At 41.6% G+C, this 72,089-nt stretch overlaps 1 long non-coding RNA gene across 5 annotated transcripts; it reads right to left on the reverse strand.

Moving 5' to 3' along the window:
* Window positions 1–13,481: 13,481 nt before the first annotated feature.
* Window positions 13,482–42,144, reverse strand: LOC148126181 (uncharacterized). Of its 5 annotated transcripts, none has more exons than XR_015742923.1 (5): window positions 42,002–42,142; window positions 31,074–31,164; window positions 28,452–28,531; window positions 28,294–28,368; window positions 13,482–16,044 (listed from the first exon to the last, which is right to left on the reverse strand). It is a non-coding gene; the product is annotated as an uncharacterized LOC148126181 (long non-coding RNA). The 5 variants fall into 5 exon arrangements; XR_015742921.1 differs by having other exon boundaries at window positions 41,994–42,114; XR_015742924.1 differs by lacking the exon at window positions 28,452–28,531 and having other exon boundaries at window positions 42,002–42,144.
* Window positions 42,145–72,089: the final 29,945 nt, after the last annotated feature.

Raw genomic sequence — 72,089 nt, forward strand, 5'->3', positions numbered from 1 at the left:
AGAATTGGCCACTGTTCTACTGTTCTGTCTGGCTACTATATATAGAGCACATGCCTTCACAAAATTATTCTGCATACATGTATGCAAACTACAAAAACATCACCCTGAAATTACATATAAGACCACATTGGCACATAGTAATGTATCACCTGAAAAGAATCTCAGGAAACAGCCATATCCATCAAGGAAAAAGTGGAAATGGCCCTCTTATTGTTGAACACTTGGGCCCATTCTTGGTTTAATGGTGATTGGTTTCATGTCCCTCTTTCTAACCCCACTCCTTATTAGCACTGATGATGTTACCTAGTTTGGGTAATGAAACATCTGCAAGAAAACAACCAAGCTCAGAGAGAAACATGCCCCCCCCCCCCGCAATCTCAATTGAAAAATAATTTCCTATGTTGCTGTTATTGTTTGTGAAGTGGTTTCAGATTTGTGCAGGTGACCTCACAAAGAGCTGAAAACCTGCTCTCTTAGTGAGCATGTGGGGAGGAATGACCTCGAAATCAGACTGTTGCTATAAGTGCCTCTGAACTACTGACATTTCACAAAATAGTGTTCTGTGCTTTCTGGCAGAGAGCCAGTTCTTTTGCATCGTTCAAATGGAGCCTTTCCTTTTTCAGATCTCCCATTTCCTTCATATTTTTTGGTGTTGTTTAATGGGCCTTCTACAGTACAGGCTGCCCTTTGAGCATGCACAAAGGGATAGAGCAGTACTTTCAGTGGTGCTAGAAGAGTCATATCTTCTTATAATTTCATTTATCCTATATTTTAGATGTCATCATCCTCAACATTATCCTTCTCCTCCTCCTCTTCCCCATCACCATCATTTTATCCATTGTCTATCCACTGCAGATGAAGGCCTCTTCCACCTGTTTCCAACCCATACGGTCCTGAACTTTCTTTTGCCAACTGGGCCCGCAATACTTGCTGATGTCATTGATCCATCTTGTTTTAGGTCTCTTTTCTGGACACTTTTTATCAAGTGGGATCCATTCTATGACTACTGTGGTCCACCTGCCATCAGTTCTTCCTGCTTTGTGACCAGCCCATTTCCATTTCAATTCCCTTTATGATATTGTATGTTTTCGTTTGTTCTCTAATCCATGTTCAGGTCTTTCTATTTTGTCTTGTAATGCCGAGCATGTATCTTTCCATGGCTCTTTGTGCCACTTGTAGCTTTTGTACATTAGATGTACATAACCCAAAGCAAACACTTTTTGAAAGCTGGACGTGTATCTCCAATATTCCTGTAAAAGTAGAGACTCAAAGCTATTTTTTAATAAGAGAGAAGGGGAGAATTGTCCAACAGCTGGAGAGGAAATGCTCTTCCATTTCATTTTTTTTAAAAAAAACATGAACTTTAATTTTTATACTGTCACTCCCTGCTTTTCCTCTTAATCTTGTTACATTGGGATGTCAGCCTCTTCCTTCCTCTCTTGGTTAGTCAAAGACAAAATATATGAAGGAGTTGAATATTCCTATTTTATCTCTCAGGACTGAAATATCTCTTTGACCATATGTAAAGATCAAACATCAGGAGATTTGTTGGATAGTTTACTTTCTAAAATATAGCAACTAATCAATACATTAAACTAAGACTAGATTAAACATTAATTGAACACAATTAAAAGAGAACATTTATTTCTGCACTACTAACTTTCTCTCAGGCCAGGTTCAAGCAAATCTCTTGTAATGTCCTTAGATTCTTAACCTATAGTGGTTTCTTCTTTTTTATGCTATGCAGCTTTCACAGAAGTGCAGATTATATTTGATTGTTACCGTAGTGAAAATCCATACTTAGTAACCAAATGAATTTATTAGGACTTAATTTAATATTTATGTACACAGCATTGGAAACCTGCCCCATTTTATTTGGTGACAGCAAAAACTTTGTGTCCATTTGATTTCTTTACAAAATAATCAAACTCCTCCTCCTCCAGAGTTTCTTAAATGGCACCAGTTAGCTCTCTTCTGAACTGTGTCTGTATCTGTACCTCAATCTCTATATTAATATCAATATCCATGACATGTTTTGAACACTCTAAAGTCTTTATGAATGCTAACATGTTGATGATGCTAAACTCCCACTCTCAGAATGAGAAAACACTCTGGGCTAATAAGAGTTGAGCTTCACCCAGTGATTTCTTAGCATGCTGAATATGCAAATACTGGCTAAGTAAGCGGAGCACCTTAAATTTACTGTTAAGCAGTGTGCAAAATTTAACCAAGCATTTCCACAACATCAAGTACCTGAGAAATCAGAGTACTAGTAATTGAAATGGCACATTAGCTTTGCAGGTCCTCCAGTATCTGAGGTAGTGTACCATTCAGTAAAACCCAGACAATGCAGATTTTTCAGAGAAATGGACTGCTGATACTCAACCTTGTTCTGCATAAGGCTTGCAGATTTCTTTTTTTAAAAAAAATATATTAAGAAATGCACCTATATTTTTGTCTGTCTGTTCTCTTTCCATTTGATGAAAGAGGATTGTTCCATTTTGCAATTCCTTTCAAAGAAGGAGTGAAAGTCTGATGAATAAAACCTATGAATAAGGGACTCCTCCCAGGGGTCTGTTTTTTTCAGATGGGTGACTGTGAACTATCAGGGAAGCAGTCCTTAAAATATGTAACATGGAACAGCAAGAAAGCTAGCACCCCTTGTCTTCTCCAACAACGAAAGTCCAGCCATGCCTTAAGAGAACAAATTCTCAAGCACACTTGGGAATAAAGCAGAAAAATAGAATCTTTTTTTTTTTGCTGGGGGAAAAAAAACATTTTAGAGGAACTTTGAGGCAGATTTAAACACAGCATTTAATTTAAAACCCCCAACTGATTAGACACCTGTTCTCATCGGCACATGCTGTAAGTATTCGAATGTATATATGATAATCGGTGCATGTAAATAAAGTAAGCTTAGAAACATTAACAAGAAAAATCCAAAAGAAAATTTCAATCACCCTGTGAATAAAATAGAAAAATAATCTTGGAGGGACTGGGGAGAGGGGAGCACATCAGAGAAATGGCTAGGCCTGTATCCATTTCAATAGTTCTTATGCTTTCCCTCATGCTACCTGCATATGTATCTCCATACATGTGGAGATGTGGACCAGTGGTGGGATTCATTTTTTTTTTTTTACTACCAGTTATGTGGGCATGGCAGGGGAAGGTTGCTGCAAAATCTCCATTCCTTCCCCACTCCTGGGGGAAGGTTACTGCAAAATCTCCATTCCTTCTCCACCCCACTAACCTGCTTTCCAGCTCCGTTCTCCTGGGCAGGGCAACTAAAGAAGACCCAGCCGATCAGCTGGGACTTGGGAGGCAGAGAATAGTTGGGGGTGGGGCCAGTCAGAGGTGGTATTTGCCAGTTCTCCGAACTATTCAAAATTTCCACTACCGGTTCCCCAGAACCTGCTGAATACCACCTCTGATGGAGGCCCATCTGTGTGAAAGCTTATTTCACCCTGTGCTGGTCTTTGATGACCTCCCTAACGTGAGAAGAGCTGTGGCAGTCCCAGACCGTACAACAGCATGAGGAAAGAGCCACATGAAACTGATTCAGCACATGGGTTCACAGGTCACATGGAAGTAATTGCTTAGAATCATAGGTGTTATGTCCCTGGAACTTACCAAAGTTCCCAACCAGGTCCGTTCTTACTGTAGGGGCGTTGACTGTTCCTCATTGGCTGACTCACCTGAGCAGCCGGCTATAAAAGCCAGCTGCAGGGTCAGGTCAGCCGCTGTTCATTGGAAGCCTGCTCCCAGCAGCGCTGACATGTTCAGTCCTTTATTCCCTGAATAAAGTCTTGTTGCTTTAATGCCCTGGTCTAGCCTCTCATTGTTCGATCCACAACACTGGCGACGAAGGTGGGATGGCTACCAGAGGCACGCAGCAACAGCTGAAATCACTCCATTGCTGAAAATCACTCCATTGCTGAGCCGCAGCCGCGCCGTTGGAGAGCTCGGCCAGCAAAAAGCGAAAGTAAGGAGCGTCTGTAGCCGCTCGGTTAGCCAGCTACAGGGAAGTGAAACGCTGCGAGCCGCAGCCGGAGCGAAGCGCTGCGAGCCGCAGCCGAATTAAAGCGAAAGTGAGGAGGCGTCTGTAGCCGCTCGGTTAGCAAGCTACAGGAAGCGAAGCGCTGCGAGCCGCAGCCGCTCAACACAAAAAGAGCGCGAAATTCAAACGGCTGTCATTTGAATTTCCTTGCCGGAATACAGCGCGGTGCTGTTACTCCAAGTCACTGGCGCCACGCAGGCGCGAATTCAAAACGCTGCCAACGGCCGTTGCAGCAAGCCACGTTCGTTAACCCAGAGAGAAGAGAGGTTCTGTGGAGCCTCTCCAGAGCTGAAGCACTAGTCTGGCAAGCGCTGTAGCCACAGCAGCCACGCTCACCTAGGAGCACACAGGGTTGTCTTCCCAGAGAGACTTAACAGCCCTATCACTAACCCGGAAAAAAACACTGTAACAGCAGCTGCCTCGCTCACCTGGAGCACACAGGGTTGTCACCCAGAGACAATTTACAGCCCTGAAACCAATTGAAGTCACAACATGAATTCCAATCCAGCTTTCCCACCGGTCAAGCCGGATGAAGAGAAGTGGGAGTCGTACAAAAATCGTTTTAACCACTACATCGACGCCATTGGCCTGGCTGATGCAGGAGAGCACAGGAAGAAGTCATACTTCCTCAGCTACTGTGGAGCCACAGTCTTTGATACCGCCACAGCACTCGTCGCACCACGTGAGTTAAAGAATGTGCCCTGGGCAGAGTTGCTGGAGACCCTCACCAATCATTACTCCCCCAAGCCGTCACAGATCGCCAGACGCTTCGCATTCTGGATGAGAAAGCAAACTGGAGGGGAAACCATCAACCAGTACATGGCTGCCCTGAGGACCGCCGCTCTCCAATGCGAGTTCAGGGACTACTTAGATGACATGCTCCTCGACCAGCTCGTCTGCGGGGTCAAGGACCTTCATCTCCAAAGGCGGCTGCTAGCCAGGAAGGACCTTAACCTCACCCAGGCCGTCGAGGAAGCCTTGGCTGCAGAACTAGCAACCCAGTCAGCTGCAGAAATCCAAGGCCCAGTCTCCAAGCCCAGCTGTGCCACCATCCACTCGGAAGTGGTAATCTACGAAGATGACCCCAGCGAGCAGACAGACGTCCACCGCCTCGCCCAAGCCAGACAATCACAGACGGCCATCAGACAGGAAAGCAGCGGAGCGCCCAAGCACATCACTTTGTGCCTGTCCTGTGGCGGACCTCACGCGAGAGCATCATGCAGATTCAAGAGTGCCACGTGTAACAATTGCCACAAGAAAGGCCACATCGCCAGAGTCTGCCAGGCTGCGCACAACCCAGCACCAAGGTATCCGCCTTTTTCCCATCCTGGCTCACAAAGGCAAGTACTAAATTGTCGCACTTGTTTCTATGCTAACCACACCTGTCATTCTATCAGCAAAATCACACTTTCCATTTTATTAGAAGGTAAACCGTGCCGCATGGAGGTTGACACGGGGTCAGCGCTCTCAATCATTTCGTGGAACACACTCAAGAAGATCCAGCCCACACTATCCAGAAACCAGCTCCAGAAGTGCCAACTCACCTTGAGGGACTACCAGGGGAAGGACATCCCGGTACTTGGCAAAGGCAAGTTCCTTGTTAATTTTAAGGCTTTCAAAGGCCATCTGCCTCTAGTGGTAGTTAACGGCAACCTCCCCAGTCTCCTGGGGCTTGATTGGTTCCCCCATCTAGGCCTTGGGGTAACAGGGGTCCATGCTGTCTCGACCTCTGACACTGACTCATTATTCACTGACTACTCCGACGTATTCAGCAATGAGTTAGGGTGTTATAACGGAACCCCCATCTCATTTTCAGTAGACCCCCAAGCAGTTCCCGTGCGGCTGAAGCCACGTAGGGTACCATTCGCTATTCGGCCTAAGCTGGACGCGGAACTTGACAAACTGCTAAAGCAAGGAGTCATTGAACCCACAGACTTCGCCAAATGGGAGACACCAATTGTCACACCCCTTAAGAAAGATGGCAGTCTGAGAATTTGTTCTGATTACAAAACAACAATTAACCGCTTTCTACAGGTTAGCGCTTACCCAGTCCTGGTCATTCAGCATTTACTGCACACTTTTGAGCCTGGAACCATTTTTGCCAAATTGGACATGTCGCAAGCGTATCAACAGTTTCCTGTTGACAACCAAACAGCCGAATTACAAACCATTGTAACCCACAGGGGTGCATTCAGGTGCAGGCGTCTCCAATTTGGCGTAAGTGTTGCCCCAGGCATATTTCAGTCCCTGATGGAACGTATCCTACAGGGCCTCCCTGGCGTGGTACCCTACTTCGATGATATATTGGTCTCGGCCAGGGACAGACCCCAACTTTTCCAGAGAGTCAGAGCAGTTCTAGACAGGTTCAGACAGCATGGTCTCAAGTTAAAAAAGGAAAAATGTGCCATTGCCACTAGACAGGTGGACTTTCTAGGCTATAGAATTGACGCATCAGGTATCCACCCCCTAGAATCCAAAGTCAAGGCAATCCATGAGGCACCCACTCCAACCTCTAAAGCCGAGCTACAAGCCTTTTTGGGATTATTAAATTTCTATGCATCGTTTCTACCGCACAAAGCCTCAATAGCAGAGCCCTTACACAGGCTTTTAGATAAAAAATCACCATGGCACTGGGGGCACAAGGAAGACACCGCATTTCACGCAGTCAAATCGCTACTCACATCAGACGCTGTCCTCATACAATTTGACCCACGACTTCCCTTAGTATTAGCAGCAGATGAGTCCCCTTATGGGATTGGAGCTGTATTAAGCCACAGACTACCCAACGGCTCCGAGGCACCAATCGCCTTCTTCTCCAGAACACTCTCAGCAACAGAGCGTAATTACAGCCAAATTGATAAGGAGGCTTTAGCCGCAGTCGCAGCGGTAAAGAAATTTCATGAATTCCTTTTCGGCCACGACTTCGAACTCATCACAGACCATAAACCGCTCCTGGGTCTTCTTTCCGGAGACAAGCAGACCCCCCAAGTGTTGTCCCCCAGGATGACGAGATGGACCTTATTCCTGGCGGCATACTCGTACAAACTCATCCACCGCCCAGGGAAAACTTTGAGCCACGCCGATGCCCTCAGCCGCTGCCCCCTGCCAGCTCCAGCTGAGGATCCAGCCCCTGTCCATGCCATCTTCGATGTCGCCGAGATCAACCTTCCCGTCACCGCCCTCGACATCGCCACAAAGTCTAAGGCTGACAGAACAATCGCCCAGGTACTGGACTGGGTGAGGAGGGGGTGGCCGGGCACTAACCTTGAAACCGAATTCACACCTTTTAAGACCCGTCAACAGGAACTATCTAGCTTACAGGGCTGCCTGTTGTGGGGCACCAGAGTCGTTATCCCGGCCGCACTGCGCACGCCAGTCCTAGAGGCACTGCACGAGGGACACCCGGGCATCGTCCGGATGAAGGCGTTAACTCAAAGTTACGTCTGGTGGCCCAGCCTGGACAACGACATCGTCAAGTGGGTAAGCTCTTGCCAGCCCTGTCAGGAATCCAGACCAGCCCCTCCAGTCACCACTCCCACCAAGTGGGAGAGCGCCAACGCACCATGGTCCAGGCTTCACATCGACCTAGCCGGGCCAATGCAAGGTAGAACCTTCTTGGTGGTTGTAGACTCATACTCCAAGTGGATCGATGTGGCCCAACTACCCACCACCACCACGCAAGGAGTTACTAAGGCCTTGACCCGGCTATTCGTGACACACGGTCTGCCGGACACGATAGTCTCAGACAATGGTCCCCAATTTGCCTCAATGGAATTCAGCCGTTTCACCACCAACCTGGGCATTCGACACATCCTCACGGCACCCTTCCACCCTGCCAGCAACGGATTGGCAGAGAGAGCCATTAGGTCCACGAAGGAAGCGCTAGCCAGATTCAACAAAGAGGACTGGCACCACAGACTCTCCCGTTTCTTATTGAGCCAACACTCAACCCCATGCACGGTCACCAACAAGTCACCGGCTGAACTCCTGATGGGTAGGCGCCTAAGAACTGTGTTGGATAGGCTACACCCTCACTATTGCCCTGACACCCCTCTTGGTTCAACAACAGGGGTCAGAGATTTTGTCTTGCAGGAACGTGTCTTTGCAAGGAACTACGCCGGAGACCCACTGTGGATACCAGGGGAGATCGTGGCCATCACCGGTCCCAGGTCGTACCGAGTCCAGCTGGAAGACGGCCGCATCTGGAGGAGACACCTGGACCAGCTCAGGAAGCGCCAAGGTACCCTCGCCAGTGTGGGACCATGGGCACAGGTCGGCTCCCAGGCGCCACACCAGTCACTCATCGGAGACCATCCCAGGGATTTGTCGCCGTCACCACCCGAGCTGGGAGAATGGGCTACAGACCGAGACTGCCCGGTGGATCCGCCACCCGTGCCACCTAATGGGGCCACAGCATCGCAGACAGGAAACTCGACACCGGCACCAACGCAGACCCCCGAGCAAGACCACACTCCATCACCAACCCTACCCGCACCTTCGAACGCAGGGTCACCCGACAGCTCGCACGAGTTACGGCGCTCGGGGCGCCAGCACAGACCACCCGCTTATTTAAATGACTATGCGTGTTCGCATCTGGGGGGAAGGGGTGTTATGTCCCTGGAACTTACCAAAGTTCCCAACCAGGTCCGTTCTTACTGTAGGGGCGTTGACTGTTCCTCATTGGCTGACTCACCTGAGCAGCCGGCTATAAAAGCCAGCTGCAGGGTCAGGTCAGCCGCTGTTCATTGGAAGCCTGCTCCCAGCAGCACTGACATGTTCAGTCCTTTATTCCCTGAATAAAGTCTTGTTGCTTTAATGCCCTGGTCTAGCCTCTCATTGTTCGATCCACAACAATAGGTTTGGAAGCAGAGGGGGTATTCAGCAGATTCTGACCAGGTCTGGAGAACCGGTAGAGGAAATTTTGAGTAGTCCAGAGAACCGGCAAATACCACCTCTGAGTGGAGATTTTACAGTATCCTTCCCCTGCCATGCCCACCAAGCCACACCCACAGAACCGGTAGTAAAAAAAAAATGAATCCCACCACTGTTTGGAAGGGACCTTAGATGTCTTGTAGTCAAAGCCCCTGTCCAAGTCAGGAGAACTTATACCATCCTGAACAAATGGTTGTCCATTCTCTTCTTGAGAACCTCCAGTGATGGATCACTCACATCCTCCAGTTGGCAAGCTGTTCCATTAATTAACTGTTCTCACTGTCAGGAAATTTCTCCTTAGTTCCAGGTTGGGTCTCTTTCTGACTAGCTTCCAACCATTGCTTCTTGTCCTACCTTCAGGTGCTTTGTAGAATAAGCTGATCCTACTCTTCTTTGTAACAGACCCTCAAATACTGGAAGAGAGCTACCATGTCATCCTAGTTCTTCTCTTTGTTAGGCCTAGTTCTCCAACCATTCATCATCTCTAGCTCCCTCAACCCTTCTTAATACAGTCTGGGTTCCAGATCCTTTGTGAGTTTTGCTTTTCTTTACTCTATACTCTTTCTAGGGTCTCAGCATCTTTTTTGGGAAGAACACAACCAGAACCAGATGTAGTATTTCAAGTGTGGCCTCATTAGACCAATATAGAGCACTAGTGATCTTAATGCTATCCATCTTTTATTTATTTATTTATTTATCTGATTTGTTAATTGCTTACAAAATAATAGGTATAAATATAAACATGAGTAAGAGTACAGAAAATAGGTACGATTAAATGGGGACTATAGGTCAGGGACGGGAGGCACAACGGTGCACTTATGCACGCCCCTTAGGGACCTCTCAGGAATGGAGTGAGGTCAATAGTGGATAGTTTGAAGTTAAAGGAGTGGGGGTTTGAGGATGTAACTATAGAGTCAGGTAATGCATTCCAGGCATTGACCACTCTGTTGCTGAAGTCGTACTTTCTGCAATCAGGTTTGGAGTGGTTAACACTGAGCTTGTATCTGTTGTGTGCTCTTGTATTGTTGCATTCTTCTGATTCTTCTGATGCATTCTAGGACTGATTGATAATTGCTTGTTCTTTCATTGTTTCCTTGCTGACAATAACAAAGAAAGTCAAATGGAACTGAACCATCTCTAGTTTGCTAAGATTAGGATGGGGAAAACAGGCTCACATCAACACTCAAGAGGAGAGGCTCTTGCTAGATGTCTGTGTGGCCATCTCTCCATTTAACCAATTTCACAAATGTATGTGAAAATAAAAAGGAGAAGGAGAAATCAAGATTTTGAGCTCCTGAAGGAAATGTAATAAAGGTGCCAGTGATGATTTTAAAAGGAGCAACTGGAAATATTTTCACAGAACCTTCATATTAGTGATTTGAAAGATATCTTTCCTACTTAGCATCGTTGTTCATCAGAGCCATCTTTGAGCATAACAATAAAGGAGTAGAAAGAGGGATTATTTACAAGCAGCCACTGAAAATATGTTCAGCTGTTCTCACATTCAATATCACAATACTGTCTTGACTGAGAATTTTCAGTAAAAATAACCCAGACCTTCTTTTCCAGTTCAGAAAACCTTATGCACTGAACATGCTGGCTTCTCACATTGAAATAATTGAGGAATTTATCAAATTCCAACAAACTCCAACAAACAATTCTAGGAAGGGCCTAGAAACACCAAGGAAATATATCCCGTTCCATAGGTCCTCAGAGTAGATGATCTTATCAGAATGGTAAGAATTAATCAAAGATTCTGAAGCAAAAAACCCCTAGTTTCTTTAAAATGTGGAATCATTGTTAAGAAACAGGCCTCTAAGTCTCTAAACGGTGTGGAATGTGTCATTTATATGTCACTTGTATCTGAAAGATATTAAAAGTTTTGGGGAGGGAATCATGTGTTTATTATATTTTTTTCCTTATAGCTCATTATTAAAAGATTTTATTTGTGGTTTTATGGGCATTGTGTTGGGCATTTATGGGCATTGTGTTGCAGATAAAAAGTGGAAACCGAATGGAGTACTTGACTTAAAATCACACTTGGGGCCAGGATTTCTTAACACAGTTGTTAAACAAGTCATGCCCAATTCTGTGAACTTTTTAGCCTTGTTTGTTAAACGAATCTGTCAGGTCTAGTCCAAGAATGACATAGAATAATCCAGCCAAGATTGTGCCAGACTAAATCGTTACTATTCTCAACCAGCTATATAACCTGGGAGATTCTAGGGCAGTGGTGGCTAACTTTTTTTGGCTCCCGTGCTGAAAATTGTGCATCCTCACCTGCCAGCACCCAGAAGACAATGCATGTTGGGGCCACACCATGCCCTGCGCATGCGTGCGTGCCCCCCTGCATGCCACGCATCTTGTGCGTGTGTGCGCATCTCCTGTGAATCCCCGCACTTGTGTGCCAGATACCCAACAATCAGCTGTCTGGGAGCGCAGGGGTGGGATTCAAATTTTTTAACAGCTGGTTCTGTGGGTGTGGCTTAGTTGGTGGTCATGTGACTGGCTGAGCATGGCCAACTCAACATCATTCACATCGAGGCACGCATCTCCTCGCCTGGCCTCTCGTGACTGTGGGGATTCTGCAACAGTCCTAAGTGTGAAAAATGGTCATAAGTCACCTTTTTCAGTGCCATTGTAACTTTGACTGGTCACGCCACACAAGCAAAGTACCAGCAAAGGAGGGGAAAAGAACTCCAGAGAAGTTCCTGAGACAGGAAGTCTAGTCCTGCCAAGAATGTAATGAGGGTTAACAAAGAGGCAGTTTCTGTAAGCAACACCAAAATGTTTCCTTCCTGCCTTTCTTACAGGATTAAGCCAGTAATTTCCTCTAACAACTGGTTCTCTGAACTGCTTAGAATGTTAACAACCGGTTCTAGCGAATAGATGTGAACTGGTAGAATCCCACCCTGTATACGCGCACATGTGCAGTGGGGCTCTTACAGGTGACCTCTCACATGCCAGCAGAAGTGTCTCTGCATGCCACTTCCAGCATGTGTGCCATAGGTTTGCCATCATGGTTCTAGGGAGTGCCTAGAACCATGATGGCCTCCTATCCAGCTCCAGGTTGTGTTATCTTTTGTATTGCTCCGTCTCCTCCTTGCTCTTTCCTTCCTGGGAAACTTCTACTTCATTCTAGCCCACCATACCACCTCCCACTCAGTAAGCACCATCCCTCAACTGCAGTTGTTAAGGGAAACACACTACTATTAAGTGAACCTTGATTCCCCATTGGCTTTGCTTATCAGAAGCTGGCTGAGAAGGCTGCAAATAGTTATTACATCACCCTGGATGCTGCAAAGGTCATAAAATACATGCCCGTGGCCAAACACCCAATTTTTGATCATATACAGTAATACCAGGGGGATGCTGTGATAGACGTAAGCATGGAGACTAATTGTAAGTCACTTTTTCAGTGCTGTTGTAGTTTTGTATGGTCGCTAAACAAATGGTTGTAAGTCAAGGACTACCTGTGATTTGGGAAGCTAGCAATATACAAAAACTGTAATGTTTAGATGTGTTAGGGAAATGCATATTTGTTGCATGTTCTTTATGAAAATGTGAAAAATAGGCACTGGAAATAAATTTCAGCAAAAAATCAGGCACTGTTGGTTGGGTTTTGCTAAAATCCACTCCCCAGGAAGGCCCTATTTGCTGATAATTTGCAGCTCATCCTCTCTGCTATCATGGCCAGCATCCCTCCATCCCTCTAAGCAGGCTACGTGATACATAGAGCATCTTTCCTCACAGGCATATTCGCCTCTCTCTCTCAGCTGAGGTAGAAACCCAGAAAAACGTCACTGATTTAGTCATAACTCTTGTTACGTCGATCTCACTCCAGTTTGTTCTCGACTTACCCAAACTTTGAGCCCAAAGTTTCTGTTGCTAAGTGAGCCAGTTGTTAACTGAGTTTTGCCCCATTTTATGACCGCAGTTCTTGGTGCAGTTGTTTGAGTGAATCACTGCAGCTGTTAGTGACACAGTTGTTAAGTGAATTTGACTTTCCCATTGACTTGTCAGAAGGTCCCAAAAGGTGGTCACATGACCCCAGGACACTGCAACCATCATAAATACGAGTCAGTTGCCAAATATCTGAATTTTGATCACATGACCATGCAAAGGATGCCACAATGGGCATAAGTGTGAAAAACAGTCATAACTCACTTATTTCAGTACCATTGTAAGTTTGAGCGATCACTATAAAGAGACTGTTGTAAGTTGAGGATTAGCTGTATTTAAGTGACTCTGGGCAGTTTATAAGTAAAAAAATAATGATGATAAGAATCCATACAAAACTGAAACCAAGTTAAAAAGGTGGAGAGAGAGGATTCGCAAGCCACTAGCCACCCCCAGGGGTACGTCCCACATTTGGATCCTCGTGTTGGTTGACAGAGTCAAATCTTAATGCTGTTCTAGAAAGCCAGCAGAATGGGAGTGTCAGGTTTCCAAGTGATGAAATGCATTTAAAAAGAAAAGAACAAAGTCTATCTTCCAAGACCATTTCTTTTATTTAGGAAAGCGTCAAATTGGCTAAGTCCATGATAATTCCGGATCTGACACAACCCGGAATTACCTCACAATATTTAAAGTTAGAAACAACCCCCAAAAGTCACATTCTCCAATAGAAGAAATTCAACGTTGCTTGATGTTATAAATCTGTACCTCAAGGGGCCTGAGTACAGTCAGCCCGTTTTCCCACGGGAAGAAGAATCACCGAGCCTAAACAACTCTCTCCCCTCAGGAATGTGGCAAGCCCAAAACTCTTCCCCCATGACCACCAATGAGAAAGTAAGAAAAAGAATATATACTATATACTAAACCTAACCAAAATGGCTACACATATGTCAACTTCGGGCTTAACAGAGAGCTGAACTCAACTGCAGGGGGCCAGATGTTCTATAGTAGTGATGTCTGATCTTTTCAGTACAAGTGCCCAAAGTGTGCGTGTGAACCTCCCAAATGCAATGCGCAACCGTCCCCCGTGCACATGCCCCACTCCCACACATATGCATACATCCCTCCTCACATACACATGCACCCCCATGCATGTGCTGTCCCCTGTATATATGCATGTGTCCCCAGTGCATGTGCCTCATGCCCTGAATATGCATGTGTGTCCCCCATAAATGCACCCACCCCTGCACATCCTCACACGTCCCCCACATATGCCCCATCCCCGAGCATGCACAGCAGAGACCTGAAGACCAGCTGGCTGGCGGGAGGTATGTGCACATGCGTGGCAGAGCTGAGCAGGGGTGACAGCTCGCATGTCCACAGAGAGGGCTCTGCGTGGCACCTCTGGTATGCGTGCCAAAGGTTCACCATCACAGTACTATAGGATGGGGACAATGACAAGAAGGCTCTGTTTCTATGCACCGTACATCGAGTTTCTTGAATTGACTGAGTCTGCCTTATGCTCCTCTTAGGTGACCATGTGGGGCAGGCCAATGAGGTTCCTCAGATAGTCTGGCTCCATGCCATGAAGGGCTTTGAAACACATAACTGACATGTTGAACTGGACTCAGAAGGAAACTGGCACCCAATGCAACTCACGCAACTGAGATGTTCCATGCACAGCGCCTTCCTTTCTACCCTTTATATTTTTCTTGGTTTGTACGCCCTTTCTTATCTTTGCAACTTCAGTACAAATTATTACATATCTAAAAAAGAAAAGTCAACAAGGAAGCTATTGTCTGCAGAAACCATTTGAGTCCACTCAGATCTATGTAATTAATTTGAGGGCCATTTAGTGAAGAAACTGCAATGTTATCTTCACACATAAGACAGTATCTTGAGCAGGCTGATTGTTATCAGAAAAACGAATCAGCGACTGCAAGAAATTATCAGATAAGGGTTTGTGCTTACAAGAAACGATTTTAAAAAATATCATCAGTTTAGGAAAGACATAAGTGCCGCAGGAGATGGCAGTGAAGAAATACTATTTCTCAAGTTTTAGAATCACGTGGAAAATCTAATGTCTGGTGCCAGAGTCTCGAAACATGCTTCACACATTAAATCCAAAACAACAATAAGACAATTCCACTATTACATTCATGTTGCGAAAAATATTTTACCAACTGAAGGAGAAAAAGAACCTTTGTCTTTTACTCAAACCTTCTAAATATCCTCTCATCAAGGGATCTCGCTGGGACCTCATTTAGCAGCTCACCGTTAACTTCATTAAATCTTCCTTTTGCCTCTTTGTACTTGCAAGGCTACGGATGTCTTCTTTGACGCTGAGCTTTTGCAGACATCTGTTCCAATAGGCTTTGAGATATAATGCTTGTCAAATTTTTACAGGTGTTTATGCAGTCTTAATCTGCAGAACTACTTTGGCTCCTCTGGATTATTAAATTTTTATCCAGGCGTACCACAGTACAGGCAGAGAGATAAGGGAGTTGGCTTTTTTCAAATGGTCTTTATTATGTGCAGATATACTTTGTAATCCATTTGTCACATCTTATACAGCGCAGCAAAAGAGGCTCTGGCTGCATGGAGCTTGAGAATGGTCACTTTGGGGCTCAAGCCCATCTTAATCTTGTTATAGTTGTTTTCTGCTTCCTCTCTGGTTCTTTGATGGTAATCTGCTCTTTTTCTCTTTTCTGTGTGCAATAGCACTGCTGAGGCTGTCTCCAAAGAGCCTTACAACAATGGTACCAAGGGCTGGGGGCATAATGAACATAAGAAGTAAATTCTCAGAGGCAGGGGGGCTTAGAATGCACTACTGAATAGTAGGTCAGTCATTAGAGCCAGCTTGGCCTAGCGGTTAAGATGTTGGTTTAGAAACCAGGAGACTGTGAGTCTTGGGCATGTCTTAGGCATGAAAGCTTGTTGGGTGGCTTTGACCCAACAGCCACGAGTCTATTGAGTTCAAATTGCACCTTAGGCATGAAAGCTGGCTGGTTAACTTTGATTCTGAGTTCTGTTTCTGCATAGGCATGAAAGCCAGATGGGTGACTTTGGGCCAGTCACTCTGCCTCAGTTCTGCTCAGGTCACAGAGAGGTTGTGAGGAAAATAGGAGTAGGAAGGAGTATTATGCACGTTGAGCTACCTATAAAGTAATAAAGAGAGGGTAAAAATCTAATAAATAAATAAGTAATGAACAAACTTTCATCTAATATTTTCCCTATTCTGTAATATAAATAAAAGGAACCTTGATTAGGATACAACCCCTCCATTAAAACTTGTATTATTTAATTTGGCTAAAACTGCTTTTATGAACAAATATTAGTCCAGAAGATTTCTAGATGATGATAATGATGACAATCTTTTGAAATTATCTTCACATTTATCTATGCCTGGCTATCACTCTTAGTCTAACTTTTCATACAAGGTTGGTCCGTGGCAAAAAGCAGGAGAGGAGATACACTCACCAGATTCTGAATGCAGTTTCTTAATATAACATTCTTGACATAACTCTAAATTTTGGATAATCCGTCCATGAGATAAGCCATTGTCTGCCATTTTTTTCAGGTGAATAAAAATGACAGGCTTACCATGAATTGATTTTTATTTTAGTTGCCATTGTAAATTACCATTTAACAAACAATTTATTTGTATATGCCCAAAATCTTGCCTGTTTTTCAGGCAGCTAGCCAGTCAAACCATCAAGTGAAACTTCATACTTGGGGTCTTTTATTTCAATAGAATATAGGCTGCCACAGTAAATACACTGAAGTGATTCCATTATCTGAAGTGACTTGGAAGATGCTGAGGACAAAATTCAAACCCGAAGGTCAGTTATTATCTTTCTTCTGTCTAAAATACATAACCAGCACCTCTAAAATAACCATTTAGGTAGCAAACCAAATATCCACTCATTCTTACTTTGACAAATCACTCTTTTTTTCAATACATAGTGTTGAATAAAAGCATTCACTTAAATACCAGTCTATTGTAAAGAATACTTTCAGTATTGTAAAGTATTCTTTACGGTAAGTTAACTACAATCTAGACAACCATGTCCTCTGGTTCTTAAAATACAAGGAAGCACTATGGGGTGTGTTTCCCTTTCAAATTCAGTCAAAAGCAGTTTCACACCTTATATTTTTAAAGCTAAACACCTTAGAGAATTTAAGTGCGCTCCTCAAAATGTAACATATGAATGACGTACATAAAGATTTAAATCATAGACATCTTATTGGCATTTAACCATGATTGACTGAGGCTTCCTGTATCAGGAAGGTTTGTTGATAGGAAAAATGTAAATTTCAAGTACTGATTAAAAAAAAGAAGGATTTATTTCAAATTAAGAAGTACCCCCTAGGAGCAGATGAGAAACTTTAAGTGAAAAGGTGTATTTTGTCAATATATTCTGACCTTCATCCTGGGACTTGGTACCAGTAGTAATATAGGAAAGTCAGAATTTATATAACTAAAAAAATGAAAGTGGTTAATTATTGATTGACAGAGCTGATTAGAATCCTGGGAGCTGTAATCCAACATATCCATATAGGATATAAGTTCGGGGAAGCTGATAAGATGCCTCTGCAACTGGCCATAACAAACCACGTTTTTTTCCCTGGGAGTTTTGAGATTTTTCCTTTTTGTTACTGCTGAAAACTGGCAGCACAGTTTCCCATTATTTTGAAGCAAGGAGTGCTTAGAAATTCCAACATAAGCTCTGGAATAAGAGAAAAGTGAATTCTAGGCTGAACTGGAAGTAATTCTTCACAGTATTGTGTGAATGCAAAATGTTACTACCATCATGTACTGGTGAAACTCGAAAAATTAGAATATCGTGCAAAAGTTCATTTATTTCAGTAATGCAACTTAAAAGGTGAAACCAATATATGAGATAGACTCATTACATGCAAAGCAAGATAGTTCAAGCCGTGATATGTCATATTTGTGATGATTATGGCTTATAGCTCATGAAAACCCCAAATCCACAATCTCAGAAAATTAGAATATTACATGCAATCAATAAAAAAAGGATTGTACATAGAACAATATTGGACCTCTGAAAAGTATAAGCATGTATATGTACTCAATACTTGGTTTGAGCCCCTTTTGCAGCAATTACTGCCTCAATGCGGCATGACATATGGAAGCTATCAGCCTGTGGCACTGCTGAGGTGTTATGGAAGACCAGAATGCTTCAATAGTGGCCTTCAGCAATTCTGCATTGTTCGGTCTCATGTCTCTCATCTTTCTCTTGGCAATGCCCCATAGATTCTCCATGGGGTTCAGGTCAGGCAAGTTTGCTGGTCAATCAAGCACTGTAATCCCACAATCATTGAACCAGGTTTTGGTGCTTTTGGCAGTGTGGGCAGGTGCCAAGTCCTGCTGGAAAATGAAGTCAGCATCCCCATAAAGCTTGTCTGTGGAAGGAAGCATGAAGTGCTCCAAAATCTCCTGGTAGATGGCTGCGTTGACCCTGGACTCAATGAAGCACAGTGGACTAACACCAGCAGATGACATGGCTCTCCAAATCAACACAGACTGTGGAAACTTCACACTGGACTTCAAGCATCTTGCAGTGTGGGCCTATCCATTCTTCCTCCAGACTCTGGGTCCTTGGTTTCCAAATGAGATACAAAAATTGCTCTCATCAGAAAAGAGGACTTTGGACCACTGAACAACAGACTAGTTCTGCTTTTCTTTAGCCCAGATAAGACGCTTCTGACGTTTATTGTTCAGGAGCGGCTTGACAAGAGAAATACGACATTTGAAGCCCATGTCCAGGATACATCTTTGTGTGGTGGCTCTTGATGACTGACTCCAGCCTCAGTCCACTCCTTGTGAAAGTCCCCAACACTTTTGAATGGCCTTTTCCTGACAATCCTCTCCAGGCTGCGGTCATCCCTGCTGCTTGTGCACCTTTTTCTTCCACACTTCTCCCTTCCCCATAACTTTCTATTAATGTGCTTTGATACAGCACTTTGGGAACATCCAACTTCTTTTGAGGCTTTCCCTCCTTATGGAGAGTGTCAATGATGGTTTTCTGCACAACTGTCAGGTCAACAGTCTTTCCCATGATTGTGATTCCTATTGAGCCTGACTGAGAGACTATTTAAAGGCTCAGGAACCCTTTATAGGTGTTATGGCTTAATTAGCTGATTAGAGTGGGACACTTTGAGCCTAGAATATTGAACCTTTTCACAATATTCTAATTTTCTGCGATTGTTGATTTGAGGTTTTCATGAGCTGTAAGCCATAATCATCTCAATTATGACCCCTCACAGCTTGAACTATCTTGCTTTGCATGTAATGAGTCTATGTCATATATTAGGTTCACCTTTTATGTTGCATTACTGAAATAAATAAACTTTTGCACAATATTCTAATTTTTCGAGTGTCACCTGTATCTACACCAGAAGTGGTATTCAGCAGGTTCTGACCAGTTCTGGAGAACCAGTAGCAGAAATGTTGAGTAGTTCAGAGAACTGGCAAATTCCACCTCTGACTGGCCCTGCCCCCATCTGTTCTCTGCCTTCTGAGTCCCAGCTGATTGGCTGGGTCTTCTTTGGTTGCCCTGCATAGGAGAACGGAGCTAGAAAGCAGGTTAGTGGGGTGGGAAGGAAATGGGATTTGGCAGTAACCTTCCCCTGGCACGCCCACAAAGCCACATCCACCAAGCCACACCATGCCCACCAAGCCACGCCCACAGAACTGGTAGTAAAAATTTTTGAATCCCACCATGGATCTACACCTGTTTAGGGGATAAATGGTTGTCCCATACATAAAATCAATCCAACTGCATTCCTTAAGAATAATAAGCAATTAATGTACAATGATAATGAATAGAAGAGAATATCAGAGTTGAAAGGGATTTGGGAGGTAAAAATGGTCTCAAGCAAGAGATAACATGGATAACATGGATATGGCTATTGAAGAATGCTGTCATATGCTCTGGAGATGCCCAGTTTCCTATAGGATTTTGCTTCCTGCCTTTGATCTCTGAACCTATTCCAGAATTCTTTCTATAGCATCCTGACTCTGAACTTTGCTTGTTATTATTATGCTTATTAGCTTTTTGTCCCGCTTTTATTACTTTATAAGTAACTCAAATGGATGAAACATACCCAACACTCCTTGCTTCTCCTATTTTCCCCACAACAAACAATCCTGTGAAGTTGCTAGGCTGAGACAGGAAGATAGGGCAGGGAAGAAAATAATATTTTATCCATCGCTCTTTTTTTCATATCAGCTATTACCGTCTCATCTTCCACGTGATGAGCTGTTGACTCCTGACAGGAAGAGCCTGGAACAAGGTTACTGAGCTGGCTTTCATGTCTAAAGTGGGACTAGAACTCTCAGTCTCCTGGTTTTTAGCCTGGTGCCTTAGCCATTAATCCAAACTGGCTCTTTTGCAAGGGAGATTTTCCAGGTGCTTTTCAAAATAGTCCTGCCTTAGCAGCAGTAGCAAGAAGGTGTTTAGTCTTTTTATTTTTATTTATGTATTGATTAGCCTATAGGCCATATCAAAGTACAAGGTTCGAACACGTGTTACCAATAAAATCCTATACAAGCAATTTAAAATAAGAGTAGGGTAAAAATACAATAGTTATAGGATAAAATGCAATAATGAATAACATAAATATGTAAAATAGAATAGAACGACATAAAATTATATTTCTGTATCATCCCTGCAAGTTACCCTAATCCAGGCCTACATATGTAGGCTGAAGTCAGTCGGACCATTTTAGTCAGAAATTGTGCTGTATTAAATGTCATTTTCAAATTCTGGCCACACATGAGGTATGTTGTTTTAATATGGGCCTCCCACTGGGCCATACATTTAATATGGGGATCAAGATACTTATTTCCCACCCACTTATACAAACAGCAATTGAATAATATATGAGTCAGATCTTCTACCTCTTCAGCTCCACAAATACATGTATATTCATTGTATGGGATAGAATGGAATTTCCCAAATCTAATCCACACTGGCTGTCTTGCAAGGGAGATTTTCTGGGTTGTTGTTTTTTTCAAAATAGTCCTGCTCTAGTGGCAGTATGAAAAAAGAGTTTAGTCATTTAATTTGTATAATAACTTCTTTCCAAATCTGTCAAGGCAGAGACCTCATCCCACTTCTACTTTTCTTATCAACGCTTTTAAATACAAGTAGTTTCAAGTCACAACCACCATTTTGAGCACAAAATTTATGTTGCTAGGTGAAACATTTGCTAAGTGAGCTTGCCCCATTTTGAGACTGTTCTTGCCACAATGCTTAAGGGAATCACTGCATTGGTTAAGTTAGTAACGTGCTTGTTAAGTGAATCTGGATTCCACATTGACTTTGCTCGTCTGAAGCTCGCAAAAGCTGATCACATGACACACACCCCGTCATAAATATGAATCAATTGCCAAAGGTCTGAATCTTGATCACGTGACTGTGGAAATGCTACAAAGGTCTTAAGTGTGGGAAATGGTCATATGTCCCTTTTTTCAGTACCGCTGTCACTTAGAACAGTCACTAAACCACCTGCGGCTCTGGAGCCACATGCGGCTCTTTTGGCTCTCTGCTGCATCTCCCTGTTGGCTGATCCCACCACTGGCTGGCCCCTCCCTTCCCCATCACTCCTTCTGAGAAGTTAAGGGTGATGGCAGGGGATGGAGACTTGCTCCATATTCCAGAGCAGGAGGTGACTGAGTGGGAGGGAGTGACCTCAAATTGGCCACGCTCACCCAGTCACACTGATTGTTAAATTATTAGCTCCCTGTGTTTTCTTTTCTGTGGGAAACGGGTCCAAATGGCTCTTTGAGTGTTTAAGGTTGCAAACCCCTGCACTAAACAAACTGTTGTAAGCAGGGGTGGGATTCAATTTTTTTAACAACCAGTTCTGTAGGCGTGGCTTAGTTGGTGGGCATAGCTTGGTGGTCATGCGACTGAGTGGGCGTGGCCAACTCAACATCACTCACATCAAGGCACACATCTCCTCACCTGGCCTCTCGTGACTGTGGGGATGCTGCAACAGTCGTAAGTGTGAAAAAGGGTCATAGGCCACTTTTTTCAGTACTACTGTAACTTTGAATGGTCACTCCACACAAGCAAAGTACCAGCAAAGGAGGGGGAAAAAACCCGCCAGAGAAGTTCCAGAGACAGGAAATCTAGTCCTGCCAAGAATGTAATAAGGGTTAACAGAGAAGCAGTTTCTGTAAGCAACACCAGAATGTTTCCTTCCTTCCTTCCTTACAGGATTAGGCCAGTCATTTCTTCTAACAACCAGTTCTCCGAACTGCTTAGAATGTTAACAACCGGTTCTAGCAAATAGATGCGAACTGGTAGAATCCCACCCCTGGTTGTAAGTCAAGGACTACTTGTACCAGTAAGTCAATCCAATGGCAGTCTCTCTTCAGCACTCCATGATCTACTTATCACAAGGAGAGGCCAAAGGATGGAGGATTCACTCTTTTCTCAATCACTCTGTCCTTGTCTAAGAGACCACTGAGATGATGGTTTCCTTTTGCTTTCCTTGTCTAGCAACATTAATGGAGCCCTTTTATCCACAGGAAGCAGTTAACTCACTGCTAGTGTGATGACCCAGGGCATGGCACAAAGGCAACACAGTCAGATAATCAACAAAAGTCCCTTTATTAGCTCCAACTTTGCCCCCAATGTCCAGGTTACCTTCTGGCTGGAGAAAAACTCTCCCAGGAACAGCCTTTGACTGCAGAGAATTAAGTCCAAAACATGGTCAACACAAACTGTAACTGTAACTTTAAGTCCAATCAAACCAAATTGAGGTAATTAGTTTGGCAGGGCAGGAGCAAGAATTCTAGACAGGAAGGCACAGCAAAACTCACACATTTGGGAAGATGCCAGGAACACAGGTAAGCAATGACAACACAGGATAAAGTCACGTTTGCTCCCAGCAGCTGCCACAGTCAGCAATCAGTTCTTATAAACTTTCATTCCCAGGTGTGGCTAATGAAGGGAATCAGGGCCCTTTCCTCCCCTGTAAGCCACGCAACCCACATTGCTCTCTTCTCCAGTCCTCCCTGTAGGCCCTAGGATGAAGAGGGGGTGGGCCTGGGTCTTCCTCTGAATTCCCTCTCCCTTGTTCTACCTCCTCCCTGCTCTACCCAGCCGGACTTTGCCCTTCCCCAGCCTCCTCCACAGCCAATGGAGCTACACTCCCATTCCCTGTCAGCTGTTCATCTTCCTCTTCGGATCCAAACTCTGACAGGGGCATGACAGCTAGGCTTTGGCAATCTCTGGCAATGTTTCCTGTAAAAACCTCTCTTTTCTCTCACAGTCACCAAACCTGCATCGTTGTCCATTGCTAATCATTGCTCATATCTAACTCGCAGCAGTGCTCACACATGCACCCAGAACAGTAACGCTAAACCAACATTAAGTAGGCTACCTTTAGAGAGGGAGAGTCCCCTCAGATCATCCAATGAGCTTCATGATTAGACAGGAACCCAGATCTGGACTGATCATGCATATTTGTATTTGTCTAGGGTGTTTTTATTACTACATGTGCGTGAGTGTGAGTGTTTGTGTATAAAATTGCTATTGCTTTCTGCTTTAACTTATTATTTATATTAATATATCATCTATACTCCCTGAGGTAGAAATACCGAAGAGTAGAATTTCACTTAAGCAAAAAACTGCTCAGTCACAGCAGTGGACTTGACACTATATTGAACTCCTTAACCCTGATGGCAATCCCGTTGAAATGGTTCCACCAGTAAACATCTCATCTCTCTCTCTCTCTCTAATTTTAACGATGGAATAAAAATGTCTTGCCCCTTACTCTCCAAGGCTAATGAATCCAGATGCATTCTAGCTATGAGCTCTCATGAGGGAAGAAAACTTCCCTGCTGAGGAAGGAAACACTTCTACATACAAATTGTCTCCCTGGGATACAAGAAGCCCAGCCACCCAGCTAGAACAATGAAGAAAGCAAGAGAAAGATCTACCATAAGTAGTGCCTTATCAGTAGAGTTAAACTTCTCTGGCTTCTTGTTCTTGCACATCTCCTAGGTGGATTAGTATAATCTAACAAATGGATAGAAAAGAGCGTGTCTGCTTAACCTTGCAGGCTCAGAAAAAACAGTGCTTTTGAGAAGTGTGAAAATATTTCAGACCTCAATGGGAGCGAATACTTGTCAACAGGAGTACCAACAGGAGACAGCCAATGACTGAATAGTCAGCCATCAACACCCCAATTAACATTTGAAATGTCACACACGACAGACACCACATAAACACCACATAAAGAACAGCACACCATCTCTGTTAGAGACAAGTTTCCTGAAGATGGGCTCTAGCACGAGTGTGGAGGACAAACCCTGATCCTACAGAACACCTGTAGCTCAGGGTTGTCTGTGGAGTTGAGGGTGGTCTCTGAATTTGATAGTTTGCTTGCAGACAATTCGTTATCCAACTGGGCAACATCGTCACGATTTTACCTTGTTGCATAATGAATTATCTGCACGCAAACAACCAAGCAGAGAGACCATTGACAAGTCCACATTTCAGGGTTCATTAGAGATCTCAGGCTTAAGCAGAGCTAGTTGAGAAACAAGCTTCACAATCTGGAGGACTCGATCTGATTGAAGAAAGAACCACTGAAACAAATCAGACCATAATTTAATGGCAAGGTTCTGAAACTTTCTATTTGCATTCAGATAACAGATAATCAGAGTTGGAAGGAACATTGTAGGTCATCTAGTCCAACCCCCAACCCAAACGGGAAACCCTACATCATTTCTGACAGATGGGTGTCCAACCTCTTCTTGAAGGTCTCAAGTGATGGCGCTCCCACAACTTCCAAGGGCAACTTCTGTTCCATTAGTTGATTGTTCTCACTATCAGAAAGTTTCTACTTATTTCCAAGTTAAATCTCTCCTTGTTCAGTTTCCATCCATTATTCCTTTTCTGGCCTTCAAGTATTCACCTTCAGGTATTGGATGAACAGAGGGAGGGAGGAATCCCAAAGATATATTCTAGACAAAAAAAGTATGATCCATCACAGATGCTGTTGTAATATGGATGCTCCATATTACGGAGGCTGCTATTGCCTTATCCTTCTCGGATAACAACAAAAAGAACAGTGTATACATGGGAAAGTTGAAGAGTGCTGCAGTGGCCTAGAGGAGGAGCTTTTGCCTCACAATCAGGAGGTTGTGAGTTCGATCCTAGGTAAAAGCAGATATTTTTTTCTCTGGGCACGATGAGTATATATTCGCTGGATATAACTTCGCATTGGTGACAGGAAGGGCATCCGGCCAGTAAACACTCAGGTTCATTCAGTTGCCCAGACTCCACCCTGCAAGGGATTATGGGGTCATTAAAAGAAGATGATGATACTTGGGAAGGCTGACTAGTCTTCACATGAACAGTTGTAGTGTTATGATTCTGAAAGTTTGCCACAAAGATGATTTTTGAGTTTAACAAAATTCTTCTGCATATAGTAGTACATTCTTTTTTCTGCATGAAGATGGGAGGGGGTTGTCCGTGCCTTACTGAAGGGTTACTAACCTTAGATCTTGACTAGGCTATAATGGGATGTTCAGTTTTACATTTGACTTCAGTATGGCCTAGTGAAATCATTTGAGCCCAAGAGTAGGCCTTCCTTTGCAAGGATCCAACTCTGTACATGCAGGATTCTCCGTATATGGCAAGAATATCCTTCCCCAGTCTAGTGTCTGGAGAGTTACTGCCTAACCATATCTGGAGGACCAGGGGTGGAATTCTACCTGGTCGGACCAGTTCTATAGAACCAATTGTTATGATTCTGCCCAGTTCAGAGAACCGGCAAATCATGACACTGGCTAGTCCCGCCCCTCCCTTCCCTGCCCACTCAGTCTTTACCTGGCATGCGTGCCATCAAACTTGCTTATGTTTGGTAAGTTGCTATTTTTCCTTTTTTCCCCCTCGAGCATCAGCTGTTCTGCTGTGCCAGAAATCATTGGATTTCTTGTTTTCTAGCTAATCTAAAAGCAGAGCTGAACCTTTTTTAGGACTGAAGCTTCTATTTTTCTGTGCAGACCCAGGCAGCAGATTGCAGAACAATAGATCTCTGAATGAATCTGTGCTTCCACGAGCAACTCAATCTGACTGCCTACTTTGCCTGATTTTAGGTAAAAGTTGCTCTTTTTTATAAAAAAATCAATATTTACATCAATATTTATAATATTTACATACAAGCCAAGCTCAGCCAGTCACATGACCACCGAGCCACGCCCACAAATTAGGCCACACTCACAGAATTGGTTGTTAAGAAATTTGAATCCCACCCCTGTGGAGGACACAATGTTAAAGAAGGGGGAAGTGTCCCAAAGGTGCTTTTTCAGGAGGCAACTGGACTTTCTTGCTTTTTTTTTTCTTTTGAAGTCATTTCACTTCTCATTCAAGAAGCTTCTTTAGCTCTGATAGGATAGTGGCGAATGGAACCTGTCAGAGCTGGAGAAGCTTCTTGGATGAGAAGTGAAACGTCTTCAAAAGAAAAAAAAAACCAAGAAAGTCCAGTTGCCTCCTGAAAAAGCACCTTTGGGATAACCATGACCTGGATGACTGAGAATCTCTACAGAAGGTAGAAGTGCTGCATTAAAAGGCCCTTTTGACTGAACAGTACCATGTCTGAGATCTTCCAAATGCTAGATCATTCCTATGGTTGTTGTTTTTTTTTCCAGAAGTTTGGGGCATAACAAAAGAAAACAACAGCCACACCAGGGAATTTTCATATATGCTCCTGTACAAATATGAGGCTTATGCCTTGAGTTAGCCATTGCTGAACAGTTTTGAACAGTATTTCCAGAACCAGTTCATAGAACTGAAACCTGCTTGACAGAATAAAACGCAACAAACAATTCTCATCTTTCACATTTTTTTGTAGCAACAGGAAAATTATCACCACCCTTTAAAGGCTTCTCGGGCTTATTGGCAGGGTGATTATTTGGCTGGACTTTTGTGAATCACTTTAATTGTACTCGGTTTCCTTCTAGTTTGTTTGATTTTAGATCTTTGACATTTGGGGCTTGTAAAGTATAGAGATGCCTTCCTGAGGCATCAGCCCAAAGATGATATTTATCTTGTAAGAAGTCTTGTCATTAGAGGAAAACTTTAAAACGAGCTGCTAGCTCCTATTAATAATTAACGGTCAAAAATGTTAGCACTTTGAGACGTTGCTTCGAGTCTGGCCTATTCCATTTAAAGTTTGGACATATTTGTATTTACTGTAATTCCACCTTTCATCCCTTAATGTCAGGTGTGAATGCAAACACAACATGTAATGTATCTTTTTCCTGGCTTTCTTTTTTTAAATCTTTGGGATTTTTGGCTGGGTTTTTGTAAATCACTTTAATTGTACTCGATTTCTGAACCCTGTAATAAATCCAAAAGAGATGAGGGCTTGCTTACTTCTTTTGCTTTTTCCCTTTTTCCCTTCAATATTCCATTTTTTTTCTATTTAGCTTCTCCTTCCCTATCCCTCCTCACCCATCCTCATACAGTTTGTATGTGAGATTATGAGCAGAAATAAGTCTGTTAGCCTTTTGGAGGTAAGATCTACTTCTCATGCCTCCTGCTATTTTTCCAGTTGGGTGCAGCTATTTCATCACCTTTACATAGGAACAACCACTTGCTTTGAAAAGTACCTTTGGATGGGCCTCCTCTGAAAACTTCATTCTGATGGTTTCCCACATGGGTGTATAAACCGAAATCTTCAAGAACAAACTTCTACCTTAAAACATACTTTGAGTCTTGTGCCCTCTATTTTTCAAATATGTTCATACCTATTTTAGATTTTTTAAAAAAATATTTTTATAAATTACTCAAGGCAGTGAAAATGTACAGTAACTAATACTCCTTCTTCCTCCTATTTCCTCCCCACCCACCCCAAAAAACAACACTGTGAGGTGAATTGGGCTGAGAGAATGATTGGCCCAGAATCACATAGCTGGATATCATGTCTAAGGTGAGACTAGAACTCAAAGTCACCTGGCTTTTAGCCTGGTGCTTTAACCAGGAGACCAAACTGGCTTTGTATGCAAATCTATGGCATAAGTTATGGAAGGGAGTGTAGGTGTTGTGTACACACATACAAAGAGTTCACATAACATTATAGCTAATGCTATAATGACTGTGAAATATATCAGAAGAGCGCAGGGGAAAGTGTTTTGATCGAATAAAAAGCATGAATTCCTCTAGAGCAACTCTTCCACATATACGTTAAAAACATGAATTTTTATTCAAAAACTGATTGTCACCAACTGCCCTCACCCACTTTATTTAATAAATTTGTTTTCAGGGTGTTTACTAAAAACCAGGATTTCTTCAGGTGGGGAAAGAAAACTCCAAGGAAGACCTTGTGTTTGTTTGAAGCTGTAGCTTACGCACCTCCTTGAATGGCAAGCAGTGGCCTTCTTCTCCTTCCCAAAACTCTTCCATTCAAGATGACACCTCCTCAAAGCACTTTGTAAAAATAAAAAAAAATAAAGTTGGACGGGGGAGGGCAACATTCACCAAATCCTGGGATATAGAAGATATGTGCGTACCTCGTTAATGCTGCAATTACATTTCGCATTTGGCATTCCCAGGGGAAATGTTCTCCTTCTTGGATGAGGTACACATTTTGCTGTGGGGAGATTAGTCAGCAGCCACTGTTAATTATGCAGGAGAACAAAATGCTACTGGTGGAAAATATGTATGTTTCCAGGAACACATGTTGGTTTTAATGCAATCTGACAAGCAGCACAGGAAAAAAGAGGAAGAAGCCAAAAGTGGGAACTGTATCAAGACAGCGGATGGAAAAGATGATTTGGGGTTAGGCAACAAGTGATCCTCATTAAGTTATTCCTTGGACTTAAGGTTTTTAATCACTAAGAGCTTTGAGGCATCAGTCTAGCTCATCCTCGTCCTTCCTTACAATTGGTGTAATTTACAACCTAGACCTAAAAGGGGGAGGGAAGGGCTTAACCTGAATTTAGAATAATGAAAATGCAGGGGATTTTATTTTTAAAACAAATACTGCTCTCCACGTCTCCCCTGGTGTTATTCAGCAATGCTACCTTGGTGATTTCAGGAAATCAATGGGCAATGTTATATTAGGTTGTCTAGCATAGGGGTGTCAAACTCAAGGCCCATAGGCCGGATCCAGCCCACGGGATGCTTAAAACTGGCTGGGAGGCTAGTCTGGAAATAGCAAAGAACCAGCCCATGGTGCCGCTGCTAGCAAAAATGGGACACCCTGTTTTGGTCAGCAAAGTGCTGCAGGAGGCCATCCAGGCTGAATATGGAGTGTGGGGGAGGCACTTGTGGACCCCCTGTGCTCCATTTTGGTCATCAGAGTGCTTCAGGAGGTGTCCATCCCATCTCTTCCCCACCTGGCTGGCCCGTGGACAAGAACTACAATGCTGATCCAGCCATTGAAGAAATCCAATTTGCCCCCCCCCCCGGGTTTCGCACATCCTTAAAGGGAGAGAAAGTCATGAGATTGGAATGGCAGACAAATTTGTTTGGATGAGACAGGGGTGTGATCTAATCTACCCTTAGCTCTTTGTTTGTTAGAATAGATTTAGTTCACCCAGATCCTGACATTTTACAGATTATTTGTGAGGTATGAAGAATTAAGTTCTGGTTAAGATGACCACACATTAAGTTCTGGTTAAGATGATTTATTGCTCATGCCCATATGCAAGAATCTAGTTAATGAACAAGCATTAAATTGGTGCTAGAGAAGAATCAATTAAAGAGGGATTGGACTTGGACCATTTGTGGGAATGTAACAACTCTAGGCTGATTACTCTCTTGACTCTGCCCCCAGTGTCTGTCTGTTCTCCTCCTACACCATTTGAGAGAGCAGCTCACAGAATTCCCCAGCCAGCATGGGGCTTATGCATTTTGGGGGTGCACTGCCCAACACATTACCACGTAGTGGAGGCTGTTTAAAAAAATGAAGAATATTTAGCATGGCATATTAGCTGATGAAAGTTATTTCTTTTCCAATCACTCAAATGGATTTATTCTGAGAGACAGAGAAAACATTCCTCGATTGCTATTTTAAAAATAATGTTCCTGTCTTTGTGAAAGCAACTACAAGAGCTTCTCCACCCCTAGTCTAATTATATAGTGTTTGAGATATCTTTGGTAGGAGCTTCTGTTTCTTAAAAAGTACTAATTTACCCATCATGTCTACCTATGTAGACAAAGTAGGGAGCTCTAACTTACAAGCAAGTACTAAACACTGAGATGTAGTCAGTACAGCCTCCTGGAATTTACAATGGTTTTGTTTGCTCCAACAACAAGGTTTGGAACCAATGCCAAGCCATCCACTGGGTCAGTCTAAATAGGTTTTAACCCCCAAATATGTTACTCATTTTTTAAAAAAATCAAGTCAGATGTAGCTGTGATCAGTCACAACTAACTTCCATTTATTTCTGGAGGGAGGGTGGACACTGTTGCCACTTTTCTCCTGGCTGACCGTAGTTCCTACATGGAAGGCTTTCCTGGAGAAAGTCCCTGCATATTGTTTTTTTTCCCCCTCTTGTAATTTAATCGACATATGGGAAGTCCAGAGGATAGAGACTGCTCAACAGAGGATTATATAATAAAAGTGAACTTAATCTCATAACCTCCTAGCCTCTTGTAATTGTGATAAGAGCTGTATCCTCCTAGGAGAATTTTAGTAGAATTCTAAAACATTTTCTTGTCCATCAATTTGACTGTAGATCCCAAAAAGTCACCACTGATACAATTGTGTGCCCTTAAAAGAGGGTTCCCCAAAGTGATCAATATCAATCCACACATGTCAATGGAACTATCCAAAGGTTTTTTATTAGTACTATTGTTATTATTCATAGCACTATTAGCTGAACTAGTATTTATTATATTATTTTCATATAATAAATGTTTGCGGTTGATAAATCATCTAAAACCTCATGATCTTCTGAAAACTTTGGAGACCCCTGCTGAAAACTTTGGAGACCCCTTAAAAACAAAAAAGGAAATATATTCAGCTATGCAATACAGTGTTCTGTCCTAGCCTCCCCAAAAAGCACTAAGTCAATTCTGAGTCCCGACAAAAACCTCTTTTATTATATTAATGTGGATTTATTTCATTCACAGTCAGCTAACAGCTTGGCAAACAGTCTTGCAAAGGTATACTAATTAGCTCAGACCTTTATCAATCTTGGAACACTGCCCGGTAAATAGTTCCACACTCAGTGCTGGCAGGGAAGGGCTGGGTTGTACAGATAAATCTTCACGAGGCTGGAACAAACGAATGAACAAACGAGTGAATTGTTTCCTGCAAAAGCCCCCTCCCCTTTTGCTTCTCTTTTAATCCTGATGGGAGGGGCCATTCATCATCTACCTGTGGCTTTACTCCCACATTGACCCCGAGTTCTTAATTGTGCCTTCCTTTTGGCAGCTCTGCACATGTGCAGGCTGGGAACTGGTTCCAGAAGCTCTCCTGCCTCAATGCTGTCTGAGCCTGAAGGCAGCTGATGGCTGCCAGCCTGCCCTGGCCCCATCTCTGCCTCTGATGCAGAGCCCTCATCAAAGCCTTCTTAAGCCTCCAGGAATGGCCTGGGTTCCTCCCCAACTTCCTCACTACTGTCCAACTCTGCTGCCATCTCCACCAGCCACTGGCAGTATACATACAATAGCAATTCAGAACTGTTTAACAATTTAGAAATGTGTTTATTTTTTCTATCTATATCTATATATCCATATCTATATCTATATCCATCCATCCATCCATCCATCCATCCATCCATCCATCCGTCTATCTATCTATCTATCTATCTATCTATCTATCTATCTATCTATCTATCTATCATGACAAAAGTTCCAAATGTGCTCCAAAATTTTCCTTTGTAATAATGTTTTAACATTATTAGACATTGCCATTTTAGAATGGTAACTTCTTATATAGGTAGTCCTCAGATTATGATAGCATTCGAGACTTACATTAGTAAGGGATGCAGTTGTAAAAAGCACAACATCACATAACCACATTGCTCGGTGACTAAAATGCCAGCAGTACCAGTTGCCATTGTAAAACCCCAGGATCAGCATGGGTCATTAAGCGAGAGTCTCACGTGACCATTCCCTGGGAAGAAAAAGGAGTCCCAGGCAAGCAGACGAGTGGATGAAGGCTATGGGCCAGGGGGCTGGTGCTGTGAATTGGCACTAGGGAGCTTGGGGCTTCAGGCCCAGCATCAGCTGGACTGCTACCTCAAATAGCAAGCCCCACACAGGCTAGCTGCAAGTCCCAAGACACCATTAAGCCTTAATCCTCAGCAAGCCCTATATTGCCTCAAGCTCCATGCTCCTTAGTGCCACTTCCCTGCCCCTAGTTCTAACTCACTGGCTTGACTGGGACTCCTGTTTCTTCTGAGGTAAAAGAAAATGATAAAGAAGATCACCTGTAAGGGGAAGTGTGTGGGGGGCGGGGGAGCAAGAGGGATGTTATAAATGTTGCCCAGCCCAAATTTTTCTCATGTGACTATGGAGGCACGGTGACAGTTGGAACTCTAAGGAGTGGTTGGAAGTCCAGTCCCCCTGCCCCCGATTTTTAACGTCAGATCAAACCTCCCTCCTCCTAAAATCTCACCAAGAAAGAGAGGCGGAAAAATCTTGCCCTGCCTGATCAGACCAGTTCTGGTTTTATTGTTTCACTTGACAGGTTGATCTATGGTGTATCAAAGCAAAAAAGTTAGAACAGGGCCAGAGAATAATAAAGAATGAGACAAAACAAACGCAGAAGGGTAATGCCATGTATGGCTAGCTATAAAACATTATTAATTTATGGATGTAAAAGATTCCATGCTAAAATGCAGTGGTCCCTCTCAAGTTTACAAGTTTGTTATGGATTGATTTATTCATGAAATGCTTTGTTTCTATGACAACTTGGTTTGCCTGTGGTCTAAATACATACGGGCATGGCAGGAATTCTTGAGTACAAAACAAATTACACACCACCATCACTACCTGAATAGTTTTGTGCCTTTAGGGATTCTGCAGAAACAGTCTGAAGGATAGAAATCACCATATGTGTGCCATGCTTAGGAAGATTGCCTGATAAAGAACCTCTCTCTCTCTTTCTCTCTCTCATTCACTCACTTACACTCTCTCTCTGTATATGTATGTGTATATGAAACCTACAGTGTCAAAAGAAAAGATGGAAATGAGAGAAGAGAAGGAGACTTATGCAAAGATAAAAGGAATGCCAGCTGTAGTTGCAGACATCCTAACGTACTGGAGAAAAAGCCACAGATCAAAGGACAGTCTTTTCTGCCATAAATAATAGCCCTTACAGGAGGTTATTAATATTCATAACAGTAGTATAGCTCAAAAGAAATGGGGAGAAACATAGTTTAGTGAGAAGCTGGTGAGGTGGGGTGGGGTGTGGTGGGGAAGGAGAGATGGCAGAATAAAAGCAGGAGTATTAAGCAGTAAAAGGATACCGAGACTCGCAGGGAAGAGTTGGTGAGAGGCAAAGCAAACCACAACAAAAGATCAGAGAGCAAAAGTCAATAAAAGTACCCAATGAGAACAAACCAAGTTCCGTAAGAATTGGGGCTGGCAGGCAATGCATCAGAAAGAGGCTATAAAGCAGGGAAGGACAAACGTATGGAAAAGAAAAGTGAAGCCTGAAGGAAAGGGAGAAGGGGTAGAAAAGGTTTTAGGGACACATCAGACAGCTTCTTTTCAAATTCAACCCACAAGTGTTTTGCCCCCAAATTGTTTATGGTAGGAGTGCAAACTGATGCTTTTCAGATGTTTCACAGTACAATTCTTATATTTTCTAGCCAGTGCTAATGCCAGTAGGCATAAGCCAGAGTTAAAATTCAAAAAAAATATATGAATATAATAAATTTGGGTTGCTCCATTCTTCCATCCCTTTAGTTCAGAAAATATATACACATATATATACAGGACACAGAGACTGATTTAATTTATACAAAGGCACAAAGAGAACGTCTCACTCTTCTACACTAGACAGGTGGTACTTGACTTACAACCATTCATTTTGTCAAAGTCACAATGCTGCTGGAAAAAGGTTATTCATGATTGGTCCTCACACTTATGACCATTGCAGTGTCTCCATGGTCCTGTGTTCAAAATTCTGGCACTTGGCAATTGGCATTTACGATGACAATTGCAGTATCTTAGGCTAGAGGTGGGATTCAAAAATCCCAGCAACCAGTTCGCTGCCTGACTGCTGGGTGGGCGTGGCCATGGTGGGCGTGGCCTACCAGAACTTCTGGAAGGGGTATTTTTTGCCTTCCCCAAGGTCCAGAGGCTTCCGTCGGGCCTCTGGGAGGGTGAAAACAGACCATTTCCCTCTCCCTTCCAGAGCCTTCATGTGGACCCTGCATTTACTTGCATCCAAAATGGGCCACATGGAGACTCTTGGGAGGGGTGGAGCAGAGTGGGCAGGGCCAGCCAGTTGGTTTAAAAAACCAGATGTTAATTTAACATCTAGTTCGCCCGAACTGGTCCGAACCAGCTGAATCCCAACCCTGTCTTAGGGTTACATGATCACTGGTTTACAACCTTCCCAACTGACAATCAAAGTCAACGGGAGAAACCAGATTCATTTAACAATAATGAAACGCCATTAACAACTACGGTGATTTGTTTAATCAGCGCAGCAAAAAAAAAAGTTCTTTAAAAAAAATGGGCACAGCTCACTTTACAACTGTTTTCACTTAGCAATGGAAGTTCTACTCCCCGGTGTGGTTGTGAGTTGAGGATTACCTGTACTTGGTAGACTAGGAATAGGCAACCTGGCTGTTACCCTACAAAAATGATAGTTTCCACAATCTTTGACTCTTGGCTAGCTTAGCTGAACCTCTATCGAGCGATCTAAGAAATAAGATCACACGAGATATTTAATCCTCTTCATTTGCATCAGTTCTAATCTAGCTTTTCAGAACTGTCCAGAGGACTGCAAAACTGTTATCTGATGACTTGATATATTTCCAACTAGCGTTGACATTTGTGCTGGCCAACATCTCTCCTTTGGAATCACCAGTGCACAATGTTCCTTTTATGAACTATGTAAATATTATGTAAATAGCACTGCATGCCGTTATGTCATTTTAAAAAAAAATTAATTCTAGAAGCTGAGTTCAATTTTCATCAGGGCCATAGTACAACCTTCCTTTCCCAGCTGATATTCTGACAAACAAACAACTTAATATATGTAACTATAACACTTGCACAGACAGGAGGTTTTCCTCTTTCAATAATTCACACGGGGATCCTGGCTAAAAAGTGAAGAATTGTATTTTATTTCATCATGTCAAATCCAGCTGGAAACTGGGTTTCCCTGCCCACAGGGATTTAAAAAAAAGAAATTCCTGCACAGCACACTCAGTATTATACTGTAGGTATGTACGTCTAGATTTTCTTAGTCTTCAAGGATCTTAGCTTAGGTTAGAGCCAAAACTCTTCACCAGTCGCTAAACTTCCATCAGTTAAAAACAGAGATTAAATTCTTCACTGGGCTCATGGACTCAATTTTTTGTTCTAGCTTATCAGAATGAAAAGAAAATTGTTATGTGCTCGGGGCTGACACCAGTTCTCCATCAGGTCCGCTCTTCCTGCGGGGGCGTTTACACCCCCCATTGGTTGGCTCCCTTCGACAGCTGGCTATAAAAGCCGGCTGCTAGGTTGAGCCAACCGCTGTTCGCTGGCAGGTCTGCTGTTAGCAATGCAGACGCGACAGCCCCCTTTATTTCCGAATAAAGCGTGTTTTGAGAAATGCTCTGGTGTGGCCTCCCTCCTTTTCGAGATCTAACATTGGCGATGAAGGTGGGATCCGGCCAACCAGCAGCAATACAAGAGCTGAAGTCACACACCTGAACGCTGAGCCGTAGCCGCGCCGCTGAGAGCTCGGTCAGCCGTTACAGATACAGAGCGAAGTGGAGCGTGTAGCCGCTCAAGTGCACAAATAGCTACAGGGAAGTAGGGCGCTGAGAGCCTCAGCCGCCCGGCATTGAATCCAGCCGAAATTGCCGGATTCTGCCTAGCCGAGCCTCGGCGCTGCGTTCACAATCGCTGAAAGTTGGCGCGCAATTTAAATCGCTGTCGGCACGAAGCTACAGCCATAGCCGCCACGCCTTGTAAGGGCGCGAAATTTAAACAGATGTCAGTTACGGCGCTACAGCCTAGCCGCCAAGGGCAATATAGGCGTGGAAACCCAGAGAGATTCTAAGAGCTGAAACACTAAGCTGAAATAGCACTGCGAACTGCAGCTGCTACCCACACAAACCCAGAGAGATTCCAAGAGCTGAGACACTGAGCTGGAATAGCGCTGCGAGCTGCAGCTGCTACCGCATCCAGGGCCTGTATTCCCAGTGAGATTGATCAACCTGCCACAGGTTGAAACCAAACATGAATTCAAATCCGGCGTTCCCGCCATTTAAGCCAGACGAAGACAAGTGGGACTCTTACAGGAGCCGTTTCAATCATTACATTGATGCTGTTGGGCTGGCCGCGCTACAGACAATAAGAAGAAATCATTTTTCCTGAGTTACTGCGGGGCCACAGTGTTCGACACCGCAACAGCACTATGCGCCCCAAGGAGTTAAAGAATGTTCCGTGGTCTGAGCTGCTGGAGATACTCTCCAATCATTATTCGCCAAAGCCGTCGCAGATCGCGAGACGCTTTGCCTTTCGCATGAGGAAACAAGCGGATGGAGAAACCATAAACCAGTATATGGCCGCCCTCAGAACCGCAGCCCTTCAGTGTGAATTTAAAAACTACCTCGATGACATGCTCCTGGATCAACTTGTCTGTGGGGTCAGAGACACGAGGCTACAGAGGCGCTTATTGGCCAGAAAGGACCTTAACCTCGCCCAAGCAATCGAAGAAGCCCTGGCCGCTGAGCTAGCCATACAGTCAGCTGCTGAAATACAGGGAGCGCACCCAAAACCAGTCCAGTCACTGTGCATTCCGAGGAAGCAGTGAGCGAGGAAGAGCCTATTGAACATTCAGAAGTCCACCGCCTTAAACCATTCAAGCAACCACAGGTAGGAGCTAGACCTAGAGACGGCAACGCGCCTAGGCACACCCAACTTTGTCTCTCATGCGGTGGTCCCCATGCCAGAGCGATGTGCAGGTTCAGAAACGCCACCTGCAACAATTGCAACAAGAAAGGGCACATCGCCAGGGTGTGCCAGGCAACGCACGTGACTCCACAAAGACATCTTCCTACGCCCCTCCGGGGCCACCCAGGCAAGTAGAAAATTGTTATACATGCTATCAAGCTAACCATACTTTTTTGACTCCTAATAAAATACAACTTTCCATTCATTTAGAAGGTAAACCCTGCCTTATGGAGGTCGACACCGGGTCAGCACTCTCGATTATTTCGTGGAGCACACTTAAGAAAATACGTCCCAGCCTGTCCAGGAAGCAACTGCAGAAGAGTCGCCTATCCTTGAGGGACTATCAAGGAAGAATATTCCGGTGCTCGGAACAGGCAAGTTCCTCGTCAAATTCAAATCCTTTAAAGGCCACCTGCCATTAGTGGTAGTTGATGGTGCCCTTCCTAGTCTTCTGGGGTTGGATTGGTTCCCCTTTCTCGGCCTTAGCTTAACGGGAGTACATGCTGTCTCATCCTCCGATACCGACTCACTCTTTTCAGATTACGCTGACGTATTCAGTGATGAATTGGGCTGTTACAAAGGCACACCTATATCCTTCTCGGTAGACCCCCAAGCAGTTCCCATCCGCTTAAAGCCGCGAAGAGTACCATTTGCTCTGCGATCTAAGCTAGATGCGGAACTAGACAAATTACTCAAGCAAGGGGTAATTGAACCCACAGATTTTGCTAAATGGGAGACACCAATTGTCACACCCCTAAAAAGGATGGTAGTATAAGAATGTGTTCAGACTACAAGACCACAATAAACCGCTATCTGCAGACTAGCGCATACCCAGTGCCAGTAATCCAACATTTACTTCACACATTTGAACCAGGAACTATATTCGCCAAATTGGATATGTCACAGGCATACCAGCAGTTTCCTGTGGACAACCAAACGGCCGAATTACAAACCATTGTTACCCACAGGGGGCCTTCCGATGCAAGCACCTCCAATTTGGCGTCAGTGTCCCCGGGCATATTCCAGTCATTAATGGAACGGATCCTGCAGGGCCTTCCTGGCGTGGTTCCGTACTTTGATGACATCTTGGTTTCAGCCGGGACAGAGCCCAACTTTTCCTCAGAGTAAGAGGGGTATTGGATAGGTTCAGACAGCATGGCCTCAAACTAAAAAAGAAAAATGCGCCATAGCCACTAAACAGGTGGACTTTCTTGGATACCGAATAGACGCCTCTGGCATTCACCCGGTGGAATCTAAGGTCAAAGCCATTCACGAGGCACCCACTCCCTCTTCCAAACCAGAGCTACAAGCCTTCCTAGGCCTGCTGAACTTCTATGCATCATTCCTGCCTCACAAAGCTTCAGTGGCCGAACCACTGCATAGACTTTTAGACAAAAATACACCATGGCATTGGGGACCCAAAGAGGAATACGCTTTTAGGGCAGTCAAGTCACTACTTACTTCAGACGCTGTGCTGATTCAATTCAACCAGCACCTGCCACTGGTTTTAGCTGCTGCGCCTCACCCTTCGGGATTGGGGCGTACTAAGTCACAGGCTTCCCAACGGATCCGAAGCTCCAATCGCATTCTTTTCTCGAACATTTTCAACTACGGAACGTAATTATAGTCAAATTGACAAAGAGGCCTCGCTGCCATAGCGCGGTTAAGAAATTCCATGAATTTTTATTCGGGCACAACTTCGAACTAGTTACAGATCACAAACCACTGTTGGGACTTCTCTCCGGGGAGAAACAACGCCGCAAGTCTTGTCACCCAGGATGACAAGGTGGACCTTATTCCTGGCGGCTTATTCATACAAATTAGTTCACCGCCCAGGAAAAACCTCAGCCACGTGGACGCCTCAGCCGATGCCCGCTGCCAACACCCGTGGAGGATCCGGCCCCAGTACACACCATTTTCGACACCAGTGAGTTCAGCATTCCAGTCACTGCGAGAGACATTGCTTTTCAGTCCAGAAAAGACACTTATCGCCCAGGTCCTGGACTGGGTACGGAGGGGTGGCCGGGTAGTAATCCATCTAACGATTTTTCACCATTTAAAGTCCGCCAACAGGAGCTTTCCAGTTTACAGGGCTGCCTGCTTTGGGGGACCAGAGTTGTCATCCGGAATCTCTGCGCAGACCCGTCCTGAAGGCATTGCATGAGGGCACCCGGCATCGTCCGAATGAAGGCATTGGCCCGGAGTTACGTCTGGTGGCCGGGCATGGATGACGAAATCGCGAAATGGGTAAGCTCCTGCCGCCCTGTCAAGAGTCCAGGCCTGCACCTCCAATCACCACTCCCACCAAATGGGAAGCGCCAACGCACCATGGTCGCAGCTGCATATTGACTTGGCCAGCCCATTTCAAGGCAAGACCTTCCTAGTATTTGTAGATTCATTCTCTAAATGGATCGATGTGGCCCTTCTACTCACAACCACCACTCGAGAAATTGCCCAAGCTCTAACCCGTCTGTTCGTCACACACGGTCTGCCGGACACTATAGTCTCAGACAATGGCCCTCAATTTACTTCCACAGAATTCAGCCGGTATGTCACCAACCTGGGCATCCGGCACATTCTAACGCCCCTTTCATCCCTCGAGCAATGGACTGGCTGAGAGAGCTGTCAGAACTGCCAAAGAGGCACTAGCCAGGTTCACCCAAGATGACTGGCACTCCAGGCTCTCTCGATTCCTTATGAGCCAACATTCGACCCCTTGCACGGTCACCAACAAATCTCCAGCCGAGTTACTAATGGGCAGACGCCTAAGGACAGTACTAGATAGACTGCACCCTCACTATTTCCCAGACACGCCAATTGGGTCTAACAGTAGGGTCAGGAGTTTTGTATTACAGGACCGAGAGTTTCGCCAGGAATTACACAGGCGACCCACTGTGGATACCCGGAAAGATCGTGGCCATCACAGGTCCCGATCGTACCGCATCCAGTTGGAAGACGGGCGCATCTGGCGGAGACACCTAGACCAAATACGGAGCCATCCAGCCGAGCTCGCCAGCACCGACCCAGAGGCTGCGGTGACACTCCAAGCACCACGCGCAACTCCTGACTGGGACATCCAGGGCAACCAATCCCCTCCAGCCGAGTCAAGGGAAGAGACAATAGACCAGAACCGTCCACCAGAGTCATCGGCCCTTCCGACCGACTACCCCACCGCACTAAGTGGCTGCGACAACTCAGCGAGCCGGCCCGAGGTCTACGACCACGCACAGGTGGCCGACCAGCTCCCAACAAATCCAGCTTCCGCTGCCCCGAACTCTGTACCGCCTGGGGCTCACCCGAACTGCGCCGATCAGGGCAATCGCACAAACCGCCCGCATACCTACAAGACTATTCATGTTCGTATCTGGGGGAAGGGTGTTATGTCCTCGGGGCTGACACCAGTTCTCCATCAGGTCCGCTCTTCCTGCGGGGCGTTTACACCCCCATTGGTTGGCTCCCTTCGACAGCCCGGCTATAAAAGCCGGCTGCTAGAGTTGAGCAAACCGCTGTTCGCTGGCAGGTCTGCTGTTAGCAATGCAGACGCGACAGCCCCCTTTATTTCCGAATAAAGCGTGTTTTGAGAAATGCTCTGGTGTGGCCTCCCTCCTTTTCGAGATCTAACAAAAATAGTCTTCTTTGTTATCACAAAGAAGATCCTTCTGGATCCTTCTGAAGATCCTTATGGATCCTTCTAGACAGGAATGGATAGCTAGAGAATGGGAATCTAACTTCCAGTACAATAACTCCAAGATGATGCAAGAATGGTGGCTCGCACAACTGTTTCTTCAGGGTGGCTTGAGACAGAAAATAACTAATGAAATAAATATTCTCCAAACTGTTTTTCTGCATGCTGTTCATTTATATAGACATCATAGTAGACGAATTTCTTCCTTTTCAATGCTTGAATTTCACAGAATCTGCATTCTTTTATTTTTTTTATAACAGTGTCAGCCTAAACAACGATGGTGCTACACTGATCGTTCTCCATTAGAGATCTCATCTTCCCTCATCAAACCACAACACTCCGTCTAGAGATTAAAACAAATCTTCTGCAGAATTTGGATTCAGGGAAATCTGGGTATTTCATTTCCAGTGGATTGTGGAAAGCTAGTCAGAATGAAATGAAGCCGTCACTCTCCAGAAGGAGGGACCGAATGGCACTTACTCTCTAAATTTTGGAAGGTGACTGGAAGACCTTTTCTAATTTTTGAATTTTTAAACATTCTAACACACATCACTGTCAGTTTTTTCTTAATGAACAGAGATTTGGTAGTTTCTACAATCAACTTGCCTTGTGACTACCCCAGTTGAAGCTTTATGGAAGAAGTGCTAAAGATGTTTGGTATAACATGTCCCCATTGTAGTCATTAAGAAACAAACATATAGGCCATTATCCAGTGACAGATGCCAGTAAGAACCCTTGTGATGGAGGTTTATTAAGGCTTGGTGAATGTAGTTCATGCCTAACAATGTTTCCCATGCATAAGGTGTTAAATATCTGCCTGCAGAGTTGTCTAAAGAAATCTATGGTCTAGCAGGTACGAATTTGGAACGCTATGAGTTCAAGTCACACTCAGACCTGAAAGCCATCTGGGTAACTTTGAACCTGGCACTCCCTCTCTCTCAGTCCAACCCACCTCACAGCTTTGTGTTGTGGGGAAAATAGGAAGAGCAAAGTTGCTGGGTATGTTTGCTGCCTTGAGTTACTTGTAAAAAAAAAAAACAATAAAGGTAGGACACAAATAAATAAATAGATACAAATAAAGTATTTTTCCTGCCTTTCCTCTTTGCAAGAGAGAAAACATACAAGGTGACTCTCAAAGAAAGGAACCCAAATAATTTCAACCAGGGTTACGATTCCTAGATCATAACCCCATTTTCTAGCAGACTAATTTGACGTGTAAGAAGTGATAAGATGAGGCTCATTCTTGTTTCAGCCTATTAGTACTCACTCAGTATTACATCTGACTCACATTCTGACCTGATTTCTTGCCAATTCCCCGTGGCATCAAACCCTCAGCTTCAGAACTCTGCGGCATGTTCTTAAGATCTCGGGCTCTTTTGAAAAGATACTGAGAATATTCACTGCTGCTTGCCTATGCTATTTACATTATATTACAGCACGAATGTTAGGAGGTCAAAAATCCAAGTAAATTATTGACAGAAAAAGAAAAACCCACATTCTGTAGAGAAAACTGTCAACTCAGTAAGACTGAGGATTCAGTTCCCATTTATATTCTAGCCTTGTTTATACCATTCTGACAGTCTGGAGAAGATTTGCCAGGAATGTAAGTAACAACGTCCTGTTCTAGGTCTCTTTGCACAGCTAGAATAATGAGAAGGACGGAGGTCTTAGATTCCTCACCCCTCAAAATACAGACAAGACAATCACCTCCCACATGATATTATAGGACATATTGTAGTGTCTGTAATGTCTCTTCTCACAAGTTTACTTTATGAGTGTAGAGGTATCATTCAAAGCTATCTATGACTTAGATAAACAGGAAATTCTAGATTCTTTTATTTATTTAAGTTACTGTCAGGGTTAAATGTGACCTGCCAGACAACGTTTTGAAATGCAATTACACCTTCTTCACTTCTTGCTGTGTTACATTTGCTCTCAGGTTTGGCTTATGATCACTCATTCACACTCAGAATATACTTCAACCAAATATAGGTACTCTTCAACTTCCAACACTTCATTTAATGACCGTTCAAAGTTACAATGGCACTGAAAAAAGTGACTTGTGACCATTTTTCACACTTACGACTTGTGTAGCATCCCCATGATCATCATGTGATCAAAATGCAGATGCTTGGCAACAGGTTCATACTTAGGATCGTTGCTGTATCCTAAGGTCATGGGATCCCCTTTTGCCATCAATGGCATTGAATGAGGGTTACCACCAATCTTTGGCTTCTCATACATCCTCATTTTATGATAACATCAGTTAATGGTGGAAATTCCGGTCTCAATTGCCACTGTAAGGTGATAACCACCTGTACCTTTCACTATTGGTTATATTCACTGAGACTGAATCTGAATCTAACTGGAGAATGTGAAGTTGCGGACTAATACAATAGTTACACAGGGTGGTATGTTGAAAGAAAAGGAATGTCCATCTCATAAAGTATGGTACATTGTGTCACAGTCCTATTAGGCTACATTGGTGTTTGGGAATGAAAATCTTGCAAGTACCTTTTTTTCACTCTTGAGCATCATCATCTTCATCATCATCTTCTTCTTCATCACCACCACCACCATCACCTCCTATGGTTTTGTGAAAAAGATAATGTGTCTGCAAGGTTCTATAGATACTAGAATCCATTGCAACTTTCATAGTTCTAAGCTCTAAATCTTTTCAACTGATGGCTCCACATATGTTAGTTTTCAACATTCAACAGGGATTCTTCTCCCGTTATGGGATTATGTGACTTGAAGCCAAACACAGCTCGGAGCACCGTGTAAAGATAGAATACTGTAAACAATAATCTTTAAAATAATTTCATATTTTAAACCCTGAAGTGAACTCTCAGTAAAAATATATTTCCATGTGAATGTAGTTGTGATTATGACTCCACGAAGACCTCGGTATCAGATTATTATGCATGTAAGATTATGCAAATCTACTGGGAAGTGCTCTTGTGTTTAACAGCAGCCCTAGTGTTACAATTTTAGAGGTGCCTACTCAGAGTAAATCCCCTTGGTTCAATGGGGCTGCACAGAGTGTGTAACAAGCCTAAAATGTCCTTGGTTTTCATCTTAAAACACCAGCATGAAAGTTGAACTTTCATTTCATTGAACGTGTCTGGCTTCTGTACCTGTGTTGTGTGGGTGCGCATCCATAGACACAAACGCCCACCTAAATCACAAGCAGGTCCCCCTCTTTCATTAAGCGAATGACATTTCTCATGATGGTGCAGCACCTATCTGTCTTCTTTCTGGCAGAGTCGTCTGCCTTTCAGTTGGCATCTGACTAAAGATCAATGAAAGGAAGCTTTTTGAAGGTACTTTCAGGTCCTGTGGCTGGGGAGATGATCAGAAAGCTGCCATAAGCTTTGACAAACGAGGGGCTATTTTGGGGCTCGGCAAACTGCTGTCACATCACTTACAAACTCTAATTGGAATTACTTTGCAGTTGAAAGTGTCCAGTGCATTAAATACCACTTCTGCTTATTGCAATTAGCTTAGCCATTGACTTGCTCCTCACGCCACAAGGCTATCAAAGATGGAAAGGCGCAAGGGGATCCTTTAATAATTGATACAGTAAATTGGAGCTGAATGGCAAATAACATCTGTTTGCCACCCTTCAACCATTGCCACTTCTTTATATGTTCGGAAGCTCATATACAGAAATGGGCCATTTGCACCTCAGGCCACATGTGGAAGAAACTCCTCTAATGATGAGCAAGGCCAATCCCTTCATTAGATAAGGGAAGTCAACCACCCTAGGCAACTGCTTAAGAGTGTCAAAGAAAGCAAATGGTTCTTATTACATTTATTAATGTCATATTTTTATTGTCAGGCAGTTGGACGATCGCTTATGGATTTGGGGCCTCAGGAGCCAAATTAACTTGGCTGTGCCTGCCAAAGCTCCAGATGCTAAAACAACACCCACTCTCCCACTGTACCAGACATATGGCATAGAAGCATCTGGTTTAAGTGGATCAATGCAACACTCATGTCATTTCTTAACTTTTTTTTTTTTTTTTCAAAACTGCAATGTGGGAGGACTTGATTTGTAAGCCTGGTATAGGCTCAGGAATATCACAAGTCCTAATCCTGTGCCAATGTCTGCACAGAACTCACCAGTCCACCTTTTTAGCTTGCTAACATACTTGTGGGGATCAGGCTGTGCAGGAAAATGAAACCTTGTGAATGGGACAAACCTTGGAACATTTCTCGCACCCTGAAGGAGCATTCCGTTTTATGTCTTTTTGATGTTCCCTGTTGAAATAGCAGCTACCAGGATGCAACACAGTGCTAAACTCTAAGTGTCTCCATAACTAACAGCTTTCTTTAATGATACCCGGCAGAATTGAAAAAGTAAAGCACAATTCTCCTCTAAAAGCTTTCAGTCTATCTTTAGAGAGCCCAAGTGTTTATCCACTCAATCCATCTCGCCTTTCATTCCACATATAAACAGGTGTGCCCTTGATGAAGATATATACATTTTAGACTGGGTAATTGTGGGAGAAACATTTTATTCTAGAGTGCTCCTTGCTCCTGGAAGCAAATTCTTACTTCTACGGTTAAGTGAATATAAGAAGCTAAAAAGAAGCTTATCCACTCTCTGAACAATTCTTCATCTGTTCTTTAACTATACCAAATTGTGTCAGCTCCTGCTTCTCAAATATTTTACTTTGCAAAAAAAGGTGAAGACTTCTCCATCTTTACAATTCAAATGATAAAATATGATCTGCAGAAATTGTTCTGAAAATAGAATATGAAAAATTCATAGCGTTTGCTGAAAAGAGGTAGAATTGTTGTTAGAAAATTTAGATTTTTCTAGCATTAGGTGTCTGTTTAGCTAGGGAAACTTATTCAGAGAAATTAAGACAACCATGTTGAATCAAATAGAATTTACTCCCAGGTGCATCATGGGGTTAAGATTGCACATGCTCCTATACGTGCTCTCTCAGTCTCATTAGCTGATTTAATGTTTTGTATGAAACCATGGTCTGTTTTAAATATAGGTGTGCTTTTAAAATGAGCCATGGTGACCTGGTTTTGTATCATACCACCCTAACATCAATTTTACAACAATTTTAGATTAATTGAGTCTGCTATTTCCAAATCAAACAAATCCCACATATTAGGACCCACTAGATCAGGAGTCCCAAACCCCTGGTATGTGTACCAGCACCGGGCCGAGGCATGCCAGAAACCAGGCTGTGCAAACAAGCAAAGCCCCATCTGCAGGATGCAGCCAGCATGTGAAACCACATCCCCTCTGGTCCACGGAAAAACCTCTCTCTATGAACCCAGTCCCCAGTGCCCTAAAGGTTGGGGGCTGCCCAGTGGTGGGATTCAATTTTTTTTTACTATTGGTTCTATGGGTGTAGCTTGGTGAGCATGGCATTGCTTGGTGGGCGTGGCAGAGGGAGGTTGCTGCAAAATCCCATTCCCTCCCCACCCCACTAACCTGCTTTCCAGCTCCGTTCTCCTGTGCAGGGCAACCAAAGAAGACCCAGCCAATCAGTTGGGACTCGGGAGGCAGGGAATACATGGGGGCAGGGCCAGTCAGAGGTGGCATTTGCCGGTTCTCTGAACTACTCAAAATTTCCACTAGAGGTTCTTCAGAACTGCTTAGAACCTGCTGAATGCCACCTCTGGGGCTGCCGCACTAGATCATATATTCATATAGATGTAATTAAATAGGACTGCTTAAGGAGGAAACGGCCCCTTTCTAAGCCATTCTCGTGCAACCAGGTGGGACATGGGATAATTTTCTTCCTCTCTTTCCTCCTCACGGTCACCAATACAAATGAAGTTAACTACAGAAACACTACTCCTGTCTTTGGAAGGACTCACCAGGTGAATAATGGGGGAGATGATCCTTCAGATTCCCTGATGTACTGCTAATGTTATGATCCCAGTTCTGGCCCAAGTATCCTTCGATGGTTGCTATCTAAACAGCATAAGAGGAGGAACGTACGTGGTGAAGCAGATCCAAAACTTATATGCTCTCTTATGTGTTCTCTCAAATCCATTTTCCAAGGTTTGTTAAACTGATTTTGCAAAATGTCGTTCCCAAACATATAACAGAGAACTGAGAATAATGTTGAGTAGTGGATAAGGCAATGAAAAGAAGGTGATTGGGATTGGATATCATTGCTTCTGGCTCTTAGAAGAAGAAGAGACGTAAAATAAAATATCAGGGTCACAAACATTTATAATCTATTACAAGTTGAGTTTCTCATTGCTACCATAGTTGGATTTCACCCCCAGATCAGCTGGAAAGAAACAGTTTTGGGACCAAAGATATGAAGACAAGAAGTGTACAAACTCTCATCTCCTAAACCAAGGTTTCTAAAATTGTGAGGTGTATTTTGCTTGGGGAGATACAGATAAGAATCCAGGGAAGGTGTGAAGAATCTTGTTACAAAAATGTCACCTTTGTTACAATAATTTCACCTTTCTTGAAGTTTCATTGGATTGTTTTCACTGTTCATTTATATTCATTTCGGTGTTTGGATTTTTAGGGCAGATATGTACATTAAGATTATGTGGATGGCAAAAATGTGGGACCCCTTGACCCCCTTGACAATTATGTTATAGGTTCCTTTGTCCTGAAATGATGTACAGTGGAGAACTATATCAGTATATCAAATGCTGAGATATTAATATTTCACCATTTGTTCAATGACAGATAGTCAGCATTAATATTTTCTGGCAAAACTGTCAATTTCATTTTCAAATCAGTTTTCTTATCAATTATCTCATGACTCTTATTCATAATTCACTTTTATTTATTTATGTCACCATTCTTTTAGGGGAATCAAACTAGGGCAAGAATAAGTTGGGTGGGGATTGGCTGGATTTTATTTATATTTATATTTAAAATGTTTCTATCGCCCTAATGCACATTTGCTTCAATCAACATGTTACAATATTAAAGATATCATCAGAGTTTTAGTGTCACTCATTTTTAAATTTAGGCAGGCTATGCAATGTACCCAGTTTGACTTTATTTTATTCAATCATTTTTTAATCTTTTATAATATTTTTTCCCTGCATATCTGATTTTTAGCTCATTACTACCGAAGCTGCTTGGTTTTCTCTAAGGAAAAAAAAAGGAATTTCACAATATGTGACAGGTACAGGACATTCTCACAAGGCATGGGTGCAAATCCAGACTGATGACCCCATACTTAAACATTAACTATGTTAAACAAAACCATTTTAAAATATTAATGACTTCATTCATAATAAAAAACGTAGTGTTCCTTAGGAAACAACCTTGCTTTTCTTTATACAGTATATCATGTCTCATGCATTCTTTGACAATAAGTTTTAAAATACCTACCCTGTGATACATTTATTGCGTTGCTAAGAAATTATTTTTCTGGCTGGCCTCAAATAATATTTTACTCCTATCCTACCTGTCTTTATCTTCTAACTCTTGTAATAATCATGCATAAACTAATGATCGTTCCTGAAAATATTGGAAAGCAGGATGGCAAAAAATAGTATTTGTTCAGAGGTGGTATTCAGCAAGTACTGATCAGTTCTGGAGAACCTGTAGCGGAAATTTTGAGTAGTTTGGAAACTGGCAAGTACCACTTCTGACTGGGGATTTTACAGTATCCTTCCCCTGCCACGCCCACCAAGCCACGCCCACAGAACCGGTAGTTAAAAAATTTTGAATCCCACCCCTGTGTTTGTTCATTTGTACGTGTGATTATCTCATGCAGATGCACACAAGTAATGTTGTGGTGTCTTCCTCTCAATTTTGATTTTTTGGGGCTTCCCTGTAATTTTTATGAATGCATTTTAATTGTTGTATATTTTGAAAGATTTTTTTTGGTCTTGCACTCTAGATTAATAAATAATACAAATATGTATAGGTGCACATGCACACACATCATGCATGTACATACACAGAGTGATGGAATACTTAGTAGCCCCTGGGAAAGTAAAGAAGGAAACAGAACCATTGCCAAAAGGAATTTTAGAATAGAATAGAATAGAATAGAATAGAATAGAATAGAATAGAATAGAATAGAATAAGCTTGAAGGGACCTTGGAGGTCTTCTAGTCCAACCCCCCAGCTCAATCAGGAGAATCTGCTTTTTATTTTAGCTAAGGATTTTAGCCAAGGGAGTGAGGGAGTTTGAGAAACAGACTCAGAATAATTCCACCTTAATCATCTTAAATATACAGGTAGTCCTATATTTGTGAGAAGCATGGCAGCCAAATCATTTATTTATTAAGCAAATTTCTATGGCTACCCAACTCAAACCTGGTGACTCCAGGTAGCTTACAACATAAAATCCCTCTCCAAAAACCACTAAAACTTCACCCCTTGGGGATAACAATCAGACCTGCCACTTGATGGGCTCCATACCACTCTGGGTCCCCAGGCCTGCTGACAGAACCATATTGCCAGGATTCCAGCAGTTACCCCAATTAAATCAGGAGTCTCGAGCCAAACTTCCAAAACTAAACAGGATTTATTGGGAGTCAACATATCGGCATGATCTGGATGAAGCCAACTCTGAGACATGTAATTCATGGTCACCCTTGACCCTGGTTTTTCCCCACCTCTCTGGGTGTATCATAATTCATATTCCCCAACAAAACACATCCATAGCCAAGAGTGATCAATCATGTTCTCCAATTAGATTTTTGCACGGCAAAAACTTCAGTCACCTAGTTACAATCTCTGAAAAACTATGCATGGAATGCACTTGTTTTTTTAAACAAATTTTATTCAGTTTTTCACATTAAAAACAAAAATCTCTTTTGAGTGGACAACGTATTTCCAGGTCATCACCTTTACATACAAATATGACAGCAATTATACATTCATATATGCATACTTAATTCTATTATTACCTTTTCCATTCCAAATTTTCAGTAAGGAGAGAAACAAACACATTAATTCTAGCCTCTTTCATTAATCTCAATCGAAACATCTTTTTGTTTCATTTCAATTATTTCAAATATAATCCTTTAATATTTATTTTAAAAATAGAGATAAACAATATGTGTTTGCCTAATAATAATAATAGTAATAATAATAAAGTTAGCAATGTCTCTCCTTGCTTTTAATAGTCTATATTAACTTATTAATTTAGCTGGTTCTTTATTCTGTCATATTCCCTTTCCATTACACATTCTTTTTATAAATTCTAGATTAATACAAATTTTAACACTAAAAAAAAGAAAAAACAAGTATAGGTTTCCCCTCTTTTACTGTTTTGAGTATGGCACCTCAATGATTAAAATATACCTTTATTCCCTCATCTTGATTCCCAATGAACCATTATTTTTAAGAAGTTACAATAATAATCATTACATCTTTTCAAATGGATTCCGCAGCGTATTTCCCCCCCTTGATTTTTAATAAGAGTTATCAGTATCTATATTACCCTATTTTCTAAATATTTTTAATTGCAGAAATATTCTTATTACCCCTTGTCATCCTGCAGAATCCCCTTTTTAATTCTCAACCATTATCTCTGAAAAAACAATTTCTTTTCAACATTTTACTAATTCTGTATTTCTTTATTTCATGTACCTGTTCCTTACTGCTTCTCCTCCCCCTCTTTTCCCCATGTCTTTTCTCATTCCAGTTTATATCCCTCTCTTTCTTAATATCTTCCTTTCCCCTCTTCTGCTGGGTCTTTCTGCCTTTCCTGACTTCACAGGTATTCCCTCTTTTGATTGCCTTCTTAAGTCTCAACTTTTTAACCTTCCTTCTTTCCCCACTTCTTTGTAGTATTCTTTGTGTTAATTGTCTATTTAAAATGTCTTCTGCTTGAATCGACTCCTCCTCCTCTGAAGCTCTTTCTTCTTGTTCTTCAATCACCATTTCCATTTTTTCTAACACAGAGCAAAGTGATTCGCCTCTTTCCTGTAGTAATTCTCTCATATTTTTAAGTTCCATTTTTAATTCCCAAAGAGATATCATCATTACACACTTTTATGATCGTTAAAGTCCACACACACAAAAAAACACCACTTTTACCTTCCTTCTTTCGTCTTTCAATTTTCTAAAGTTCTCAGTTATTCCAGCCCAGGGTCTATACCAAAAACATCAATCAATCCCACAGTCAGTCTTTCCTTGCTTTTTTCTTTATTCTGGTTCTGCTTTCACTTTCTAGGATTCTTACTTTGTTTCAGTATTTCTGTAATGTTATATCCACATAAGTTCATTCAGAAACAGGATGCTTTCCCTTTTGTTTGAGCTCAGGTTTTTGTCAAAAGGTGGCACTCTCCATTATACAAAGTCTTCACCTTTTCCCCCTATTTTTTTATTTAGGGTTTTTCGAACCTCAATATTCCAGCACAGTCCAGTCTCCAATTTGTAAACTTTATTATTATTATTTTCTGACAATCTTAAGAGCAGCTTTATTTTATCCCTGTTTATTCCCAAAATATTTTAGTCCAATTTTGTTAAATCTTTAGTTCCAGCTTCTTCCTTTCCCAGTTCGAAGCCCCACTTAGCTGTCAAAAATATTTTCTTTTTTTTTCTCTGTCCCTTTGTAATTTCGCCGCTCACTTTTCTTTTCTTAAAAATTCCATGTTACCTTAATCCCGGAGTACTTTTGTTTAGTTGTATTGCGGAGTTGTCCCGGTTCAGATGTTATCCACCTCTTTCTTCCATCCTGCACAAATCTTAATCCAACTGAGTCATCCTCTTCAGGGTGGCCATTTTAAACCATCGCTGCAGTTGTCTTCGGGGGGAAAAAAGACCAAGCCCAGGGGGGGAGATGCGGCTCCCCTCAACCTGGCTTACAGCTTCCCCTTACTCTACCGCCCCTCCGAGGCAGCTTCAGCCCCTAATCATAATAATTGGGGCTCTCCAATGAAAGAGCACGGACCATACCCACAGAGAGTTGCGATCTAGGGTCCGTCCGCAAGGAGGCTCCGCCTTCTTCCCGCATGGAATGCACTTTTGATTCCAAGCTGCTGCACTGCTCTTTAAAAGCCCTTTCCCCCCTCCCTTTCTGTTGGCAACTATAAAATGGCCATGGAAATGTTTTATGAGTTGCCACATGTCTTCACGGCCTTGCTAAAGAATGTCAAAGTCTTAATGTCAGCATTCTGAGTAACACATCCAAAGAAACCAGAACTCTGAGGCAGGCAGGTCCTTCAAAGAATGTTTATTGGATACATGATACCAGCACATGAAAACCAACTCTGAAGATTCCCGTGTCTCACATGGCAGTGGTATTATGGAGGTATATCATGGCATGCCCCAAATTGACCTGACTTGCTACCATGTGCAGAATGTGTACATAACAACTCTAGAGTATAGTTGTATAAAGACTAGAGCCTGCACTGTTTGTTCTCCAGAACTCTATAGTCCCTTATTCCTTGGATTTTCTCCAAGAGAGACAGACAGCAAGGCATTTGTCTCTCTCTTTTTCTTCACACACAATATAAAACACTCACCCCTTTTATTAGATTATTTATTAGATTATTGTATTCAACTGCCCATTTGGCTCATTATTGTATGACTGGCACACAGAAAGTGGTTGGCTGGCTTTATAGTGGTACCAGCTGAAAAGTTGAGAGTTGGGTATCTACAGAGAAAATGTAGGAGGGTATTTTGGACTTAGCAGAGGAAGGAAGGTAGTTGTCAAAAGAAAAGGAGGAGGAGGAGGAGGAGGAGGAGGAGGAGGAGGAGGAAGTTGTTGTTGAGCCAAGACTGTGTACCACTCAGCCTTGAGCCCCTGTTCAAAGGGTTTCTGAAAAAATGTTTAAAGTCTTCCCCAAATTAATATAAATCCTACTGTTTCCAGTTGGAGTTGTCTCCTCCAACCTAGGTTTCACAACAACACCTGTCATTCTGTTTGAAACTCTGGTTGACAAATACAACTGGTGTTTTGAAGCAATGCTTTCCAGCTCTTACTGCCTCTGGCTTCAAGCTCCCTTGCACTCTGGGAGATTATCGGTCAAGTCCTCCCATCCATGGAAAAGTAGGCACTTCCACAAGCCTAGCCTTTCATCTGCTTTTTCTTTTTTTAATAAATTTGTTTATTCAAAGTTTCAAAAAATAATTTTAAAAAAGAGAAACATGTTCTCACATTTTGCAACATTTTCATAACAGTGTACATATCGATTAGTGCCAATTAAAGTCATTGCTACAAGTAAATCTGTAACTTATTTACTAAAGCCTTACTTATGTTATTATTACATTATAATACAATATTTATTTATTTATATGACTTTACATATATACCTAACTATATACACATTATATCCTTATTCCTATTTTTCCTTAATATTTCTTTCATCATTTTCACTAGACATCTTAACTTCCTTTTTATTCAACAAGAACCGACAAAAAAAGACCAGCATCTAATAGTACACATCATTACAGCAGCAAGGATAGCTTTTGCCCAAAACTGGAAATCAACAACGGTATCCACAGATCTGGCAGTAATTCACCTGCTTTTTCAAGAAACTTCACCGAGCATAGGCCTTGTCCTAAAAAGTCATTGCTGGCATTCATAAGAGCAGTGGCTGCAAGAAAAAGTTTGAACGCTAGCAGTTGGAGAGATTGTTTCCCTGTCTTGTTTGGTCTTTAACTAGCCCAACTACAGGGACATCAACCTCTCCCTCTAAGGCTTCTGTATGTATTGATTAAGTGTTGATTTTTTTTAAAAAAAAAAATCCTCTCTAAATCATACTGCATACTTCATACTTGGAGAAACTTCCTGCTTTTGTTTGCTCCCCATTGTTCCCCAACGGTGTAAAATGATGTACCTTGTCCGCCAAGGAAAAGAAGATCTGAAACTAGTGGGGGAACTTTTTTCTTTTGTCCATAGTACTGCCCACCTGTGGAACTCCCAGGATGAGCCTTAGAAGAGTGGAAATAATAGCAATCCAAGAACAGGTGCTTTGGTTCTGGCAGATCTTCAGAAGTGGCAGAAGAGTATTTTTTTTCTCTGCCTAAAAAAGGAAAATCCACACGGTAGATCTCAGCCATCCTCTGATGATCAAAGCATGTGCCTCTAATTTTGATCTCTTTTCCAGGTTTCGCACAGTGTGAGTCGAGTCTGAACCTGGACATTTTTGAAGTCATACTGGATAAGCATCTGTTTGGTTCCAGATGTTCCTAGTTCTCTGCCAGGGAATCTCACCAGGGAAACTGGACATGCTACAATAGTTCCCCACTTTGTGCTACTGTATGTTCACATAGAATAAACACTTGGAGAGAAACATTCAACTTCTAAAGAATTGCATAGCATGATGTTGCGCTTCAGATTCGTGTAAGATAAATTTAAAGTTGGAAAAGTAAGTTTCCAGATATGTACAAAGTCTTTACAAATGCTTCTTCCCCTCCCCCCAGGCACCTCTCCTTAGTATTCCTTATAATATCACCCAAATATTTTGGCAGTTTTAAAATAATTTGCTAGGAGTTTTTAGGGACTATTATCAAAGATGGGCTGAGCCTCCAATATCTTCTTTATACTCACAATAACAAAGCATTATATTATTTTTTTTCTAACTGTTTTCAATAAATTAGGCAAGTTAAAATATTATCATCATCACCACCATTATGATCATCCTTCTTTTAAAAAAATCTAGATTGCGCTGAACATTTCTAAAATAAATGAAGGGGCCAAGGTACTGTATGTTTTCAGCTTTGTTGAAAACCTGTTGTTACCTGTTGTTTGCTCTTGTGTTGTTATGGTTGAAGCTGAAGTATTCATTGACAAGAAGGACATTGCAATGTATGATTGTATATACTATACTTAGATCAGACCGAAGGCGGCGTAGGTCTAGATTTTCTAGGTCTAGAATTTCGAGTCTGGTGGCATAAGGTATTCTACAATGAGTAGAGGAGTGGAGAATATTCCTGGACTTTCTCAACGGTGTTAATATCAGATACGTAATGTGGGTTCCAGACTGATGAGTTGTATTCGAGTATTGGTCTAGCAAATGTTTTGTATGCTCTAGTTATTAGTGTAATATTACCAGAGAAAAAACTACATAACATTAGGTTAACAACTCTTAATGCCTTTTTGGCTATGTAGTTACAGTGGGCTCTAGCACTTAGATCATTAGAGATGAGTAATTCCAAGGTCCTTTACAGAGCTTGGATCATCAACAAGATCTTGACTATTCAGCTTGTATTTTATTTTCTGATTTTTTTTGCCAATATGTAAGACAGAGCATTTATTTGTTGAGATTTGAAGTTGCCATTTGTTTGACCATTCTGATACATAGTCAAGGTCTTTTTGAAGGGTAGCAGTATTGTCTGTGGTGTTGAATAGCTTTACATCATCAGCAAAGAGAATGCAGTTGCTCTTGATATGATCACAGAGGTCATTTATGTAGAGTATGAAAAGAGTTGGTCCGAGAACACTGCCTTGGGGGACACCACTGTTGACAGGTACAAAATTTGATTGGACGCTCCCAATTTTGACCATTTGTTGTCTGTTTGACAGGAATGCTTCTATCCAGTTATGCTGGTGTCCAGAGATACCATAAGTTTTTAGTTTTAGGAGTAGTTTGTCATGTACCACTGAATCACAGGCTTTACAGAAGTCCATGTAGATTCCGTCTATTGCTTTGCCCTGATCGAGTTGTGTAGTCTATATGTTTTTGCAGTGTAAGAGTTGCAGATTACATGATAGTTTTTTTCCTAAAACCAAATTGTTTATTAGAGAGTAGGTTGTTTGTTTCTAAGTGGAGGAGGATGGATTGGTTAATAATTGATTCCATGACTTTACAGGTGATGCAGCATAAAGAGATTGGTCTGTAATTTTCAACTAGGCTGGGGTCTCCCTTTTTGAAGATGGGGATAACCATGGCTTGTGACCATAGTTTTGGCAAGGAGCTGGTCCTGAAAGATTTTTCAAAGATTATGCTTAGAGGTTCTGCTATGGCAGTGGATAGCTTTTTAAAGAAGTAGGCACATATTCTGTCTGGTCCAATAGATAGAGATGGTTTTAGAATGCGCAGTGCTTTTTCAACAATGTCTTCTGTAAAATCGATATGTATTAGATCATTGTAGTTGTCTGTGGTTCGATTAGGAAATACTGGGCATGACCCATTGCTGTTTACAAATACTGAGCCAAAGAATGTGTTAAAGAGGTTGGCTTAATAGTGTCGTTGTTGCAGTCCAGTTTTGTTACTGCATTGTAGAAGGTTGCATGTGTGGGTTCAGTTGTACATTCATTAAGGGTCCAGTTAATATGAAGTAGATTGAAGTCACCAAGAAAGATAAAAGCGTGTGGGTAGGATGCTGCCCATGTTAGTAGTGTATTTAGCTTGTTTGCATGTTCGGTGTCATAATCAGAGGTTCTGTAACATAGTAAGAACCGAAATGTGATATTTAAGGACAGTTCACAAATGATGGTCTCAGGAAGAGCAAGCTCCTGGGTAACTTGGATGTGTTTTAGATGTAGGGACTTGGATGTTTTTTAGATGTAGGGACTTTTTATAGAAGATAGCAATACCAGCTCCTCTACGGATTTCACGATCTGATCAGTAAACATGATAGTCTTTTACTGTGGCAATGGAGTCAGGGAGAGATGCATTGAGCCATGTTTCACAGACAAATATAATGTTGAATTTAGCCGTATTTAGTAAGAGGAGAAATTCAGGTATTTTATTTACAAGGCTTCTTGCATTGAGTAGCTTGCATTTAAGGCCAGTTGTGGTTGGAATAGAGGTAATTAGGGGTGTGCATGCCTAGTTTTGAGTGATGTTGGATTGGGGTGGGGTTGGATGAAGACTTGTGGGTTGTGTGACTTTCTTTTGATGCAAACAGCTCTGTAGTCAATGTATAGATCCTTTTCTCCATTGTCTAGATGGTTTTTGAGTTCTGCACGAGAGCGGATTCTTTGCAGTATGGATAAGTCTGGTCTTGAGCAAAGTTTTTTGTGGTTGGGATTGTTTTTTGCAATGGCATTTATTGTATGAATGAATATGCATTTGCTGGACTCATTTTTGCATACAACTCTACAAAATCTTGGGGCCACAGAGCTGTCATTGTATTTGCACCCAGGGCCATCTCTGGTTATTTCAATGATATCTTCAGAAGAGATGTTTGTTGTATTAGAGTTGCTTATGATATCACAAACTTTGGTGATGTCATCTGATTTGTTGGTGTCTTCGAGACCAAATAAGATGGCATTTGGACGTTTCTAGTCACATTCCATGGTGTCTCTGATGAGTAAGGAGATATTATTTGTGGAATTATTTGAAGGGATAGTAATTGTTTGTGGCTGTGGTTTGGTGGTTATTTTTGGTTGTAGTTGTGATTGTAGTTGAGGTAGTGGTTGTGGTTGTTATGGGATTTGATTTTGAGCTGATAGGTACTCACTTATCAGTGCTGTATTTATTTTCAAGAGAAATTATCTCTTAATTCAATTTAATTCAAGAGTTATCTCTTCCTTAGCAGGGAATCCTTTGGCAACCACAGGACTTGGCTTCCAGGGATGAACAAGGCGAGGCAGCAATCACTCTGTCTTCAGATACGTTCCTCTCACTTCCCTATGGTGTCAAAAGATAACAGTGCCTTTCAAAATAATGGCCCCTATTAAAACACACTTTGAATGATGGAATCATGAAAAAGGATACACAAATCAACCTCCCTTCCCAAGAATGCACCAAGTCCATTCCTGACTGACTAAAAGATATTGATATAACACTAATATTTCAGCTTTGCAAATTAATTCACAAAAGGGTACTATCCTACAATAATGTGCATTGAATGATTAATATTCTACAGATTTTAATACGTGTCTACACTTGATATATGGCAGTATTACTTGGCAAAATGGTCCAGAGAAACCATATCAGAGATCTAATTACTCCAGGGAAGGTGAATTCGTCAAGTTTGAGTCTGCTGGGTTTCTAGTTTTTTCCCAGCATTAAAATATTAAAATACACATTTTTTCTATAAAATTCTCCTGATGTGCATATTTTGCCATCATTTTTTCTCCACATAATGCTGCTTTTAACACTTTCACCAGTCAATATATATTTTCTCTTGCTTTTCTCCCCACAAATAGGGACACGGTGTTTCACAATATATTTGGGAAATGGGAATCCAGTAATTTGCCTTAAAAAGCCAAATACATTCTCCCTCCAGCCTCAACCCATAATGACTCATTGGCACTTTGATCATTTATATCAGCCTTGATGAAAATGATTTTTAATCGGATATCTGACATCAGACCTGTGACAGTACCAAGAAGGATATACTGTATGGGACTATAGACAATACAGGTAACTTTCATTTAGTGACTGCCCCAAACAGTGACCATTTGTGATTATGTCAGTGATGAAAAAGTAACTTTGGGAGTAATCCTCACATTTACGGCCTTCATAGATCCGAGAAGCCAAAGAAAGCTGCATTAAGATTGTAAGCAAATTAGAATAGAGTAGAGTAGAGTAGAGTAGAGTAGAATAGAGTAGAATAGAGTAGAATAGAATAGAATAGAATAGAATAGAATAGAATAGAATAGAATAGAATAGAATAGAATAGAATAGAATAGAATAGGGAAGGGACCTTGGAGGTCTTCAAGTCCAACCCCCTGCTGAGGCAGGAAACCATGCCATTTCAGGCAAATGATTGTCTAATCTCTTCTTCAAAACCTCCAGTATTGGAGCATTCAGAACTTCTGCAGACAAGTTGTTCCACTGATTCATTGTTCTAGCTGTCAGGAAATTTCTTCTTAGTTCTAGGTTGCTTCAAGGTTGCACAATCACAGTTTCTCTTAGCAAGTGCTTTCCTTAACAACCCAATTGGTCCCAGCTGTGGTTGTTAAATCCCGATTAACTGTAGAAAAAGGCCTATTTGTTTGTTTATTTGGTTTTTATTTGTATGTCACTTTCAGTCACAGAATTGAAGGTGGCTTACCCAATTGAGTTTAAATCACAGCAAAGAGAGCTAGTTTGGCCTAGAGATTAAGATACCAGGCTAGAATCCAGGAGACTGAGTTCTATTTCTATGTCAGTCATCTAAGCCAGCAGGGTGTCTTTGGGCCAGTCACTCATTGTACAAGGTTGTTTTGGGGAAAATAGAAGGATATGGTGTATGTTTACCTCCTTGAGTTATTTATTAAAAAAAAAAACCCGATGGGACACAATAAAATCAAAGATACCCCTCTCCCAAATGCACACATTAGGGAGGATAACAATAAATTCTACAGGAAATGTCCATCAGAGGCAGATCAGTTCATCTGATCCCAAGATCTGGGGAAAGAGCCAGGTTTTTTTTTTATGACTTATGAATCCTGCCAGATCAGGGTATATTATGTGATCCAACAGAGCTTCTGTTTAGGAAACTCATGACTTGTGTCATGTAGGAAATACCGCAATGAAGAGAAAGCTCACCACAAGGAATTGGCTACTTCTCTAAAGGTTTCTTTGACTATCATAGCATCAGGGAGTTTACAAAAACCAGCACCCTCTACAAATAAAGAAATATTATAATCCTCTTTCAAGGGAATTAGCCACATTTTTCTTAGGGAATCACAGCAAAAAAGAGAGCCAGTTTGATCTAGTGGCTATGATACCAGGCTAGAAACCAGGAGTTTGTGTGTTGTAATCCTGTGCTTTAGGCATGAAAACCGGAAGGGGAACTTTGGGCCAATCGCTCTCTCTCAGCCCAATTCGTTACCCAAGGTGGTTGTTGTGGGGGAAATAAGAGGAAGAAGGAGTGTAGTGTAGAAATATTATAATCCCCTTTCAAGGGAATTAGTGAGGCTTTTCTTAGGCTTTCCACCCTGAGGGGGAGAAAATCTCAGCCTGGCAAAATAATTGTTTCTTTCTCCCCTCCCTGCCCCCATCTCCACTGCACTTTCTCTCTTTTCCATTTTCCATTTTTCTATGAAAAATGCAGCATATTGTCTGACGAAGGCCAAATTCAGTGAATGTATTTCTAAAAGTCCATTGATTCCAGGACTTGTTTTCACACTTGCATATAATTTACTGCATTTGGATTTTGGTCTAGATAGGATTTAAAGTTGTCTTAATGTGCCTTTATCTTACAAGAGAGGCCCAGCACTTTACATCCTTGAACAGAGAGCAAGGGCAAATGTACAACAAAACAACCAATTAGACTCTGAAATCACCAGTGATGCATTCAGATTTATTTTATGTAGTTATATATCAGATTTAGAGAGCACACATCTCACTCACTCAGTGCAACTCTAAGCAGCGTACAATTAAAACATAAAATGATAATTTTTAAACAGAAAATAAGTGTTATTTATGTGTTTATCACATCTATATAGTATCTTCCTTGTTTTGTTTTGTTTTGGATGAGTTGGAGGATTGCAACTCTGTACTGCTTAGCCTTCCCTTCCCTTTCCTTCCCATCTCATTTCTCCCCTTTCCCCTTTTGCTTTTTGTATCTTAGGGTGAAACCATAGCAAAAAATTTCCCAACTTAATATCTTCCAGATGTGCTGGAACTGCCAATCTTAACACTCCTGCAAAGATGCAAATTGGAAAGATAACAATAGTACACATCCAGTTGTTTTTCTTTGGTTTGTGCAGTGTGTGTGTGTGTGTGTGTGTGTGTGTGTGTGTGTGTGTGTTTCAACAGTTGTCAATGGTTAATAATATAGGACAGTGGCTATGATCACTTAACAAATTTATAACAGGAATGTCTGTAGTGGACTGACTATATAATCAGGATACGCTGATACTTGACCCTGTCAAGGTACGGAATCAAGAGGACATCTGGTGATTCCATTTAGATGTTAAATAGGAGTGGAGTGTTATGACACCCACAAAGCAGGGAACCAGGGCTATATCTCTCCTTCACTGCCAAGAACTGACCTTAGAGGAATGAGGAGTACCACTTAAGAACCATGCCTCTCCCTCCAAACCCCCACCACTAACTAGAAGCATTGAAATGTTTCTCTTACCTTTGATATTACTCAGTACATTGAGGCCAAGCAATAGCAGATTCAAATGAATGGTTTTTGATGATAAGGATAAAGAAACCTATGGTGCGATAGCCTTGACTCACACAGATAATTATTTGGAACTATTGTCTGCTCTGAATCAATTTCCTGGGTGATGTAGAGTTGGCTCTTTGTAAGTTACCTTGCAGCTGCTACCATATGCCATTGGTAGACCTTCCAATCAAATAAAAACAGAGTGAACATGTGGGATATATGTCTTGGGCATGCTGCTCTCTGTATGGATTGTCCTACGGAGACTATCTCACAGTGTGTTGAACACATAATCACACAATGTTGTAAAATGGAGTGATTCACTGTCAATTATCACAACCTCTTCCATATTCATATAGATAATTATTATTTATTAGTACATATAATTGGGGTTTCCTTGCAGGTTCAAATGCTTTGAAGGTTGATTGGGCATCTGTGAAAGAAAAGCTAGGAGGATATGGCACACGTTGCAAGGCACTGTTGAATGACACTGTAGTTGACTCATTCTGGGCCACTGAGTTGCCTGCACAGGTCTGACAACATGATAATAAAAGCTCGGCTCAGAATCCTGGCTGATCAAACTGAATTTGGGTTATTGATTAAAAGCCTATCTTTAGTCTGCACCAATACCAAGCATGGAAATAAGGCTTATTTTCCTTCTGTTGGTGAGACCTCCATCATTAATCCTTGATCAGGTTAGATTCCCACTCTTAGGAATGGACAAATTCTTTACCTTCAACATCTACAAGTAGCACAGGTAAGGCATCTCAAAGCTGCTCCCTAGTTTCATAATAAATCTGTTTAAATTTTATAGTTTTAATATGATTTGTGTTCCCCAGGAAACAAATCCCATAATGTTCTGAATGGCATGGTGGCCTAAAAGTAGAGATCTCTCCTCACAATTAGGAGGCTGTGAGTTTGATCCTAGGTAGTGGCAGATATTTCTATCTCGAGCACAGAGAGAAAATATCTGCTGGGAGCTCCATATAGCCATCAGGAAGGGCATCCGGCCAGAAAAAACTTTGCTCCATTCAGTCACCCTGACTCCACCCCATGCAAAGAATGACAGGGTCATTAAAAGAAAAAGAATGTCACACAAAGGGCGGTGATACTGTAGCTACAATACACGCTTGTTTTGGGGGGTCTTGTAGATCAATTGGAAAGAATTAGCACCAAGAATTTCAACACCAATCAATTCAAGAAGCCTTGTAAATAAAATACCTGAATTTATCCTCTTACTAAATACGGCTAAATTCGATATTATATTTGTCTGTGAAACATGGCTCAATGCACCTCTCCCTGACTCCATTACCACAGTAAGAGACTATCATGTTTACCGATCAGATCGTGAAATCCAGAGAGGAGGTGGTGTTGCTCTACAAAAAGTCCCTGCATCTAAAACACATCCAAGTTACCCAGGGGCTTGCTATTCCTGAGATCATCATCTGTGAACTGTCCTTAAATATCACATTTCGATTCTTACTATGTTACAGAGCCTCTGATTATGACACCGAACATGCAAACAAGCTAAATACACTACTAACATGGGCAGCATCCTGCCCACACACTTTTATCTTTCTTGGTGACTTCAATCTACCTCATATTAACTGGACCCTTAATGAATGTACAACTGAACCCACACATGCAACCTGTTACAATGCAGTAACAAATCTGGGACTAGAACAACAAGTAACCAACAACACTGGACTTAACAACTGCCTCGATCTCATCTTCTGCAATAGTTTGAATTCAATTTATGGAATACAAATTAAAGAACCCGTTTCCAACAGTGACCACAACGTGATTGACTTTTGTCTCAACATAGGTCCACACAAAAATCATCACAACAACAAAATCCCCAATTAGATTGAATCCCCAAATAGAAGGGAGACCCCAGCCTAGTTGAAAATTACAGACCAATCTCTTTATGCTGCGTCACCTGCAAAGTCATGGAATCAATTATTAACCAATTCATTATCCTCCACTTAGAAGCAAACAACCTACTCTCCAGTAAACAATTTGGTTTCAGGAAAAAAATATCCTGTAATCTGCAACTTTTACACTGCAAAAACATATGGACTACACAACTCGATCAGGGCAAAGCAATAGATGCAATCTACATAGACTTCTGTAAAGTCTTTGATTCAGTGGTACATGACAAACTACTCCTAAAACTAAAATCTTATGGTATCTCTGGACAACTGCATAACTGGATAGAAGCATTCCTGTCAAACAGACAACAAATGGTCAAAATTGGGAGCGTCCTATCCAATTCTGTACCTGTCAATAGTGGTGTCCCCCAAGGCAGTGTTCTAGGACCAACTCTCTTCATACTCTACATAAATGACCTCTGTGATCATATTAAGAGCAACTGCGTTCTCTTTGCTGATGATATAAAACTATTCAACACCACAGACAATACTGCTACCCTTCAAAAAGACCTTGACTATGTATCAGAATGGTCAAACAAATGGCAACTTCAAATCTCAACAAATAAATGCTCTGTCTTACATATTGGCAAAAAAAATCAGAAAATAAAATACAAGCTGAATAGTCAAGATCTTGATGAGCCAAGCTCTGTCAAGGACCTTGGAATACTCATCTCTAATGACCTAAGTGCTAGAGCCCACTGTAACTACATAGCCAAAAAGGCATTAAGAGTTGTTAACCTAATCTTATGTAGTTTTTTCACACTACTAACTAGAGCATACAAAACATTTGCTGGCCCAATACTTGAATGCAGCTCATCAGTCTGGAACCCACATTACGTATCTGATATTAACACAGTTGAGAAAGTCCAGGAATATTTCACAAGAAGAGTTCTATACTCCTCTACTCACTGTAGAATACCTTATGCCACCAAACTTGAAATTCTAGACCTAGAAAACCTTGAATTATGCTGCCTTCGGTCTGATCTAAGTATATAAAATCATACATTGCAATGTCCTACCTGTCAATGAATACTTCAGCTTCAACCAGAACAACAGATACAAACTCAAGGTTAACCGCACCAAACTTGATTGCAGGAAATACGACTTCAGCAACCGAGTAGTCAATGTCTGGAATACTCTACCTGACTCTGTGGTTTCTTCCCCAAACCCCAAAAACTTTAACCTTAGACTGTCTACTATTGACCTCACCCCTTTCCTAAAAGATCTGTAGGGGGAGTGCATAAGCGCACCAATGTGCCTACCGTCCCTGTCCCATTGTTTCTTTTATATATATTTTTATTTTTATTATATGTATCCATGTATTCATAACTATGTTTTTATTTATACCTATTATCTTGTAAGCAATTGACAAATAAAAATAAATAAATAAAAATAAATAAATAAGAAAGGAGGAGCCACAATTGTATGGCTTTCATATGATGGGCAATTCTGTTTCCTGATTTCCTCTGAATGCATCCTAATGATTAAGGATGCTGTCTTTGCAGCAGCCTAGAACGGTCCGTGGCATGCCAGCAACTGGGGCACACAAACACGTGTGGCACCAGTCACAGGATGCACAGGAAGCAGGCAGCATGCAAAACCACACCCCCTCCGGTCTGCAGGGAAAACTTTCTCCATGGAACCAGTCCCTGGTGGGGACCAGGTTGGGAGCCACTGGCCTAGAACATAAGAATTTAAATGTTGTCATCTGCCATTGATACTTACATGCATATACTTTCATGACTCTGCCACCTTATTGCTTATTTATTAAAATACTAGTGATGGTTAAGGAACCTTATTTCCTTCATTGCATAGAAAATTGTGATAGTCTGTATGCTTTTAGATAATAGCAATGCAAAAAATCTGCCTGTATTTCCCAATACTACCCCCTCCCTTACCTCACCTCACCTTTGGAAACAGATGCAGCTTCTCTGTTGCCTTGTTGTCAGACAGAGCCATTTGGTTTGTCAGAACTCTCTAAGTTGAATAATGATAATTGTTCTGATAGTGCAGAATATCATTGCTATTAGGAAAACATTTCTATTTCAGAACTATTTAAGTCCCCTTTTTAAGACCTGAGTCAGATATTCATTAGGTAGGTGGCTTAAGGCTTAAATAACATATAAGGACTGCTCTAACATTTAAGTGTTTTTTATTGAAACCATATCAATTCTTTAGTTATGACCTTTGTATTTTCCAGGACTGCTTCATGGATTGAGCTTACATGTACAGAGAAAAAGATGTTGAGTTTGTACAACACACTGTTAAGACCAGGAGATCGTAAGACCATAACATCATAAGATCATAAGACCGTAAGAACATTAGACCAGGAAGGTTTGAGCTATTTACAGATCAACATGTTGTGGAAATCCAGCCAGTAAGTTAGCCTATAGTAAATCAGGCCATCACACGAAGCCATAATCTGCTTCTTTGGACATAGCATGTTATAGACGTTGCAATTATTATGGAAACCAAGGCAAAGGAATTAATTTTCACACTGAAACATGCACAATATTTTGTGACCCATTGATCTTCTTTACTGATGAAGATTTCCATTGAAAAATAGTCCACATTGATGTGTTTACCACTCTGTGTAACTGACCTAAGTATTCTTCATCCATTTTCACACTAATTGCATTATAAATTGCATGCAATTTGCATGTAAATTATATATTTCTATGCAGATTCTTCCTCTCAAAATGTACACTTTAAGCTTACAAATAAATGAATAAATAAATATAAACACTCTAAGTAAGTTCTGTTGAATTCAGAACTATTTGTGACTGGTCACCGAGGCAGAATTACACTGTCAATATATTATTGTCAGTTTGAATTGAGGAGAGTTAGTTAAATTCTTATTTGAATATTGGTCTGGCCCGTATGAATGAGACCATTTTGTATTAGAAATTGGCATTCACGAATCTCCACAAGGAAAAAAAAAACCTTTTATCTTCTACACTCTACATGATAAACATTGTCATTTGTAAAATTAGGATTGTCCCAGAGGTGAGTTATTTTGTGTAATGAAGTTGATGGATTGCAGATTGTTGTTGTTGTTTAAATTAGGGTTCTCCACCTTTGAAATGCATTTCTTAATTGGAAGCAGAATGAATACCTTAGTAAATTTTGTATAAGCAGCCATGCTCATTAATATTTTTCAAACAGCTCTTAAAAATAAACATGTAGGTATCAAAAAGTACTTGACACCTGGCAGTACATAAAAATGCCTTTAAAATGTTGTATAGGAACTAAAAGCCATGATTATTTTTTAAATAATTTGTTAAAATAGCTAAGGGTGAAGGTGTTTAATATAAAACTCTTTTTAATTTAATTTTATTTATTTCTACTAGGTGATCTACTGCTGGATTAAGTGAACGGGTTCACCATTTATATGAGACCATTTAAATTGGTATAGTATTGATTCAGACAATCCTTGACCGGGGAGATAACTAAAGCTTCAACCCTGAAAATCAACTTTTGTGCTAAAACCCAGCTTGTTTGCATCTCTGCTTAGTTGAAATATTACAAGACAAAGCCTGAGTTAATATCAGCAGAATCATCCAGATTTATGCAGGTTGCTTGTTGAAAAATATTGGAAAGTTCTGAAATAAAAGCAGGAAGCGGAAAATGGGATAAATAATATTAGACTGCTTTGTAGAGATTCTGGAGAAAATCATCTTTAATACTGAAAATATTTTTTCTTGCTCTCTGTACATAAAAGATGTAACTTTTAAAAACAAAAATGGCCAGTCTCTGAGTTTTTAAGAACATTTTTAATGCCTCATATTATATGGCTGAAGGACCTATACAATGAAAAGACATTGTGTAGATGCTTTACTTTTCATTTATTAGAATGTTCAGGTTTATCTTTTGGGCTTAGTGTTGTGTATCAACCAGATTTTTGAAGTTTGTTTCACAAAGTGTGGCAGAAAAATACCTTGTTTTAATATCATGTATCAACACAATTTAGAATCTGGTCAGAGTGTATGTTGTCCAGTGTGGAAAAACAGATTCTGGATTCCTTTTGCCTGATCAAACAAAGCTTATGTGCTGTGATGTAAACATTCTTCCCCCCATACAAATAGCAGCTTCAAAGATGGAGGTCAGGATTGTGGTTTAAAAAAATGGTTCAAATGTAATTCACCTGCTTTAATTCTAAGTCAGATTCCCCTTCCCTCTGTAGTTACTACTGTAATGTATTCATACACATCTTGAAAATGCTTCTATGGAGATTTAAGAATTATGGACTGAGAAATTAATTGCAAGAATATTGAATACCTTAGGTGGGTGGTGAGTAGAAGAGCAATTTACATTGGATAAGACTGAAATTAATTTGAAAGTGTATTTAAATATAATAAACTCCAAGAATGTGACACATCAAATGTACAAATGAAACATATCAATGTCTTAATATTTGAAAAAGGGCGTGCAAGTATTAAATCAAAAGAGTGATATGGATTTTTTTTAACTGGATTTGCAAAAGAGATCACTTAAAGCTTTCAAGGATTTGTTGAGAGGAGACAAAAGCAAGATGAAAGTAAGCTTGAGGAGATTATTTTGAGGGAATAAAACCTAAGATGGTTAAAGGTATGGTGAAGGAACATAGAATCAGTTTATTTGATCAAGGTTAAAATTAGTTATATGCTTATTTCTGGTAGTCTTAATGAATGAAAGATGCGGCTTTAAGATTTTGTCAACATTTAAGAAATGAGTTATGGGGCAAAAGAGTGCATTTGTTGTATATTAAGAGATAGTGAAATTTTACTAAAATTATTTGTAGTAGTTGTGATGAAGAGGGAAATTACGTCATTCTTTTTTCTGTTTTACTTCCTTTCCACCCGCAACATTCTATTATTCTTTTTTATATTCTTTGTAGTTTGCATTAATTTTTATTTTTCCAATTGTAAATATAATTTTAATTTTTAAAAAAAATATTATTATTAAATATTATTATTTAAATATCATTAAATAATACTTCCAAAAAGTGCATCTGACTGGGATGAGATTATCTCAAATGTGAAAAATGGTTACGAGTAGACCTTCTGGCTTCCAGGCAATATGCTTTGGCATCTTATCCTCTGCTTGGAAACATGAAGCAACTTGGTTGTTCTCCCTGATATCTTTGCAAAATTGAACGAGTGTCATGCAATCATATCCACAGTTGTGTTCTGGACATTTGAAATCCCATAGTTTAGATTTTGAAATCCAAAGTTGATATGGGGGTTAATATGTATCTTCCTTTAAATTCTCTCTCTTTTTACTATTTTGTTTTAATCAGCCTTTCTGAACCACAATGGACATTGGCTGTGCTGGTATTCAGTTCCTGAAACTATGGAACAACTACGCGGGCTGTAAAGGCTGCTCTAAATCCTGATTCTCAACCACAACAGGGAATCTCAACAGTGGGGTACAATTCACCTAGTGTCTTTCCCTTGGTAGAGTCGGACTCTGAGGGAGAGGAGGAACAGCTGACAGGAGTGGAGGTGTGGCTCTGGAGGTTGTGGAGGAGGCTGGGGAAGGGCAGAGGCCGGCTAGGCAGTCAGAGGAAGAACTAGGCCCATCCCTTTTGCATCCTAGGACATGCGGGGAGGAACGGACAAGGCAACAACTTGGCTTATGAGAGAGGAAGCGGCCATGATCCTTCTCATTGTTTGCAGCTGGGGAGACTAGTATATAAGAGGGACGATTGCAACACAGTGTTGCCAGAAGCAAAGCATGTGTTATTTTGGGCTGAAATTATCTTGGTTGGCATCCTTCCAACAAACTGTGCCTTGTTATCTCCTTTAATTTGGTAATTATTTATCCTGGTCTGTTGTGGAAATTTCTTCATTGTAGTTTGTTTGTTTTTATTTCACCTCTATCTGCTCAATAAGTTCGGACAGTATTGCTTTCTTTTGAAGACTATTTTTGAGTAAGTTTTATCTCCAACTGAGAATTATTGAATAGTGGGACCTAGTTGGAGATATTAAAGGACATTTATTTATGTTTTGGATTTTGTTACATTTGTGTTACACTCCGGGTCATCACACCTACACTCTCGTATCCTTTCTTTTGATCTTTTTGAACGCAGGTTCCTTTGGAACAGACACTCATCTACATTCTGCATATCATTCTATAATAATGTGTTATTTCAAGCTACCCACAAGTTTTAATAAAGGGGTTAAATGAACTCTTAGCTTAAAATTATCTTCTTGGATGAATAGCCAAACCTAAGTTAAGCCATATGCTGCGCCTTCAATCTAAGATCAACAAAATTAACTCTTTAAAAACTAACTCTCTTTGGGGCTGGGTCTCATTTGAATACTACATGGAATGCTACGTTCTTAACCCAAATGCTATAGAATTAGCTTCAAAATATAGACAACAATGACTTAGAATGCATACCAAGCAATTCCTTTCAATGCAGATACTCGATGGAAGTTACAAGCATTCAGCTTTAATATCAAAGTACTTAGAAGCCTAATGAATCAATACAGAAGGAAATTCAACTCTTTATTGGCAAACATGAACTTCTTAAATGTTGGGCAAGGATGCAAGCTGATTTAGTATTGGAAAAATTACAAGATGCCCAAATTAGCAAAAAAAAAAGGGGGGGGAAAAACCCAAACAAGCCCCAAATCCTAACCTGAATGGAAAAATAGGAAGAAGGAGCTGAGAGTATTCAAAGCAGCGCTTGTTGGAAATCACTGTGGTAGGCAATAACAGTATTATTAATGTTATCAAAGAAAGGCATTAAAAGGTAATGAAACCAACTGAAAAGTGTATTGGTTCTTGGTCCTGAAAGCCAAGATTTATTGAATGAGATCTGTCAGCCTGTGAGCTCAGACACACATAAAAGCATAATGGGGGGACAGATATTAATTTTTATGTATTACGGCAATTGTGCTATTATTGTATGTATTTTCGATGAATAGCTTTGAGGCAGAGGCATAAAAGAAAGGGACTTGGGTTTCAGTATGAAGGAAGTGGCACAATCTGGAATGCGGCCTCAGTTATAATGCAGGGAATCCTCGATTTACAACCACAATTGAGACTGGAATGTCTGCTGCTAAGCAATGAAGCCATTAAGTGAGTCAACCCCATCAAACACACAACTGTTGTAAATGCATCCCAATTGTCTAGTGCCCAAATTTTGATCACATGACTGCAGGGATGTTGCAAAGGTTGTAAGGGCAGGGGAAGGATACTGTAAAATCTCTATTCCCTCCCCACCCCACTAACCTGATTTCCAGCTCAGTTCTCCTTCAGGGAAACAAAAGAAGACCCAGCAGATCAGCTGGGACTCAAGAGGCAGAGAAGAGATGGGGGTGGGGCCAGTCAGAGGTGGTTTTTCCGAGTTCTCTGAACTACTCAAAATTTCCGCTACTGGTTCTCCAGAACTGGTCAGAACCTGGTGAATACCACTTCTGCCATTAACCATACTCTGGTTAAAATTTTATACCAAAAGCACAAATTAGGAAAAGATGCATTCAGAAAGGAGTATCAATTGTTCTTTTATTGACTTATAAAAATGATACTGATAGGATGCAAACTTCATATAGGGAAAAAAAAACTGCATAAGACAACAAATTCAGGTTTTCCTTAGAGCTAGTGTTATCATTATTATTGAAAAAAATAAGGTGATATGATACGTAAAGGTTAGTAGCATTGATTGCATTTAGAGTTGCACATCCTTGCTTTGTGCACTATGTATTTATGGAAAATATGCCTATGGAGATTCTCAATCATCCAGGTCATGGTTGTCCCAAAGGCAACTGGACTTTCTTAGTTTTTTTTTCCTTGAAAATGTTTCGCTTCTCATCCAAAAAGCTTCTTCAGTTCTGGCTAAATGGTAAGGAATGCAAGGATTTATACTCTTTGTAGACGTTAGAACTCTGAAGGTCGGTTGTTAGCTTCAGAACTGAAGAAGCTTCTTAGACGAGAAGCAAAATGTCTTCAAAGAAAGCCCAGTTGCCTTTTGAAAAGCACCTTTGGGAAAGAAAAATAGGGTACAAAATAAACTGGATGTCAGGCCCAGGTAGCAAGCTGGTCAGTCAGGGGTGTTTTTGTCCCAACCAATGGATCTACAGCCATCTCTGTCAAAATGCAGACATGATCCAGATGCTGTATTTGATTATGCAAGATGGTGTTTGTTGATCCACAAGGTGGACCCAGTTCCTGCAGGAATAATGCTAGAAAGATTGTGACGGTAAAAAAGAAACTGACTTACCAGATGAAACATCTCAGTCACTTCCCTATCTCCCTTAATCACCACATAGCCAGTCATTACACCACCATATTTGGGGGGATATATTAACATTTTCAGTTTGAATTGGATTTTGCATGGTGAGTGCAACCATATTGCCTCCCCCCTTGTGCTTGTCACCAAAGCCACCCCAAAGTCAGGCTACCAGCTGAGAGCATGCTGATCGAGATGTCTATCATTTGAATCTTGTCAGAGTATATTCATGAACTGGAATAGAGCTTGGTAACAAGATCAGCAAATGAATAGGCATAGCAACCAAATCAGCCAATGAGGATTGTTTGGAAACTGAAACTAAAAGTAGCCCAGGCATGGCTTTATATTAAGCTCTGCAGCTCTGAAGCTGTGCTGAGCTCTGAGTCTGTCTATTGAAGATGAAACTAACTTGCTTGCTTGCCTGCTGAAGTTACTTGCAAAATGTTTCTGTCTGAGTTTGCTCCATGTTGGAGAAATCTACAACTGATTTGTAAAATCTACCTATTATGTTTATAAAGATGTTAAATGAAGCATTTGCCACCTGTGTTTATTTTTCTGGCACTGAATTAAGGCTGCAAAACTCTGAATAAACCTTAGGAAAGGCATCTGATCTCAATCCTACTTTATACAAGTCTCAGGCAAGGAAAAAAAAAAAAGAATTTGGCTTCATTAGTCATCCCCAGAATGCAAGGATGCTGAAAGCTAAAACATATGAAGAATGGCTGCACGAATCGGGTAGGTCTAGTTTAATGAAAAGAAGGACTGGGGAAGACATGATAGCAGTGTTCCAATATCTCAGGGGCTGCCACAAAGAAGAGGAGTCAAGCTATTCTCCAAAGCACCTGAGGGCAGGACAAGAAGCACCGGGTGGAAACTAATCAAGGAGAGAAGCAACTTAGAACTCAGGAGAAATTCCCTGACAGCTAGAACAAATAACCAGTGAAATGGTTTGCCTTCAGAAGTTGTGAGTGCTCCATCACTGGAGGCTTTTAAGAAGAGACCCAACAGCCATTTGTCTGAAATGCAATAGAGTTCCCTGCTTGAGCAGGCGGCTGGACTAGAAGACCTCCAGGGTCCCTTCCAACTATTATTCTGTTATTCATTCAAACATTCATTCAGCATAATAATATGGGATTCTTCAAAAGAAACAATGCTCTGACCATAAGGCCTGATCTTCTTTATCAAAAGTGGGGGTGTGATATTGGAAAAGGTCAAAAACACCCACACCCAGAGCACATCCACTGCACACACAGTGCATTTGTCCATTGCTGTAAGGATATTAAAATAAACTCCATGGATATTGGGATAGATGGAAAA

This window comes from Pseudonaja textilis, chromosome 3, assembly GCF_049901715.1.
Source record: "Pseudonaja textilis isolate UNSWEBS1 chromosome 3, rPseTex1.2, whole genome shotgun sequence".
Classification (NCBI taxonomy): Eukaryota; Metazoa; Chordata; class Lepidosauria; order Squamata; family Elapidae; genus Pseudonaja; species Pseudonaja textilis.